Source organism: Oncorhynchus tshawytscha, unplaced genomic scaffold (assembly GCF_018296145.1).
Source record: "Oncorhynchus tshawytscha isolate Ot180627B unplaced genomic scaffold, Otsh_v2.0 Un_contig_1824_pilon_pilon, whole genome shotgun sequence".
Classification (NCBI taxonomy): domain Eukaryota; kingdom Metazoa; phylum Chordata; class Actinopteri; order Salmoniformes; family Salmonidae; genus Oncorhynchus; species Oncorhynchus tshawytscha.
The window spans coordinates 1,491,861-1,545,225 of record NW_024609829.1 but is presented as its reverse complement, the minus strand read 5'-3'; the positions used below and the strand labels follow the sequence as shown (position 1 = coordinate 1,545,225).

At 41.6% G+C, this 53,365-nt stretch overlaps 2 protein-coding genes across 2 annotated transcripts; one reads left to right on the top strand and one right to left on the bottom strand.

The window, feature by feature from the left end:
* The first annotated feature begins 9,406 nt into the window (after window positions 1-9,406).
* Window positions 9,407-24,895, top strand: LOC112254203 (mitochondrial glutamate carrier 1). Its single transcript, XM_024426542.2, has 10 exons — window positions 9,407-9,541; window positions 13,065-13,196; window positions 13,365-13,490; window positions 15,242-15,297; window positions 16,405-16,495; window positions 18,232-18,350; window positions 18,437-18,626; window positions 23,033-23,187; window positions 23,302-23,377; window positions 23,533-24,895. The coding sequence occupies exons 2-10, from the start codon at window positions 13,177-13,179 to the stop codon at window positions 23,678-23,680; spliced, it is 981 nt and encodes a 326-aa protein (XP_024282310.1). The 5' UTR covers window positions 9,407-9,541; window positions 13,065-13,176; the 3' UTR covers window positions 23,681-24,895.
* Window positions 24,896-24,968: 73 nt separating this feature from the next.
* Window positions 24,969-44,781, bottom strand: tspan2a (tetraspanin 2a). The gene is made up of 8 exons (XM_024426543.2): window positions 44,560-44,781; window positions 34,046-34,148; window positions 29,937-30,034; window positions 28,757-28,831; window positions 28,534-28,629; window positions 28,347-28,409; window positions 26,649-26,732; window positions 24,969-26,513 (listed from the first exon to the last, which is right to left on the bottom strand). The coding sequence occupies exons 1-8, from the start codon at window positions 44,626-44,628 to the stop codon at window positions 26,448-26,450; spliced, it is 654 nt and encodes a 217-aa protein (XP_024282311.1). The 5' UTR covers window positions 44,629-44,781; the 3' UTR covers window positions 24,969-26,447.
* Window positions 44,782-53,365: the final 8,584 nt, after the last annotated feature.

Genomic DNA, 53,365 nt, shown 5'->3' with positions numbered 1-53,365 from the left:
CAAGTCAGTTAAGAACCAATTTGTATTTACAATGATGGCCTACTGGGGAACAGTGGGTTAACTGCCTTGTTCAGGGGCAGAACGGCAGATTTTTACCTTGTCAGCTCGGGGATTCCATCCAGCAACCTTTCGTTTACTGGGCCAATGCTCTAACCACTAGGCTACCTGTCACCGCTAAAGAAGCACCTTTGGCAGCAATTACAGCCTCGATTCTTGGGTATGATGCTCCAAGCTGGACAAACCTGTACGATTTGGGAGGTTAGTATCAAGACGCTCTGAGAAAAAACGGAACACTGGGGTGCGGGTCTCTTCATCCTCATGCGTCCAATCACACTCTATTCATACCCACCAAGTGTAGAGCTGATAGCATTTGACTTTTAGCTAGGTTCAGAAGGCCGTAAGGTGGGGAAATGCTCAAGATCCATAAAAGTTCCACTACTGGCGTCCCTTTGAAAAGAGGCATCAATAAATGCGGTTAAACGTCATCAGTGAAAAGTGTCTTTCACTGTTAGCTTCTCCCTTCAACAGTAACATGTGTCCAAGAAAATGTCCTGCTTTGGGGCAATTTATTTGGTTTCCATTCGTCAATATTTCTGTTTTTTCCAGGGTGGGGTAGTTAGCTCCACGCCCAACCACCAACAAGGAGGACCATGGACCCTTCGACCGGGCCAGCCTGCCAGGAGTATAAATCCCTCCGGCTCAGCGCTCAGGGTCGTTGTAGTATGCAAGCCTCTAAACCGTGGCACCGTGACAGTCCAGGAGAGGGGCAATTAGGTTTAATTATTAATTGAAGTGTGCTCGAGCTCAAATATAAGGACCATTTAATAGTTAAACATTATTAAGGGAATTATGTTGCAATCCTAAACCTTCTTCAGCATTAGTTATTTTATCATAATAGACTTACAGCTCTGGATATAAAACTATTTACCTGCTCTTCTATAATATAATGCCATAATGAACATGTAAAAAAATGTAGTAATGTATTCATTCAATTATTTTAAAAAGCATTACAATATGCTTGTGCATAACCCAAAAACAGTCATGAAGGAAAACAATTACCTCATAAGACCATTCATGTGCCTTCACATGCATAATAGTGAGGAGAGTGTTCATTTTTAGAAGCTACTTCAACTCTGGGCATGCCTGCACAACTTTCTGCAAATATGGCCAGTATTTGCATGCAACATCGCAGAAGAAAAAGCCCACCATGTCAGCTCCTTTTGCAAGTACATTGGATAGCCATACATCTCACCTCTGTACATGTTGAGGGCCTTGAGGAGCACGCTGTGTCAGCAGACTGCAAACTCAAGGCCCTCCTCATCTACTTTGGCAGATGATTTTCCTGACGTCTCTTTGGCTGCTGTCAACTCTGACGTGCCACACATTCCTTTGCTTGGCGTCTACAACATGAAAATCACAGTGAAGTGCAGAGATGAACTTAAAAGAAACAAGTTCTAAACTAGGTGACATTAAAGCTAGGAACTGTAAGAATAATTACATGATTGGTCTTTGTATGGACATGTTTGACGAAGGATGATGTCATCGTCTTTCGCCAGGAAGACACCTGTCGTAGAAACCCTACTCAACACTACATAGAGAGTCAGACTGCAAGATGACATCACAAAATTATACATCAAACCAAACCACAAAGGCGTGGCAAATAGCCTAGAGGTTAGAGAGGTGGGTTGCGGGTTCAAATCCCAGACATCTGACCGTGTTGCTCCAACCTCTCTGTGTGTGGTTCTGTGTGTGTTTCACAATTTTTCTTCAAAGAAAATTACCTTCTAGTTGACAATTAATGTTCTTCAAAAAAAAAGACCAACTGCAATATAATATCACACAAATAGAATTCATAACAAAAAAGAAGAGCAGCATGCACTTTAAGACGGCATAATTATACACTGAACAAAACATCGACACATAAGAAGGTAGTAAAAACCTTGAGGCTTTCTGGAAGCGGCATTGCTTGCGATTCCCATCCACTGTGAGGAGTCAGGACAATGGAGGAGATCACATCCAAGATGGTCTGGTGAGTCATGGTGGCTGTCCAGTAGCCACTGTTTACAAGTTCATCCAGCCCCACTGTCCAATGTCTCAGACACCCGGAGAAGTTCAGAGCAGGAAGGGACATGTTGTAGTGCCCTGAGTCAGAAGTAATTATTAGGAAATCATTAATTCCATTCTTTAAACAACCACACAGCTGTGGCACAGCCATGGGCAAAAGACAAACTACAAACCAAAATGTGACACCAAAAAAAGAACAAATAAATGATTCTATATATACAGTGCATTCAGAAAGTATTCAGACTCCTTGACATTTGTTACATTACAGCCTTATTCTAAAACGGATTTTAAAAATCTACACACAATACCCCATAATGACAAATGAAATACAGGTTTTTAGAAATGTTAGCAAATGGATAAAATATAAAAACAGAAATACCTGATTTACATAAGTATTCAGACCATTTCTTATGAGAATCGAAATTGAGCTCAGGTGCATCCTAATTTCATTGGTCATCCTTGAGATCTTTCTAAAACTTGATTGAGATCCACCTGTGGTAAATTCAATTGATTGGACATGATTTGGAAAGGCACACACCTGTCTATGTAAGGTCGCACAGTTGACAGTGGATGTTAGAGCAAAAGCCAAGCCATGAGATCAAAGGAATTGTCTGTAGATCTCTGAGACAGGATTGTGTCGAGGCACAGATCTGGGGAAGTGTACCAAAACATTTCTGCAGCATTGAAGGTCCCCAAGAACACAGTGGCCGCCATCATTCATTTTCATATGGAAGAAGTTAGGAACCACAAAGACTCTTTCGCGAGCTGGCCAAATTGAGCAATAGGGGGAGAAGGGCTTGGTCAGGGACGAAACCAAAAACCTGATGGTCATTCTGACAGAGCTCCAGAGATCCTCTGTTGAGATGGGAGAACCTTAAAGAAGGTCAACCATCTCTGCAGCACTCCACCAATCAGGCCTTTATGATAGAGTGGCCAGACTGAAGGCACTCCTCAGTAAAAAGGCACATGACAGCCCACTTGGAGTTTGCCAAAAGGCACCAAAAGACTCTCAGACCATGAGAAACAAGATTCTGATGAAACCAAGATTGAACTCTTTGGCCTGAATGCGTTTCGTCTGGAGAAAACCTGACATCATCCGTACGGTGAAGCATGGTCGTGACAAAATCATGGTGTGGGGATGCTTTTCAGCGGCATGGACTGGGAGACTAGTCAGGATCGAGGGAAAGATGAACGGAGCAAAGTACAGAGGTCCTTGATGAAAACCTGCTTCAGAGCGCTCAGGACCTGAGACTGAGGCGAAGGTTCACCTTGCACCCTAAGCACACAACCATGTCCATGCAGGAGTGACTTCGGGACAACTCTCTGAATGTTCTTGAGTGGCCCAGGCAGAATCCGGACATCAACCTGATCGAACATTTCTGGAAAGACCTGAAAGAAGCTGTACAGCGATGCTCCCCATCCAACCAACAGAGCTTGAGCGGATCTGCAAAGAAGAATGGGAGAAACTCCCCAAATACACGTGTGCCAAGCTTATAGCATCTTACCCAAAAAGACTCAATGCTGTAATCCCTGAAAAAGGTGCTTCAACAAACTACTGATTAAAGGATGTGAATACTTACGTAAATATTATACACTGCTCAAAAAAATAAAGGGAACACTTAAACAACACAATGTAACTCCAAGTCAATCACACTTCTGTGAAATCAAACTGTCCACTTAGGAAGCAACACTGATTGACAATACATTTCACATGCTGTTGTGCAAATGGAATAGACAACATGTGGAAATTATAGGCAATTAGCAAGACACCCCCAATAAAGAAGTGATTCTGCAGGTGGTGACCACAGACCACTTCTCAGTTCCTATGCTTCCTGGCTGATGTTTTGGTCACTTTTGAATGCTGGCAGTGCTTTCACTCTAGTGGTAGCATGAGACGGAGTCTACAACCCACACAAGTGGCTCAGGTAGTGCAGCACATCCAGGATGGCACATCAATGCGAGCTGTGGCAAGAAGGTTTGCTGTGTCTGTCAGCGTAGTGTCCTGAGCATGGAGGCGCTACCAGGAGACAGGCCAGTACATCAGGAGATGTGGAGGAGGCCGTAGGAGGGCAACAACCCAGCATGCAGGACCGCTACCTCTGCCTTTGTGCAAGGAGGAGCACTGCCAGAGCCCTGCAAAATGACCTCCAGCAGGCCACAAATGTGCATGTGTCTGCTCAAACGGTCAGAAACAGACTCCATGAGGGTAGTATGAGGGCCCGACGTCCACAGCTGGGGGTTGTGCTTACAGCCCAACACCGTGCAGGACGTTTGGCATTTGCCAGAGAACACCAAGATTGGCAAATTCGCCACTGGCGCCCTGTGCTCTTCACAGATGAAAGCAGGTTCTCACTGAGCACATGTGACAGACGTGACAGAGTCTGGAGACGCCGTGGAGAACGTTCTGCTGCCTGCAACATCCTCAAGCATGACCGGTTTGGCGGTGGGTCAGTCATGGTGTGGGGTGGCATTTCTTTGGGGGGCCGCACAGCCCTCCGTGTGCTCGCCAGAGGTAGCCTGGCTGCCATTAGGTACCGAGATGAGATCCTCAGACCCCTTGTGAGACCATATGCTGGTGCGGTTGGCCCTGGGTTCCTCCTAATGCAAGACAATGCTAGACCTCATGTGGCTGGAGTGTGTCAGCAGTTCCTGCAAGAGGAAGGCTTTGATGCTATGGACTAAACCGCCCGTTCGCCAGACCTGAATCCAATTGAGCACATCTGGGACATCATGTCTCACTCCATCCACCAACGCCACATTGCACCACAGACTGCCCAGGAGTTGGCGGATGCTTTAGTCCAGGTCTGGGAGGAGATCCCTCAGGAGACCATCCGCCACCTCATCAGTAGCATGCCCAGGCGTTGTAGGGAGGTCATACAGGCACGTGGAGGCCACACACACTACTGAGCCTCATTTTGACTTGTTTTAAGGACATTACATCAAAGTTGGATCAGCCTGTAGTGTGGTTTTCCACTTTAATTTTGTGTGTGACTCCAAATCCAGACCTCCATGGGTTGATTAATTTGATTTCCATTGATAATTTTTGTGTGATGTTGTTGTCAGCACATTCAACTATGTAAAGAAATTATTATTTAATAAGAATATTTCATTCATTCAGATCTAGGATGTGTTATTTTAGTGTTCCCTTTATTTTTTTGAGCAGTGTTTTTATTTTGTATTTTTTATTTTATTAATTAGCTAAAATGTGACATGAAAATAATAGTTTGGCTGTAATAGCTGGTAGCTATGTTGGTTAAGTGTGCCTCAAAATCTAAATCAATCACAGACAGTGTCACTAGCAATACACCCCCACACCATCACACCATCTTCCTCCATGCTTCACGGTGGGAACCACACATGTGGAGATAATCCATTCACCTACTCTGCGTCTCACAAAGACACGGCGGTTGAAACCAAAAATCTCAAATTTGCACTCATCAGACCAAAGAAGAGATTTCTACCGGTCTAATGTCCATTATGTGTGTTTCTTGGCCCAAGAAAGTCTCTGCTTCTTATTGGTGTCCTTTTGTAGTGGTTTCTTTGTAGCAATTTGACCATGAAGGCCTGATTCACGTACTCTCATCTGAACACTAATCTGGACGGTCTGACCTAGAATACATGGACAACTACAAATCCCTAGGTGTCTGGCTAGACTGTAAACTCTCCTTCCAGACTCATATCAAACATCTCCAATCCAAAATCAAATCTAGAATCTGCTTTCTATTTCGCAACAAAAGCCTCCTTCACTCACGCCGCCAAACTTACCCCAGTAACACTTTCCATCCTACCGATCCTCGACTTCGGCGATGTCATCTACAAAATAGCTTCCAATACTCTACTCAGAAAATTGGATGTAGTCTATCACAGTGCCATCCATTTTGTTACCAATGCGCCTTATACCACCCATCACTGCGACCTGTATGCTCTAGACGGCTGGCCCTCGCTGCATATTCGTCACCAGACCCACTGGCTCCAGGTCATATATAAGTGTATGCTAGGTAAAGCTCTGCCTTATCTCAGCTCACTGGTCACAATAACAACACCCACCTGTAGCACGTGCTCCAACTGGTATATCTCACTGGTCATCCCAATGCCAACACCTCCTTTGGCTGCCTTTCCTTCCAGTTCTCTGTTGCCAGTGACTGGAATGAATTGCAAAAATCGCTGAAGCTGGAGACTTACATTTCCCTCACTAACTTTAAACATCAGCTATCTGAGCAGCTAACCGATCGCTGCAGCTGTACATAGTCCATCTGTAAATAGCCCAACCAATATACCTACCTCATCCCCATATTGTTTTTATTTACCTTTCTGCTCTTTTGCACACCATGATGATATTTTCACTACATCATCTGCTCATCATCATCTGCTCATCTATCACTCCAGTGTTAATCTGCAAAATTGTTATTACTTTGCTACTATGGCCTATTTATTGCCTTACCTTCTCACGGCATTTGCACACACTGTATATAGACTTTATTTTTTTCTATTGTGTTATTGACTGTACGCTTGTTTATTCCATGTGTAACTCTGTGCTGTTGTTTCTGTCGCTCTGCTTTGCTTTATCTTGATCAGGTCGCAGTTGTAAACGAGCACTTGTTCTCAACTAGCTTACCTGGTTAAATAAAGGTTAAATATGTATATATTTTTAAACAGTTGATGTTGAGATGTGTCTGTTACTTGAACTCTGTGAGGTAAAATCTTAGGTGCAGTTAATTGCCGATTTCTGAGGCTAGTAACTCTAATTAACTTATTCTCTGCAGCAGAGGTAACTCTGGGTATTCCTTTCCTGTGGCGGTCCTCATGAGAGCAAGTTTCATCATAGCGCTTGACGGCTTTTGCAAATGTAGTTGAAGGAATTTTCAAAGTTCTTGAAATTTCCTGGATTGACTGACCTTCACGTCTGAAAGTAATGATGAACTGTCATTTGTCTTTGCTTATTTGAGCTGTTCTTGCCATAATATGGACTTGGTCTTTTACCAAATAGGGCTATCTTCTGTATACCACCCCTACCTTGTCACAACACAACTGATTGGCTCAAAAGCATTAAGAAGGAAAGAAATTCCACAAATGTACTTTTAACAATAAACACCTGTTAATTGAAATGCATTCCAGGTGACTACCTCATGAAGCTGGTTGAGAGAATGCCAAGAGTGTGCAAAGCTGTCATCAAGGTAAAGGCTGGCAACTTTGAAGAATCTCAAATATAAAATGTTGATTTGTTTAACACTTTTTTGGTTACTACATGATTCCATATGTGTTCTTTCATATTTGTGATGTCTTCCCTATTATTCTGCAATGTTAAAAATAGTTACAAAAATAACTTACTAATAATACTAATAACTCACCTACTAACTGAATGAGTAGGTATGTCCAAACGTTTGACTGGTACTGAATGTCATTAAATGACATGTGCTTAACTATGTGGTTTTAATGTACATTAGCTGTGGTTCCTCTTATTTTGGGAGTATTATAACATTTTGTATCTATTTTCAATGCATGCAACCTAAGAGTTCATGCCTGCAAGACAGAGGCTTAGGTTACAGTCAATCGGTCTGAGGGTTTGAAAGTTTTATAGAACTACTTTTTTATTTAATCCCACATTGAAATGAAAGCCAGTGAGACAGCTCAAATTGGTCGGTATATTACAACTGTATTTAGTACTAGATAGAAATGTCCTAACAGGGTAATTGTGCTGCCTGACAAGTTGAACAATGCTAGCCTTGATGAGGCCCTTACTTCTCTTGGGGTTGTTGTATGCAGAGTGATTTCCTTAGGGTCAAGCAACCTGGCTTCAAGCCTACCTCAGGTCAATACCCCCTTCTACCATTTACTGCTCTGATGAGCAGAAGTAAGATAGTGTATGAGGATCAAAGGCTCGTCCTGTTAAGGCATGAGGGATTTGTGATAAAGAAGCACATGTTGTGTTTTCTGAGGGAGTAGTGTTAAGATCCTAGCCTTGATAAATCGCTCTTGGCATCTCCCTTGGCGTTCCTTTAGGGCAGGGTTTCCCAAACCTCTCCTTGGGCCCATCCAGACGTTTCACATTTTTGTTTTAACCCTTAACTGGCACACTTGGTTCAATTAGTCAACTATTCATCAATCCTTTTGATGAATTAAATCCGGTTTGGCCATTTAGGGTTAAAACAAAATGTGAAACTTTTGGGAGGGCAGGTGGAGAAACGCTGTGTTAGGGTCAGATGCCCCAGGGTAAAGCTCTATTTAGGGAAATACTCCCCCACCATTAGCTGCAATATGGTCACCTGTTCCGGTGAGGTCTATGTCTTCTGCTGTGACATCTGATGACAATCATATACAATTAACATGAGACAGACAGGACTGGCATATGCTCTCTATTTAGAAACAAAACGAAATAGGTACATAACATTTACCATGTCTTGAGGCCTTCTTAAACATTTTTTTGTCCAGGTCTTTGGTGAATTATGTTGCTGCGGCTGTCCTACTCCATCCATTGGACAGGGGCAAGGCTAATGGAAGGAGCAAGTCACTCGCTTTGCAGCTCGCTCCTTCTGATCCTAAACTATTTATTAAAATCAAACATAGAATGGGAATCTGTCTGTGGTTCAAATTTCAACAGTGTGGTATGTACCCAGAATTCAACTGCATTAAAAATATAGAGGGGAATTGGGAAGAAATGGCACTTACAGCTAGCTACCGCATCCCGCATCCCGCTCTTTGCTCAAGCTTTTTTTTCTCTATAACATTGACATTATTGTATGTTGACATAGAAAAGCAAGTACTAAAATGTGTGATCATATACTGTGAGACAGTCAAATATATAGTAGATTCACGTGTCAGAAGTAAATTGGTATACATTGTGGATGGTTGATTTTCATTCTCGTGGGAACTGCCTTAAATTGTGCAAAAGCGAAAGGCAAAGCCTCCACAGTTAACTTGTTTTTGTTATTTATCTGCATTAACTCAACTTTATTAACTAGATTTGTTTATTGACATCTACACAATTTGTATACAGACAGCAAAATGAGAATTACAGTTTAAAATGTGCAGACACCAGTGTAGATATGTCATCATATTTCTATGGGACACACAGAACATAAATAAACTAACTACGCCATTCAAATATCTAATTATAAGGCTTTTTATTCAGTTTATTGGTTGCAACCCAGCCTCTCATTAACTATGTACAAATAAGCACAATGTTTTGGGGTACTAATTAGTTAGATACTGGGTTGGACTTGACCGTATTCTTAATGTGGAGCGCATGCTACCGCCCACCACACGCTCTTCTACAAATTAAAGGACCAATGAACTGTCAATATGTAAATCTACAAACCACGATTGGATGGATTGGAACTCCAGGTTTGACGATTTGGCCCCTCCTTCACATGAATGAATGGAATTTTCCGTTATCTCGCGTTCGGTAAATTACAGGACTACGAGGCTGACGATACTTTCAAGTACAAGAACGAAAGATCTCATCTCACATTTATTTTAGGTGAGTATCATTATCGAACGTTGGCAAATATCAATATTAATGTATCACCATTGTATTGACAATTGCTATGTCATCGTGGCTCTTTTTCCTAGCATTGCATTATTGGAAGAGGAAATGCAGCGGCTTGTTAGAAGTTAGCCAACGAGTTTGCCCGACATCAAATAGCTCACGCTAGTGCTGTTAAACGACATGTCAGAGATTTGAGTACGAGTTGTTGCTATAGATACACTTGATCAGTAATGTTTCAGCAACGTTAACTATAGCTAGCGAAGTTATTGAATTGGCCATTTCCAGATAAATACAAGCTAACTAACGGTAGCTAGCAAGCGATAAGTTAGTCATCATACGTTACCCTGGCAATGTTAACATTAGCTAAATCAGTAAATGAGGCAATGTTAATAACACATGAATGTTATTGAATAAGGTTGCTTATAGAAAATATAATGGATGAATACACAAGTTAGACTGGAGTTGAATCTTGTTCACATACTGACACGGACTGTGTCTTAGCTAACTTAACTGAGCTGATGCCTCGGGGCCAAGAACACTTTCAATTCATGCAAACGGATGCCTTTGGGGGTAGCTACATCCAAAGGACACTGATTAGCACTAACCTTTTAACGTTACTAGCTACATGCCCATTTTACTCAAGAGTAGCAAGCAGGTTGTAATATTGCGTTCGTAATAAGTGGGAAACTCGGACAGTACTACTTGAACTGGGACCAACGAGGCGTGCTCTTTATTTATTTAATTTTTATTTAACAGGGCAAGTCAGTTAAGAACAAATTCGTATTTACAATGACGGCCTACTGGGGAACAGTGGGTTAACTGCCTTGTTCAGGGGCAGAACGACAGATTTTTACCATGTCAAATCGGGGATTCGATCTAGCAAATTTCAATAACTGGCCTAACGCTCTTACCCAGAATGGGGAACCTTTTTGCCATCAAGGGCCATTTGGATATTAATAAATTAATTCGGGGGCCATATTATTACAAGTGGCAATCTTCAATTTTATTCATGTGTTAATTTGACTTTAATCACAGACATTGGTTTCATAGTTTTAAATATGACTTATGTTTCTTGTGTCCTTGAGTATTTAGAAAAGTGATAGTCCTATTTAAATAGATAATAGTATTGTACGTAATGTTATTATGATTGCTTGTTCAAACTCGCCTCTAATGCGATGGCTGAAACAGCTTATCTTTGAAGAGGCGTTTGATGTCAGCTGGCAGTGAAGATGATGCTACTGGCAGCTGGTTTTCCAGGTTTGTATCAGTCAGTCTTGAGCAGAATCGAGTCTTTGTCAGATTGGAAAAGAACTGCTCGCAGCAGTAGGTTGTCCCAAACACCGATGCAAATTTAAGTGCATGTCTCCTCAGAACAGAAAAATGCTCTGCACTAATGTACATTTTGTAGGAGAGGGAGGTTGTACCTGGCTTTGAGCTCGTCATTGCTTTGCAGCTCAATGACTATGTGTTGTAGGCCATCCGGCACATCCGCTGGTTCAACGTTAAACGGGGTTGCAAATATGTTCAACTCCAGTTGTTTACTTTTTACATCCTTAAACTGCTCACAAAATGCCTTTGCGAGCTTTCCACACTCACCGGCATATTCCCAAGTAATCTCAGGCTCTTGTCCTTGCGGAGTAGGAAAATGCACTGTGTTACCCCTTTCTAGTTGTACTTGCCACAGCTTTAATTTCGTACGATTTCACGTTTGACAGCAGATCGCTGAGAAGCTGTTTCAGCCCTTTTGAGCTTGACGTTCAAGTCAGAACAGATACTTGGTTATGTCCACCACGAAGGCCAAATCACACATCCACTTGTCATCACTCAGTTCCGCGACAGGTTTCCCCTTCATCTCTATTAATTGTTTACTTCATCTTTCAGTCCGTAAAACCGCGCGAGCATATTTCCACGGCTCAACCATCACACCAGCAAACCAGATCACCATACTCCGATTCAAGATCACTCAATAGCTCCTTAAATTGGCGGTTATTCAGCCCTTTTGCTTTTGATAAAATTGATGTTCGACACTACAGATGCCGTTACATTGTTCGGCTTCAGGGACTGTGCGAACAGACTTTCTTGATATATGATGCTGTTGCATACAATTAAATCACTTCGATTAAGACTGAGACAACTCATAATTTTTTTTCACTAGTGTGGTTAACCTCTTTTTCGAGCCAACCATAGCTGGCCCTCCATCTATAGTAAGGCCACTTCATTTTTCAAACTGTAGCTCAAATTTGCTCATAGCCGAGACAAGTTTCTCAAACAAGCCCTCACCTCAGGTGGTGCCATGCATGGCTTCCAAAGACAGTGATTCCTCCCTTGTGTCAAACTCAGCAGTAATCTCACACACACAAATGGCAAATTGGGCAGTATTTGTTACGTCAGTCGTTTCATCACATGCCAAAGATAAACTCGACATTTGGATTTAGGAAAACGACGTCTACCTCCTCCCTGTAGGCTATAATGTCTCGTTGTTGTTGACCATGCACCCTTCTGGCTCCTGTGTTGAGGATCAGCGAAGTGGAGGTGTTGTTTCCTACCTTCACCACCTGGGGATGGCCCGTCAGGATGTCCAGGACCCAGTTGCACAGGGTGGGGTTCAGACCCAGGGCCCCGAGCTGAATGATGAGAATAGAGGGTACTATGGTGTTGAATGCTGAGCTATAGTCAATGAACTGCATTCTTACATAGGTATTCCTCTTGTCCAGATGGTAAAGGGTGATTGCATCCTCTGTGGCTCTATTGGGACATTTTGCGTGTTTGATTGCCTTACAGAGGGAATAACTACACTATTTGTATTCGGCCATATTCTCAATCACCTTGCCATGGTTAAATGCAGTTGTTCGCGGTTTCTGTTTTGTGTGAATGCTGCCATCTATCCATGGTTTCTGGTTTGGGTACATTTTAATAGTCACAGTGGGTACAACATCTCCTATACATTTCCTGATGAACTCAGTCACCGTATCTGTGTATTTGTCAATATTATTGAGGCTACCCAGAACATATCCCCGTTCACATGATCAAAACAATTTTGAAGCATGGATTCCGATTGGTCAGACCAGCATTGAATAGACTTTAGCATGGGTACTTCCTGTTTGATTTTCTGCCTATAGGAAGGGAGGAGCAAAATGGAGTCGTGGTCAGATTTGCCAAATAGAGGGCGGGGGAGGGCCTTGTAGGCATTTCGAAAAGTTGAGTGGCAGTGGTCCAATGTTTTACCAGCGCGAGTACAACAGTCAATGTGTTGGTAGAACTTCGGTAGTGTTTTCCTAAAATGTGCTTTAAAACCCCCCAATTACTATAAATGCGGCCTCAGGATATGTGGTTTCCAGTTTGCATCAACTCCAGTGTAGTTCTTTGAGGGCCGTCGTGGTATCATCTTGAGGGGGAATATACACGACTGTGACTATAACCGAAGAGAATTCTCTTGGGAGGTAATGTTGCGTTTGTGTACCTCGTCCTCTAGACTAAAAGTCTATATATAATCTCCCTGCCTCTTCCCCTCCAGAACTCTACTCAGCTGCTCATCAGCACTTGATCTACTGACCACTACAATCTACTTACAACTAGCTAAGATCTCACAGCTCCGTTCTACATCTGCTACCTATCTCAAATATACCATGACCAAGCAGCAGATCAGGTACTGTCACTGTAGGCTTCTCTATCTCATACTGTATGTGCAATAGATGTCTAGATGTTACAGTACAGTTTTCATAAGGGCATGCATCCATTATATTTGATCTATTTCAAGTGCTTTGAATTTCTGTGATATGCCAATCTGAACATAATCTGAAACTGTTTTTTCCAGCCTTCCCGCTAAACTGATTAATGGTGGTATTGCTGGCATTGTGGGGGTTACCTGTGTGTTTCCCATCGACCTGGTAAAGACCAGGCTACAGAACCAGAGGCAAGGCCAACAGATCTACAAAAACATGTGAGTCCTTCACTCTGTCCTCCCTTCTCATGTCATGCCGTGTGACTGCATAGCTAAATCTAGATCGTTTATTGGATGATGATGATGATGATAATAATAATAATAATAATAATATATTTTTTAAACTCAAAGGCGTGGAAGGATGACACTAACAGACCTGCCAACCTGCACAATTACAGTTCAAAGTAGCTGGTACTCAACCGTCTCAAGTTGGAGATGAGCCAATCAAACGACTTGGGCGAGTTGGAAATATCTGTAGCGCTCCGTCCCGTGGTCGTAGTACTATTGTCCTTCCGCCAACTGGATGGCAGCTCCCCACTTCGTCCATTGATACCACTTATGTGTGAGGGGAAAAATAGAGTTGGCTCCTTAGTTAACGCGTCATTACAATGAAGGTAGTTAGCTACAGAGTTTAGTTAACTAAGTGAGAATACTTTCTTGCCCGCGCATGCTTTGATATCCGCAACGGTAGTGGGTGTGAGGGCATTGACGGGCAAGGAAACGTGCAGCGTTGCGGTAGTTTAGTGCGCGTCGCTGCATGGATGGAAACAGACATGGTAGAGAGCTGTTTCCGCTAATATTGTCCTTCAGAGGAATTTGTTAGGTCCACTAATCTGAACAGTATGTTCATTAATCAGTACTTGATCTGTCCTCTTGATATGGCTGTATGTCAACAGTAGGCTGCTAATGATGTGATAATAGTCAGTTCACCAATGACAACAGGGCATGCTGAATGAATGGGAGCCTAGTAGTCGGACCTAACTTGATGGATGAGGTCAGGGATAAAGAACTGCAACAAGCTCATATAGGCCTAGTTCAGTTGTTTCATATTCCATATAGCCTACAGTAAACTAGAGTATGACATTGCATCCAGTAATTTAATTATTCAGAATTTTCTCTCCGAAACAAAATTAAGAAGCCAGTTTACATTTTCACTAGACTATCCACATCGACACCTATTATTTAGAATAATCACTACCCCAACATTTTACGTAGAAAAATTGTCATTGGGACTACAATTTTTATTTAGGATCATACACAAGACTTGGATACAATGTTTGATATAGTTTCAGACTCAAGGTTTCAGGAAATGACAGTTGGAGTTTTTCCTTCCTGACCTTAGGCCTACATTTGCACCACTTTGTCAGAAGATCCTAGGGAGAACCCTGATTGAACATTTAAACATATTTATTGTTGGCTACTGAAGAGCAGGCAATTACCAAGTACCCATAAGTCTATAGCCCACCATTCTTATTGAGGCAGTCTTTTTTGCCAACATCATTATTAGGCTTAAAAGGTGCTCAACTGGTAAATTCTTCAAGGTTTGCAGGTCTGCACTAAATATATCGGATGGGATATCTTGGTCAGTACTTCAATGAATCCGGTTGTCATTGTGAAAGCATAGACTAATGCCAGGTTTTGAATCCGGTGTCTGTAACGACTGACTCCTGCCATTGTCCTATTCTTTCCCGTTGAGTAATCCTGAGGAATGTGCGAGGGGAGATGACATTTCCCTCTGCTCTGTGCACCCATTCAGCTGTCTTCTCCACTCCCAGCCTTAAGCCCCTTGATGTTCCTTAGTTCTGTTTTACCTACATGGGTAGAAATGGCTGTACTTTGTATTTACATATTATTTGTTGGATGATGTCTCTCAAACTTTTTGTCACGATTGCAACTATTCGAGAAATAATTCGTAGTAATTAGTTGTTGTGAGAAATTTCCCTCGTTCTGACATGTCTTTTCTCTCTCAGGATGGACTGCCTTGTCAAAACCGTTAGATCAGAAGGATACTTTGGCATGTATAGAGGTAAGAGTAATTTCATTTTTAGTCTTGGTTTAATAGTAGTGGTTCTTTACCTAGTCAACAGGGGGGTTATTAGTGAAATTGCAACAAACTGATGAGAATTTAATTATATATTTGACTTAAAGTATAAGCTGTCAAGTTGCTGTTCACAATTAATGCAGTAGTTGCTCATTACTGATAGAAAAAAAGCAATATTCACATGTGATCTTAAATTGATTGATTGTCACCACAATGTAGTGATGTTTATATGCATCCTTCGTTATGCAAATTGTTTGTTACTTCATTTGAATTTTAATTGAATGACAAATGGTGTTCTCCATCAATCCTTATAAGGAAATTGCCACATTTTCAATTGATCACATGATCAGTGTTCAGTGAAATGCATTACTATAGCCTCACTGAAACTGAATATTGTATGTAACACATTTATGAGTGGCAACAGTGTCTATTGTGGAGAGGAGGTTGGAGCCTGTTTTATGGGGCTCCATTTGTGTGAGGAATGCTTGTTTTTTTTGCATCTGTGTTTTTCATATTACAGACGTGGATCCCCCTGGGATATTGAGAGGCTAGCCGATATGGCGCAGCCACGCTGGAGGCAAATCATTTAATGGTTCTTACTACACTGCTCTATTTCAACTAGGCAAACATTGTTTTTTTTAATGTGCTATTTGTGAAATATTTTGCTCCTTCATGTCTTTATACAACTTATTCTCACCTCTCCTGTTGACTCCTTTGACTTTCTCTGTTCATTCACCAACACTTGTGATCATTGACATTCAGTGTTCTTGGGAAAATGTGTATTGTAGTAGTGGCTAAGGCTACCTTCATTCTCGTCTGTCCATCCCCCACTGGCACGTAGACTAGCCTACACCTTAATCTAAAGTCTTCTTCCCACATAGTTTTCTAAAGAAATGTTGGTCTTTCTTACATTAGACGAGCCTAACTTTTCACATTCTCAATTTTAATTTCCCATTCTCTCTCTGCATGCCCTTTTCTGGTCTCTTCTTTCATTCATGTTCTGCTTTCATCATGTTTCAATGTAACTTATTGTGTTGACTTGCTCGTGATGATTTTTAAGGTTTGACTAATGGTCAATTGTTTTGCCTTCAGGTGCTGCTGTGAATCTGACCCTGGTCACTCCTGAGAAGGCCATCAAACTAGCCGCAAATGATTTCTTCCGGCAGCATCTTAACAAAAATGAGTAAGTGACCGTTTACATTTCTGCCATTTAAAGACAGTAAGATTGAGAGGAAGACTGATGTAGTGTAATAGTGTAGTGTAATAGATGTATACTAATGCATGCTTTTGGATTGATGGCAGCATTCGCGTGAAACTGAAAGCGCGAACCACTGCTTTTAATCAGGGCAAGGTGACCGGAAACATGACCGAATACAAACAGTGTAGCTATTCCCTCCGCAAGGCAATCAAACAAGCTAAGCGTCAGTATAGAGATAAAGTAGAATCTCAATTCAACGGCTCAGACACAAGAGGTATGTGGCAGTGTCTACAGTCAATCACGGATTACAAAAAGAAAACTAGCCCCGTCACGGACCAGGATGTCTTGCTCCCAGGCAGACTAAATAACCTTTTTGCCCGCTTTGAGGACAATGCAGTGCCACTGACACGGCCTGCAACCAAAACATGCGGACTCTCCTTCACTGCAGCCGACGTGAGGAAAACATTTAAACGTGTTAACCCTCGCAAGGCTGCAGGCCCAGACGGCATCCCCAGCCGCGCCCTCAGAGCATGCGCAGACCAGCTGGCTGGTGTGTTTACGGACATATTCAATCAAACCCTATCCCAGTCTGCTGTTCCCACATGCTTCAAGAGGGCCACCATTGTTCCTGTTCCCAAGAAAGCTAAGGTAACTGAGCTAAACGACTACCGCCCCGCCCCGTAGCACTCACTTCCGTCATCATGAAGTGCTTTGAGAGACTAGTCAAGGACCATATCACCTCCACCCTACCTGACACCCTAGACCCACTCCAATTTGCTTACCGCCCAAATAGGTCCACAGACGATGCAATCTCAACCACACTGCACACAGCCCTAACCCATCTGGACAAGAGGAATACCTATGTGAGAATGCTGTTCATCGACTACAGCTCGGCATTTAACACCATAGTACCCTCCAAGCTCGAGACCCTGGGTCTCGACCCCGCTCTGTGCAACTGGGTACTGGACTTCCTGACGGGCCGCCCCCAGGTGGTGAGGGTAGGCAACAACTTCTCCACCCCGCTGATCCTCAACACTGGGGCCCCACAAGGGTGCGTTCTGAGCCCTCTCCTGTAATCCCTGTTCACCCACGACTGCGTGGCCATGCACGCCTCCAACATTCATCAAGTTTGCGGACGACACAACAGTGGTAGACTTGATTACCAACAACGACGAACTGACTCAACTCCAGCCACTTTAATAATGGGAATTGATGGGAAATTATGTAAAATATATCACTAGCCACTTTAAACTATGCTACCTTATATAATGTTACTTACCCTACATCATTCATCTCATATGTATACGTATATACTGGACTCTATATTGTCTACTGCATCTTTATGTAATACATGTATCACTAGCCACTTTAACTATGCCACTTTGTTTACATACTCATCTCATATGTATATACTGTACTCGATACAATCTACTGTATCTTGCCTATGCCGCTCTGTACCATCACTCATTCATATATCTTTATGTACATATTCTTTATCCCCTTACACTTGTGTCTATAAGGTAGTAGTTTTGGAATTGTTAGCTAGATTACTTGTTGGTTATTACTGCATTGTCGGAACTAGAAGCACAAGCATTTCGCTACACTCGCATTAACATCTGCTAACCATGTGTATGTGACAAATTCATATGATTTGATGTGTCCAACTAGTCATTGACGAGACCAATCCCATGCATGCTTTCTAATCTGATTCTTTGTTGCAGGAAGGGTTTGACAGTGTTTAAGGAGATGTTGGCAGGTTGTGGTGCGGGCATGTGCCAGGTTGTCATTACTACTCCTATGGAAATGCTCAAGATTCAACTTCAGGATGCAGGAAGGCTAGGTAAGCAGGGTCATAGTATTTTCCTGATTTGATTGATGTTGGAAGTTTATGCAAATATATTCATGTATTTTTGTTCTTCATCCCAGCGGCTCAGCAGATAAAGCCAGCCTCGATGTCACCCACTAAGCTGGCTGCCACCAGGGTGCTGAGCAGGTCTTACAACGCGGGGCCCAGCACTGCAACCAGTGCGCTGTCTGCTACCCAAATCGCCCGGGAACTTCTCCGCACTCAAGGCATCCCGGGCCTCTACAAAGGCCTCTGGGCCACCCTCATGAGGTAAGGGATTGTTACACATGAATGTGACTCATGTGAAATCTTTTTTTTTTTATGGGGCACTGGGCTTGAAAACAAACAGGAATATCATTTTTATATGTGTGTGTGTTTTAAGAACACCTACTCATTCAAGGGTTTTTCTTTATTTTTTACTATTTTCTACATTGTAGAATAATAGTGAAGACATCAAAACTATGAAATAAGACATGGTATCATGTAGTAACCAAAATAGTGTTAAACAAATCAAAATAGATTTGAGATTCTTCAAATAGCCACCCTTTGCCTTGTTGACAGTTTTGCACGTTCTTGGCATTCTCTCAACTAGCTTCATGAGGTAGTCACCTGGAATGTATTTCAATTAACAGGTGTGCCTTGTTAACTTCTCTGGGGTATGCACCTGGCCAACATCCAGTGAGATTGCAGAGCGCCAAATTCAAATACAGAAATACTCATAAAAATTCAGAAAAGATACAACTATTAGGTTTAAAGATTAACTTCTTGTGAATCCAACCACTGTGTCAGATTTCAAAAATGCTTTACCGCGAAAGCATACCTTACAATTATTTGAGAACATAGCCCAGCAGACAAATCATTACAAACAGTAACCAGCCAAGTAGAAGAGTTACACAAGTCAGAAATAGAGAAAATGAATCCCTTACCTTTGATCTTCATATGTTTGCACTCTGAAGACATTCATGTATTCAATAAATGTTCCTTTTGTTTGATAGTCTCTCTTTATATCCAAAAACCTCCCTCATTTTTCAGAATATAAGCCTGAAACAGTTTCTAAAGACTGTTGACATCTAGTGGAAGGCTGCAATTTGAGTCCTAAGTCAATGGATACTGTAATGGCATTGAATAGAAAACTACAACAACAAAAATTCCTTCTTCCTGAATGGATTTTTCTCAGGTTTTTGCCTGCCAAATCAGTTCTGTTATACTCAGACATGATTTTTAACGGTTTTGGAAACTTTAGTGTTTTCTATCCAAATCTACTAAATCAAATCAAATGTATTTATATAGCCCTTCGTACATCAGCTGATATCTCAAAGTGCTGTACAGAAACCCAGCCTAAAACCCCAAACAGCAAGTAATGCCGGTGTAGAAGCACAGTGGCTAGGAAAAACTCCCTAGAAAGGCCAAAACCTAGGAAGAAACCTAGAGAGGAACCAGGCTATGTGGGGTGGCCAGTCCTCTTCTGGCTGTGCTGGGTGGAGATTATAACAGAACATGGCCAAGATGTTCAAATGTTCATAAATGACCAGCATGGTCGTATAATAATAATAAGGCAGAACTGTTGAAACTGGAGCAGCAGCACGGTCAGGTGGACTGGGGATAGCAAGGAGTCATCATGTCAGGTAGTCCTGGGGCATGGTCCTACTAATTATATGCATATCCTATCTTCTGGGCCCGAGTAGAAGGCAGTTTAATTTGGGCATGTTTTTCATCCAAAATTCCAAATTCTGCCCCCTACCCTAGAGAAGTTAAGTCAATTTGTGGAATTTCTTTCCTTCTTAATAGATTTGAGCCAATCAGTTGTGTTGTGACAAGATAGCCCTATTTGGTAAAAGACCAAGGCAAGAACCACTCAAATAAGCAAAGAGAAACAACAGTCCATCATTACTTTAAGACATGAAGGTCAGTCAATCCAGAAAATTTCAAGAACTTTGAAAGTTTCTTCAAATGCAATAGCAAAAACCTTTCAAGCGGTATGATGAAACTGGCTCTCATGAGGGCTGCCAAAGGAATGGAAGACCCATGGTTACCTCTGCTGCAGAGGATAAGTTCGTTAGAGTTACCAGCCTCGGAAATTGCAGCCCAAATAAATGCTTTGGATGTTCAAGTAACAGACACATCTCAACATCAACTGTTCAGAGGAGACTGTGTGAGTCAGGCCTTCGTGGTTGAATTGCTGCAAAGAAACCACTACGAAAGGTCACCAATAAGAAGAGACTTGCTTGGGCCAAGAAACACGAGCAATGGACATTAGGCTGTTGGAAATTTCTAATTAGTCCAAATTAGAGGTTTTGGATCCAACCGGTGTGTCTTTGTGAGACGCGTTGTGGGTGAATGGATGATCTCCGCATGTGTATTGGGGGGGATGCTTTGCTGGTGACACTGATTGGGATTTATTTAGAATTCAAGGCACACTTAACCAGCATAGCCTTCACAGCATTCTGCAGTGATATGACATCCCATCTGGTTTGCGCTTTGTGGGACTATCATTTGTTTTTCAACAGGACAATGACCAAGCACACCTCCAGGCTGTGTAAGGGCTATTTTATTAAGAAGAAGAGTGATGGAGTGCTGCATCAGATGGCCTGGTCTCCACAATCCTCCAACCTCAACCAAATTGAGATGGTTTGGAATGAGTCGGACCGTGGAGTGAAGGAAAGCCAACGAGTGCTCAGCATATGTGGGAACTCCTTCAAGACCTTTGGAAAAGCATTCCAGGTGAAGCTGGTTGAGCGAATGCCAAGAGTGTGCAAAACTGTCAGAGGCGAAGATGCTATTTGAAGAATCTCAAATATTAAAAATATTTTTGGATTTGTTTTAACACTTTTTTTGTTACTATATGATTCCATGTGTTATTTCAGTTTTGAGGTCTTCACTCTTATTCTACAATGTAGAAAATGGTCAAATAAAGAACCCCTTGAATGAGTTCTAAAACTTTTGACCGGTGTTATGTAATGTGTGTGTGTGTGTGTAAGCAAGCAAGCACGGGCGTATACGTACGGGTTGGTCTAATCCTGGATGACATTTGGTTAAAAACGCATTCCAGCCGGTGTCTATTCCAACAAGTTACCACCTGTTAAATCTATGACTTTGAAATGCCTATTTACTCTTTTCCACCTGACTGCGCAATCCACTGTCTCATCAGCCCAGGCAGACAATTTATAAACTTGATAAACTTCTGGCTGCACTGCTTGACCTGACCGTAAGTTAGCTGTAGTTGGCTAGCTAGCAAGCAAGGGATAAGAACGTTGTCAGCCAGTCTCGGGCCTTCGCCTCGGGCCTAACAACAACTGTGCCAATTTATACTCCAAACACCGGCTTCTCTGGCATTATCACTTACATCTATAACTCAACTCAGCAAAATAAGAAACGTCCCCTTTTCAGGACACTGTCTTTCAAAGATAATTTCTAAAAATCCAAATAACTTCACAGATCTTCATTGTAAAGGGTTTAAACACTGGTTTCCATCCTTGTTCAATGAACCATAAACAATGAATGAACATGCACCCGTGGAACGGTCGTTAAGACACTAACAGCTTACAGACGGTAGGCAATTAAGGTCACAGTTATGAAAACTTAGGACACTAAAGAGGCCTTTCTACTGATACTGAAAACCACCAAAAGAAAGATGCCCAGGGTCCCTGGTAATCTGCGTGAAAGTGCCTTAAGCATGGTCCTTGCATGCTGCAATGAGGCATGAGGACTGCAGATGTGGTTAGGGCAATAAATTGCAATGTCTGTACTGTGAGACACCTAAGACAGGGTGGACAGCTGATCGTCCTCGCAGTGGCAGACCTCGTGTAATAACTGCATGGGATCGGTACATCCAAACATCACACCTGCGGGACAGGTACAGGATGGCAACTGCCCTAGTTACACCAGGAATGCACAATCCCTCCATCAGTGCTCAGACTGTCTGCAATAGGCTGAGAGAGGCTGGACTGAGAGCTTGCAGGCTTGTTTTAAGGCAGGTCCTCACCAGACATCACCGGCAACAACGTTGCCTATGGGCACAAACCCACCATCACTGGACTGGAAAAAAGTGCTCTTCACTGACGAGTCACGGTTTTCTCTCACCAGGGGTGATGGTCGGATTTGTGTTTATCGTCGAAGGAATGAGCTTTACACCGAGGCCTGTACTCTGGAGCAGGATCGAGGTGGAGGGTCCGTCATGGTCTGGGGCGGTTTGTCACAGCATCATCGAACTGAGCTTGTTGTCATTGCAGGCGAACTCAACACTGTGCATTACAGGGAAGACATCCCCTCCTTCATGTGGTACCCTTCCTGCAGGCTCATCCTGACATGACCCTCCAGCATGACAATGCCACCAGTCATACTGCTCCTTCTGTGTGTGATTTCCTGCAAGACAGGAATGTCAGTGTTCTGCCATGGCCATCGATGAGCCCGGATCTCAATCCCATTGAGCAAGTCTGGGACTTGTTGGATCGGAGGGTGAGGGCTAGGGCCATCCCCCCCCCCAGAAATGTCTGGGAACTTGCAGGTGTCTTGGTGGAAGAGTGGGGTAACATCTCACAGGAAGAACTGGCAAATCTGGTGCAGTCCATGAGGAGGAGATGCACTGCAGTACTTAATGTAGCTGGTGGTCACAACAGATACTGACTGTTACTTTTGATTTTGACCCCCACCAGTAAAATACTTGTTTTATGTTTCAGAGATGTCCCTTTCTCCATGGTCTACTTCCCACTATTCGCCCACCTCAACCAGCTGGGCCAGCCCTCTCGAGATGAATCAGCACCCTTCTACTGGGCTTTCTTCTCTGGCTGTCTGGCTGGCTCTACCGCAGCTGTGGCAGTCAATCCTTGTGATGGTGAGTTCGTAATCTTTGTCTCTGTTTGTGACACACTTTTATTAAGCTAGTGGAATGTGTGTTTGATTTACTGCTGTAGTTCCTGCTATAACAAGTTCTCACACTTTATTCCAGTTGTGAAAACGAGATTGCAATCTCTAAACAAAGGTGCCAGTGAGGAGAGCTACAACGGTGTGGTTAACTGTGTCAGGTACAGAGTCAGTCTTTTATCACTATTTTAATACTTGTATTATCCTGCCTTTAGATCTTTTTGCAACTTCACAACCAGTGAGGTTTATAATAATTTATTTACACACATTCCTGAAGTTCAAGCAGTGATGATTTATTTACTCTGTCTCATGGCAGTAAGATCATGCGTAAGGAGGGTCCCTCTGCCTTCCTGAAGGGAGCAGGCTGCAGGGCGCTGGTCATCGCTCCTCTCTTCGGCATCGCACAGGTCATGTACTTTATTGGCATCGGAGAGTTCATCCTGGACCTGTCCCCTTTCAACTAACTACCCGTCTGCATGAGATGAGCAACCCTGCCTGGCTGTGCATGGGACTCTCTCACATCGGATGAAAAGTATCTCAGCAAAAGACTTGCAGCTATACACCGTCAGTATATATTACAGAAAATAAACCCACGTAAGGACTGTTGAGGTGTCAGAGCTTTGTAGCCTGGAAAAGACAGGAAAACCTCCTGTATGGTCTAATGGCTGTACTGCACTTCCTCCAAATGTTTTCCTCACTCATTTAATGGGCTGTGACCAATGTTTTCGCCAGTTTGCTGAACTGGGGACCGAGAACTGCAGCAGGGGCTCTGGCTGGGGAATCCCTCTGGTTCCTCTTTCTCTGTGAGGGACAGGAGGTGAGGACCACTTCAATACAACCAATGACTGAAGGCCATTTCAAACTTTTTTTTTAAATTCTTTTTTTTAGTCATTCATTGTTTGTCTGCAATTTTTGGGGGGATAATTTAAGATTCCACATCTGTGCTGTTACTTGAATGCAATACTGTGGAGTAAAGAGATTTTGTGTGGGTATTTCAAAGCAAGTACTGTATTTGCAATCATGTGACTTAAAGCTTTCAATTAATCTGATTTACATGTCTGAATTGTTAAATTCACTGAGGCCAAAAATCTCTCGAAATATTCTAGAAGTAGCTTTTTAAAATTTTTTTTTAAAGAGACACATTTTTAACTGGCATTTCACCAAGGTTTAGTTTGAGATCGATGGACCAAGCACTTAATGGCTATTCCACAGCAGCACCTCATGGTTTGTTGCCAGACAGATGACCCCATCATGGTTTAATGAATTGTCAGCACTGTTCATTTTTTTTGTATTTTTTTAAATTCTGAATACTTGTGAGATTAATTCATATAATGTAGTATATACATTAGAGTTGGAGTGTTCTGTTATTGTCCATGTTACTTCAGGGATATATATATATTAGGTCAAGAATTAGAATAGTTTTTTTTTTGTATTAATATGCCCCTAAATTTCATGCAAATAGTTGTGTATTTTCCTTATGAGTGGATTGGTATTTCTACACACTTGTAAGGAATACTTTATCCAGACTGACTGAGCCTGCCAAATGGCATCACTAATACTATCTGCACCCAGGTAATCTAACACAGGAATTGACTGTTACATTGGTTTGTATGATGTATTTCTAGTTTTGTTTTAGTATATGTTTATCAAATAAACATCTAACAGCCGTCTGCTCTTAACCCGGGTTGAATAGTCTCTTCTTTGTGCTTTCTCTCGGGGTATCCCAAACATTTTAAAAGAATAGAAACTTGCTCCCATTACTGTTTTATTTTTACAGGCAATTAAACGGCTACTAAATGGACATGCATTATTAGCATAAACTGGATTCTACAACACAGCCGGTGTGCGCACACAATCTTAACATCCACAAGAATTCACACAATGTACACTAACTCACTGTAACAGTTCACACATTGCATGCTCTAATAGAGATCACTCGGCACAATGCTAAATACATGTATCATCTAGACTTCAGAAGGTTAGACATTTACAGAATGACAGTACTTCATAAAATGTAGCTGCTTCCCCGACCCAGAACACTGACAATTGTTATTTCAGAATGCCAGTCAAGTTGAAACAGGCTCTTTTTGGATTGTAGGCCCACACTCCCAGCTCATAAAAATGCAGGGGATACTTCTTAGCAGAGCACCACTTTGCTAATGGAAGGCAAAAACCATACAGGTTGTTCAAGTGAAATATGCAGTTGTGTGAGGACCGGTCGCTTGGGCTTGTCTGTACAAAGATGCGAAATGTATGCTGCAAGTCCCAACAACAGTTATGGAAAACTCCCAAGACTGGAGTTGTTACTGACTGACAACTTTAACAAGCAGATGATGGGTGACTACAGTAGCCCTGTACATGCAATTAACCCTTAAAATGGGAAACCTGCATTTCCTACATCCATTCTTGGACTTAAGTTAATATGTACGCATTGATACTTGAAGAATATGCCGTATTAACGCCTCATGGGTTTAGTTCAACTCTTGTACCCAGCCAGAACCCCCATAAATGCTTGTTTTACTCCAATGTTTGTAAATGTAAACAAACATATGGCCTCAAGACATGGTTAAAACTAATTTTTCTATCATGAATGGTCAGTCCTTGCATCCATAGCTCTGTCTATTCATTTGAGAGTGGTTACAGCCCCATCCCTCAGCTTTTTACCAAAACGGGTTGGTAACACACTTTGTTTCAACTGCTGATTGCCCTTTTAAGCTGAGGTTACCAAAGACATTGGATCAATACGTTTTTTAAAAGCACACACAAAAAAAGGGAGTTTGTATTTACAGCAATGCTCCTCTGCCAATCACATTTCTTTCGTCAAAAAAAGGAAGACGTTACACGTACATGGAATGCTAGCGGTGTTAGAGGGGGAAAATGGAGAATGTCTCAGTGTACTGCCAAATCCTGAGCCATGTTGCGCTTGGAGAGAAGCGCAGAGGGACCAGATATTTAGTTAACAGAGATGCCAGAGGAAAGAGGGATGGCCTGGTCCCATTGGCTCCACACAGTGCTGGCCACTGTCTAGGGGATGGGGAAATCCTGGTGATATTTCGGGTGTGATATCACACCCACACCACCAAATTGACCCCATGGACTTGTATGGTCTGTGTTTTAAAAAAAAGATTTTAAAAAGGCTCCCCCAGATGTGATGTCGCCTCATTCAGGCATGGCGATTACAAAAGGGCTGGTGGGGCTGCAGGGTGGGAGGGGTAGAGATACGAGGCCTGTCTATATCACCTCCCTGTTGTTCCGAATTGCACAGCAGAGGACCATACTGAAGATCATACCAATGACCTGAGGAGAGAGCAAAAAAAACATCTGTAGGCTATATGCTTGTAATACAGTTTTTTTTGCAGTATACTGTGTAAAATATTGTAAATAATCATATGTAACATGTAATTTGTGCCCGAGTGTCAGTAAGATCCTTACCATTACTCCTGCTACACCAATCCCCACATATCCGATAATGTAGAGCTTTTCATTGAAAAAGACCATTATTGCATTCAGACAGTCCTGGAAACATATAGATATAGGATCATGTCACTTACAATACCTTTATTTACTTTCTTACAAAACAATAAGTGCACATTAAGGGTATATTAACCATATGCTCTAAGCACAGTTAATGGCACCACTGTACTATAACTCGCTTATAAAACTAGATTTTTTTAGTTTGTAATGTGACTAACAACAACAAAAATCAGTAGGCCTATGGTAAAACAATTTTCGTTTCAACATAAGAGTATTCATCTTTGCATCTTATAGCGTGAAAGCATGGGAAGGGTGCCTCTTCTGTCCCCAGGAAATGCGGTGTCTTTACTGTCCCTAGGAAATATCACTTCTTATTTAGTGTAAAATGTGGATTCCAAAAGGCTTTAAATACACAAAAATATGGTTCTTGAAAGGGAATTGAATAACTTTTTAATACTTTTATTCAATGGATGTAGGAGTTTTTGCCATGTCCCCGGTTGTTATTCAGCAACTTCCACGAGAAATCACAAGTCATAAAAAATGTAAAAAAAATGTAAAATCCTTCATTATTTTATAGTTCTAGTTAAATTCTCTCTTATCAATAACGTTTTTTCATGATTATTGTATGTATTATTATTTTATTTAAGATTTTCTTTGTGTTCCTGATATCACTTTCTATCCTGTTAATTTGTTGAAATTCTCAGTTTAAGAAAACACCCTCTTCCTACAATTACACCACATTCAGGAAGTGTCATAATTTCTTTGGTGGTAAAACAATGGTGAAAAGCTCAATTAAATATAAACACTATGTTTCATGTTGTTAGTCTGTATGTCCCACTCATACATTTCCACCCTATTAGGCTATATTTTTGAGAAAATTTTCCACATTTCTAAAACACTATGTTTGATAGAGAAATTAAAATCCTGTTCAAGTGCTCAGCAGGTAGCCTAGTGGTTAGAGCATTGGGACAGTAACCAAAAGGTTGCTTGACTGAATCCCGAGCTGGCAAGGTAAAAATCTGCCGTTCTGCCCCTGAGCAAGGCAGTTAACCCACTGTTCCCCAGGCGCCGAAGACGTGGATGTCGATTAAGTCAGCCCCCCCCCCTCCCCGTAACCTCTCTGATTCAGAGGTTCGGTTAAATGCGGAAGACACATTTCAGTTGAAGGCAGTCAGTTGTACAATTGACTAGGTATTTCCATTATGCTAGTTCAATCTTGCTCACTGACAGAGCTTTGGCTAATTTAGGCTCCAAATGTATGCACCTAACAGGTTGGAAAATGCACCAAAATAAAAATGAAGTGCCTGAGATGGACCAATATGTTTTTCTGAAAGTCAAAGATGTCCCTTTTCTGATATAATAATTTTGAAAAGTCCCCTAAAGTTATGAGGTCCAAAAGTCACTGCATAGTATGAATGACCCAGCAGCGCCATTGAGGCAACCTCCATTTTGATGTAGTCACTTTTTCTACACGATTGGCTGATCCCTCCTTGATGACCCGGTCGGACACGACTCCAACAGGGTCACCAGGAGGGATTAGCCAATGAAGTTGGAAGTCCAACCCAGTTGACTAAATTAAAATGGTGGAAGCCCTCAATGTCGCTGCCCATATTAATATGGCCTTTTGGCCACTAGAGGCCTCTATCAGAGTTGTACCTTTGTGTCTTCATCAGCATCAGGACACAAAGGCGAAGGCATGGAGACACCACAGCAATTCAGCTACGGCAACAAAAAAAACATAGGATGTCAAAAATAAATATTGTATATCAAAACATAGAAATGGACAACACTGACACATGATCATGAACATATGAGAGCAAAAATAAAATGTAGTTTAACTCACAACATTGTGGTACATTTCAGCTACAGTAGTGCCGTTGGAATTTTCAGAATTCTCTGAAATAGATTCACTATAGAATTGTTGAACGTCTTCGATGATCTAAAACATAGATTAAGGATGAATCAGTAATTCAAATAAGTAAGAGATCGAGATTGCAGTATAAATAAGTGGTTGTCTTTAATTCACGTTTAATTAAATATCGGAACATTGATTAAAGTGGATATACCTTGTCTTTGCTCATGAATCCAAACACACCTGCAGAAACCTCTGCACCAAAGATTACAAGAAGGCAGGCAAAGAACTGCAAAACAGAGAGGGCAGTGGTATGTTAATTCACAGAGTATCCTGTACATTTGGCCAGGAGATTTCCCTGGTCAGGACATATGGTCAGCTAAAGGTCAGGGCCTACAGTATGCTAATACAGTCGCTAGTGAAAGTCTACACACCCCTAGCATAATCTTCACATTTTGTTGCCTTAAATTTAAATATTAAAAACAAATATATATATATATATATATTTTTTTTAAACTGATCTCCACAACTGACAAATTTTCAAAGTGAATTCAAAATTAAAGTCTTGTGGTGGCAGCATCATGTATCGGCAGGAACTGGGGAGTGTCAGGGTCAATAGAAATATCAAAGGAGCAAAGCCAAGGTAAAAGTTAAAAAAATAATAATAAAAAAACTAACTCTGGATAAAGTTGTATTTTTCAGCAGAACAATTACACACATGTGAAGGCCAAAGAGATACCAGAACGGCTTTCCAATAGGTGTTGATTGTTCTTGAGTTGTCTGGTCTCAGTTCGGACTCAAATTTGCTTAAAAATCAGAGGCAAGGTTTGAATATTGCTGTCCTTCAATGATTCCCAACTAAATGTACTGATCTTGAACAATTTTGACAAAACCAATGGATACTGTTGCTATAAGAGTTGTCCAACGTTGGTAGAATCTTATTCAAAATCTAATTCACAGCTGTGATGGCTGCCAAAGGTGCTTCCACCAAGTATTACCTCTGGGGTGTGAAGACATATCAAGACATTTCCATAAAAATAAAAAAAATGTTCTATAGTTGTCATTCATTTTTTTTTTTAAGTAAGTTGGTTGTGTAGATTGGTAGGATAAAAAAAAATTGTAACACCTTTTTAGATGTAATGCAAGGCATGTGTAGACACTCAGCGCTGTATAAGAGAAGTCTTGATTTCAATCAAGATGTTTTGGCACGCCATTAATATTCCATTCCACTTAACAGTGAACTTCAAAAAGGATACTATGTAATTACAAATCATGATGATGGCACAAGAGGTGGAACAGGTTATTATCTAACATGTACAGTACATGAATGACCTTAGGCTAAAGAGACAACCTAAGGCTAGGCACCTAAGGTAAATCTCCCACCAATTACCCACCGACGCAAGGAGACACTGTGACTCCTTCACAGCTCCACAGCAACCAAAGAATCCCACCAGCATCATGACCCCACCTGCACCAATCAGGATGTACACGGCTGAGAGAGAGAGAGAGAGAGAGAGAGAGACACAGAGAGAGAGAGAGACAGAGAGCGAGAGAGAGCAGTGAATCAACAGAGGGTGGCAGCATTAGGCAAGAGTGTTAGACATGGATTCTACCATGCAGCAACACAATCTAACTACAAAGTCAAGTGTTGGGAGTATCCAGTATGTAATACTATCTTCATGCTGACTTTATGAACTGTAAGTTCAAATGAGTCACAGAGGGAAAAGTGGTGAAAAGTCTCATCATTAAAACAAAGTACTTTCCCACTTCAAAGTGCTCATTGCACATTATTCAAAGTTACTCTCGGTTGGTTTGAATATATTTTGCACACCCTGGATAGCAACGTGTTGCTAAGGTAACCCAATGTTCCACTTTGCTGAATTTGCAGCAGTATATGTCTCTGTAATCTGTCTCATCAACACAATGCTCATATTTTCAGAGGCCTGTGGATGTCCTCATTAGCTACTCCACCCCTGCCTGAGCAACAATAACCCTCTCAATACAAGGAGCAGGAAGAGAGACCATCATCGCAGGGCAGGCCTAACAAAGACTGCTGGGGTAGCATCTGCTCTGAGACTAGTGTCACGGTCACCACAGCACTGCGGCTGGGATGGTGTCATCTCATCTCCCCTGTGATGCTCCCCCATGCCCCCTCAGCCCAGCCTTCACGACCAGCCCTTCCCAGAGACAGTGAAACAGTGCGACACTTAGACGATGATAAGGTAGAGTAATGGTACACCTGGGAAGTCCCCATGCTCAGTGTTTGGCTTAAAATCGACGACACAGGCAGGAACTGCTACAGCTGCCTAATTAAACCACATGGGGACCCGTGGTGCGCTGAGGTTGTTTTCGTTGTTTAAGAACAATAGATAGGAGGTGAGGCGAAGCGGTCCACTGTGGCTGCACTCTGGCTGGGAGAGGAAACTGGAAAGAAGAGGGCTTGGCTAAGCTCATAACTGATCTCCTGCTTTACACGATGGAAAACATCATGAGACAAGACAGGCGCCTTCCTTTACACAAGCAAAGCTGGCGATATTGAGAAGAGAGCCCTCCAATCCAAACACATGTACAGCTCCTTTTCAGTGTCTGCGATATCTAAGCATTTGCATTTCTGTGCTGCCCCAACATTGGTGGAGGTTATCAATGGGCAATGCAAAATCTTTGAGCATTCAGTGTGCAAATTGACGAGCACTGTAAGTACACTGCTCCCCATAGGCTTGGCTCAGCTTACACAGACACAGAGGCACAGAGGTGACAGAATGGAAAGTGAATCATCTGTAGGGAATGCTGCCTCCTTGTCCCTCTATGATATCCCTGTCTAATTAGTCTTGTCTTCAGTGCAACTGCAAAAAGGTAACCTTTCCCTCACACATTGTTCTTATGCTGCCCAATATAATATTTATCTTGTATCCAAGGCTCCCTTGGACTATGACAAAACATGATCAATCTTAGTGCTATGTTTCTGCCCAGACGTTTGTAATGTCTCCACGTTAAAATGTGAACTCAAAATGGATCCGAATACGAGGCTATGCGTGTATTGTTGGCCACAACAAATACAGAAAGCCTTATTGGATACGATTTTGAGTTTGGTTTATGATTCCTGTTGCTGCTGTTCTATTGCTACCATTTCATTACTAATCGAAGCTGTCATCTGATGCTTTATGGGGCTTTGCTTTTTTTACTGTGAGCCGGTCGCACATGAAGTTATGGTGTCATCATAGCCAGCTACATTGCATACATCATCCCATCAGTGATGACACACCAACCCAAAAGGCTTGGGTATGTACCCAGCTCTTCTTTTTTACTCTTCTTTTACTGCATTTAACTAGGATTTAATAGAAAACGCTGGCATCAGATGTCGGTATCACAATGTGCAATGAATTATGCAGTTTTTGATGATATCATTACTCTCTGGCTGATGGGAGTGGCGGTCGCTAGGAGACAGTTGCCTCAGAGGCCACCCAATGAGCTACAGCACCCTGAGGGCAGCAGCCAACTGGGTGAAGGCATGCTGAAGAGTTGGTAAAGTGAGTCACCATTTTAGGTTACACTCTAAATTTGAAGTAACAAGAATAGGCTGCATTCTATTCATGTCCATGTAGGAGACCAGGATATTATACGGAACACCGATACTTAATAATGAATGTTGAGAGGTCACTTGAAACACAAGACAGAGTCTTTGAATACATACAGTATACAATGGCTAATATAGATTGTGCCACGACATGGGGCAGGCAATGTGTGAATAAAATGTTATTTTAAGTGTAGTTTGCATTTAACCGGACGCTCAGGAAAATGCCCCTCCATGCACTTTCTCTTCAACAAGCTTTTGTGGAGAATATGTGTCTGTTGTTGCAGAAATCAACCTATTATTTTGTTCTACGAGGGTATGACCGCAGGCGATTTAGTGTAACTTTAATTTTAGAATAATCAATTTTAAAAAATTCAAGGTTCCTGTCATAGCGTATATGTTCCTATGGGACAGAAACAAGAACAGGTTAGATTGATGGGAAATGCTCCAACAAACACAAAGATACTAGAGGTCGACCAATTATGATTTTTCAACGCCGATGCCAATTATTGGAGGACAAAAAAAGCCGATACCGATTAATCGGCCGATTTTTAAAATGTATTTGTAATAATGACAATTACAACAATACTGAATGAACACTTATTTTAACTTAATATAATACATCAATAAAATCAATTTAGCCTCAAATAAATAATGAAACATGTTCAATTTGTTTTAAATAATGCAAAAACAAAGTGTTGGAGAAGAAAGTAAAAGTGCAATATGTGCCATGTAAGAAAGCTAACGTTTAAGTTCCTTGCTCAGAACATGAGAACATATGAAAGCTGGTGGTTCCTTTTAACATGAGTCCTCAATATTCCCAGAAGTTTTAGGTTGTAGTTATTATAGGAATTATAGGACTATTTCTCTCTATACCATCTGTATTTCATATACCTTTGACTATTGGATGTTCTTATAGGCACTTTAGTATTGCCAGTGTAACAGTATAGCTTCCGTAACTCTCCTCGCTCCTACCTGGGCTCGAACCAGGAACACAACGACAACAGCCACCCTCGAAGCAGCGTTACCCATGCAGAGCAAGGGGAACAACTACTCCAAGTCTCAGAGCGTGTGACGTTTGAAACGCTATTAGCGCTTACCCCGCTAACTAGCTAGCCATTTCACATCACATCGTTACACCAGCCTAATCTCGGGAGTTGATAGGCTTGAAGTCATAAACAGCAGAGCTGCTGTTTGAATGAATGCTTACGAGCCTGCTGCTGGAGCCTGTACACGTTGGAGCAACGACAGTCCTTTTTTGCGAATGCCCACTGCATCGATTATATGCAACGCAGGACACGCTAGATAAACTAGTAATATCATCAACCATGTGTAGTTATAACTGGTGATTATGATTGATTAAGTTTAATGCTAGCTAGCAACTTACCTTGGCTTCTTACTGCATTCGCGTAACAGGTGGGCTGCTCGTGAGGCAGGTGGTTAGAGCGTTGGACTAGTTAACCGTATGGTTGCAAGATTGAATCCCTAAGCTGAAAAGGTACAAATCTGTCGTTCTGTCCCTGAACAAGGCAGTAACCCACCATTCCTAGGCAGTCATTGAAAATAAGAATGTGTTCTTAACTGACTTGCCTAGTTAAATAAAGATGAAATAAAGGTGTAAAAAAAAATATAATAATTACCGATTGTTATGAAAACTTGAAATCGGCCCCAATTAAATCGGCCATTCCGATTAATCGGTCGACCTCTAAAAGATACCCACCCATTAAATACTGTACTTCAAACGTATTCCTACCTAAGTAAACGTTGTAGGTGGCTGGGCCATGTTCAGTACTAGGATATGTGCAAAACACTTTGCTATGGCTACGTTGTGCAATACTGACCATGGTAACTAAGTACAGTACAATAATTCCAACAGAACCAGTGGGGAAGGTGTTCAGCCGGTCTAGGGTCCTGGTCTAACTGTGGACTCACCTATGAAGAAGGTCTCGGGGGCTCCCTCTTCATTCAGGAGCTGGTCTGTCTTTGGGTCAAACATCAGCCATAACCCCACTGCCAACACCAACGAGCCACACAGCTGGGGAGCAGAAAAGATAAAGCATGCACATACATTAAATAAATAAATCCTCAACATTCAGGGAACATTCACTGAACAACAACGCAACACAGTAATCAATCAACACATCTTGCACACTAATGTTTAGTCTACTCAAATGTGTATTTTGTCATCACAAACCTTGACCTTTTTTTTAAAGCTTCATGTTGCATACTACAGATGTGAGATACTGTACAGACCGTCTAGTGTCTATGAACGTTGTCTAGTCTTGACCTGACCTTGAGAACAGATCAGGACACTGCACAGCATTGGTCCCCATGAGAGCTTAAATAGAATAACCCATTGATTGAAACCCAGTAACACAAGGTGGTGTCACCCATGACTCCATGTGACTTTGTCACATGTACCATCTGGCTTTTTGTAGAGGCCTGGGCAGATATTCTTGGGCAGATACTGTTCAGTAAAATGCTTTACTCTGAAAACCACAATGACTGTCAAAAAGGCTGTTTCAATGAACATTCAGTATCAAATTATTGACTTCACAACTAACTAGCCCTTGTGTCCGAGGTGTCCTAGTGTCGATGTCGGCGCCACTGCTGAAATCTAATTAGCATAATAAAAACATCCCCATCAAAAGCCGTCAGTTTAAGCTAGAGATATCAGTTTTTTTGCATGGGCTGCGTCTCAATCCACCGCTTCCGCCAATGGCGGCCTTCCGCATCTGCAGTGGAAGGTGGCCAAGCTACAGTGGTGTTTGTCAGACCATGAGACATCCCGAAAATCTGTCTGTAGCAATCCAAAATAACAAATATGACACCTATATGGAAAGATGAGACTCTCACGAGGGTGTTCTGTTATGCTCTATGACCCCCACAAGCGGCACCGGACCGCCGATCTGCCAACTTCTGTCTGTAGCATCCAAACAGTTTGGCTACACACTAATATGACCCCTCTGTTTTGCTCTAAGACACCCACAAGCCTCACAAGATTCGTCTGAAGATAGCTCGGTACCAGCTAAAATAATTTTTGGAAGTAACAATTATTGAAAATAGTTTAGTGCCAAAAAAACGAGATAAATATGGGTAAAAATGTATGACTAATTTCCTGATCTCTCAGAAATAGGACAGAAGTCGGAAGTTTACATACACTTAAGTTGGAGTCATTAAAACTCGTTTTTCAACCACTCAACAAATGTCTTGTTAACTATAGTTTTGGCAAGTCAGCTAGGACATCTACTTTGTGCATGACGCAAGTAATTTTTCAAAAAATTGTTTACTGACAGATTATTTCACTTATAATTCACTGTATTACAATTCCAGTGGGTCAGAAGTGTACATACACTAAGTTGACTGTGCCTTTAAACACCTTGGAAAATTAAAGAAATTGATGCCATGGCTTTAGAACCATCCGATAGGCTAATTGACATCATTTGAGTCAATTGGAGGTGTACCTGTGGATGTATTTCAAGGCCTACCTTCAAACTTTTATTTTAGACCTCCACAAGTCTGGTTCATCCTTGGGAGCAATTTCCAAATGCCTGAAGGTACCACGTTCATCTGTACAAACAATAGTATGCAAGTATGAACACCATGGGACCACGCAGCCATCATAACGCTCAGGAATGAGATGCGTTCTGTCTCCTAGAGATTAACATACTTCCGTGCGAAAAGTGCAAATCAATTCCAGAACAACAGCAAAGGATCTTGTGATGATGCTGGAGGAAACAGGTACAAAAGTATCTACAGTGGGGCAAAAAAGTATTTAGTCAGCCACCAATTGTGCAAGTTCTCCCACTTCAAAAGATGAGAGAGGCCTGTAATTTGCATCACAGGTACACTTCAACTATGACAGACAAAATTAGAAAAAAAAATCCAGAAAATCACATTGTAGGATTTTTAATGAATTTTTTTGCAAATTATGGTGGAAAATAAGTATTTGGTCAATAACAAAAGTTTGTCAATACTTTGTTATATACCCTTTGTTGGCAATGACAGAGGTCAAACGTTTTCTGTAAGTCTTCACAAGGTTTTCACACACGGTTGCTGGTATTTTGGCCCATTCCTCCATGCAGATCTCCTCTAGAGCAGTGATGTTTTGGGGCTGTTGCTCGGCAACACGGACTTTCAACTCCCTCCAAAGATGTTCTATGGGCTTGAGATCTGGAGACTGGCTAGGCCACTCCAGGACCTTGAAATGCTTCTTACGAAGCCACTCCTTCGTTGCCCGGGTGGTGTGTATGGGATCATTGTCATGCTGAAAGACCCAGCCACGTTTCATCTTCAATGCCCTTGCCGATGGAAGGAGGTTTTCACTCAAAATCTCACGATACATGGCCCCATTCATTCTTTCCTTTACACGATCAGTCGTCCTGGTCCCTTTGCAGAAAAACAGCCCCAAAGCATGATGTTTCCACCCCCATGCTTCAGAGTAGGTATGGTGTTCTTTGGATGCAACTCAGCATTCTTTGTTCTCCAAACACGACGAGTTGAGTTTTTACCAAAAAGTTATATTTTGGTTTCATCTGACCATATGACATTCTCCCAATCTTCTTCTGGATCATCCAAATGCTCTCTAGCAAACTTCAGAAGGGCCTGGACATGTACTGGCTTACGCAGGGGGACACGTCTGGCACTGCAGGATTTGAGTCCCTGGCGGCGTAGTGTGTTACTGATGGTAGGCTTTGTTACTTTGGTCCCAGCGTTCTGCAGGTCATTCACTAGGTCACCCCGTGTCATTCTGGGATTTTTGCTCACTGTTCTTGTGATCATTTTGACCCCACGGGGTGAGTTCTTGCGTGGAGCCCCAGATTGAGGGAGATTATCAGTGGTCTTGTATAACTTCCATTTCCTAATAATTGCTCCCACAGTTGATTTCTTCAAACCAAGCTGCTTACCTATTGCAGATTCAGTCTTCCCAGCCTGGTGCAGGTCTACAATTTTGTTTCTGGTGTCCTTTGACAGCTCTTTGGTCTTGGCCATAGTGGGGTTTGGAGTGTGAATGTTTGAGGTTGTGGACATATGTCTTTTATACTGATAACAAGTTCAAACAGGTGCCATTAATACAGGTAACGAGTGGAGGATAGAGGAGCCTCTTAAAGAAGAAGTTACAGGTCTGTGAGAGCCAGAAATCTTGCTTGTTTGTAGGTGACCAAATACTTATTTTCCACCATAATTTGCAAATAAATTCATTAAATATCCTACAATGTGATTTTCTGGATATTTTTTTTTCTCATTTTGTCTGTCAAAGTGTACCTATGATGAAAATTACAGGCCTCTCTCATCTTTTTAAGTGGGAGAACTTGCACAATTGGTGGCTGACTAAATACTTTTTTGTCCCACTGTATATCCACAGTAAAACGAGTCCTATATCGACATAACCTGAAAGGCCGTTCAGCAAGGAAGAAGCCACTGCTCCAAAACCACAATTTTAAAAAGCCAGACTACGGTTTGCAACTGCACATGGGGACAAAGATCGTACTTTTTGGAGAAATGTCCTCTGGTCTGATGAAACAAAAATATAACTGTTTGGCCATAATGACCATCGTTATGTTTGGAGGAATAAGGGGGATGCTTGCAAGCCGAAGAACACCATCCCAACCGTGAAGCATGGGTGTGGCAGCATCATGTTGTGGGGGTGCTTTGCTGCAGGAGGAACTGGTGCACTTCACAAAATAGATGGCATCATGAGGAAGGACATTTATGTGGATATATTGAAGCAACATCTAAAGACATCAGTCAGGAAGTTAAAGCTTGGTCGAAAATGGATCTTCCAAATGGACAATGACCCCAAGCATACTTCCAAAGTTGTGGGAAAATGGCTTAGGGACAACAAAGTAAAGGTATTGGAGTGGCCATCACAAAGCCCTGACCTCAATCATATAGAACATTTGTTGGCAGGACTGAAAAAGTGTTTGTGAGCAAACCTGACTCAGTTACACCAGCTGTCAGGAGGAGTGGGACAAAATTCACCCAACTTATTGTGGGAAGCTTGTGGAAGGCTACCTGAAATATTTGCCCCATGTTAAACAATTTAAAGGCAATGCTACCAAATACGAATTGAGTGTATGTAAACTTCTGACCCACTGGGAATGTAATTAAATAAATAAAAGCTGAAATAAATACTATTATTCTGACATTTCACATTCTTAAAATAAAGTGGTGATCCTAACTGACCTAATACAGGGAATGTTTACTAGGATTAAATGTCAGGAATTGTGAAAAATTGAGTTTAAATGTATTTGGCTAAGGTGTATGTAAACCTCCAACTTCAACTGTATGAACCTGGTATTCAATGTGTGTTCTATGGACTAATAGAAGTAAGGCCATATTCAATGTTTCATCAATAAAAAATGTATATATTTTTTTTTATAATTAAAGGAGTCTTAAAATTCCAAATAAAATGGCTAAATGATCCTTGATATAACCATCTTCAGGCAATTCCATATGTTAGCTTACTACAACCCCCCCCTTAAGGATTACAAGTGGACAACTAATAGTGTTATGTTGTAATAATAAAAAAGACATATCTCATCTGTCTTTAACCTCTCGGGACTTTGGCCTTCAGATTACTATGTAGCAGGGCAGCCAGATTAGACACTGCCTTAAAGTCAGTGTTGCATTTGAACCCCCTAATGATAATGGCAAGTATAGGCAGAGAGTAAGCTGATCCTAGACCTGTGCCTACAGCTAAAACTCAGAGCAGGACAGCCCATAGTGTCTCAGCCACAGGCTGTGCCAGCCTCACAGGCCTACAGATGGGTGATGTAACACACTGGCATTGGCTGCCCGTTGGCACTGTACCCCAAACTGACGCTGTACGCTTTCTCCTGTCCACTATGACCCGCCCTCTTTGGCTCATCTCACAACGCCACTGTTTTTTGTCTCTTAACTGGTAACAAAGGGCTGATGTCTGACAAAGTGACATCACTCTTCGCAGCAAAAAGAAAGTCACATCACAGTGCCAACTTGTATAAGAGAGGGGGATAGGAAATATGGGTGGCCATCGTAGCTACAGTATGTTGGAAATGTACCAACAAACTGCAGTTCTGTAAGAAGTTCAGTAGGCTTATGCTATATGTACACACTGTAAAATATTACCTGTAAAATTTACAGTAACTTCCTGGCAGCAATTGGCCTAAATGTGTACTGTAATATAACTTACAGTACCAAGTCAGTTACAGTAATTTCATTTACAGTATAAATTAGAATTACAACATCTTACTGTTATTACTAAGTGACATATTACCTAGTATTATTTACAAGTTTTAATTTGTACATTTTGGTCATTTAGCGGGCGCTCTTGTCCCTTAGCAACTTGCATTTGGTGCATTCAACCAAGGTTGATAAAAATATAAAAAACACACAAATCATAGTCATAGCAAGTTAAACGTTTCTGTAATAGTTACTGAAAATGTTGCTGTAGTTGAGGATGCACTGGTCTTCAAAATAATTACAACAAGATATCTTATGATCTCTGGATAGTGCCAATACATTACTGGAGATATTGATGAGAACTTTATGCCAGCTTCCTGTAAGTTACTATAATGTCAAAGTAATGAAACATACTACAATACTGTAAAAGTGACTAATAAACTGTAAGAACGTAATTTTTTCCACAGTATTTTACAAGGGATTGGAGCAAGCAGGTTGGCTGCTAGGCATTTGTAAAGTTCAGCACATTAACGAATACTATGTGTTTCAAATCACTTACCATTTTAGAGGCCTAAACAAAGGCTTCCAAACTGGCTGTGATTACAGGGCAAAACAGATCAAATGAACGTGGTTAAATATTCAACCATTAAAAGTTTAAGACCTGCTGCTACTCTGATCTCTCCCCTATATACATACATGTAACTGTTAGGGAACCACTACAACATATCAGTTAAATTCATACAGCTTTCTTACTAACGGGTGCAACGAATATAGCCTCTTACAAGACACACCTCAAAATATGTTAACGAGTCAGAAACATCAATACCATGCACTCACTCTTAGTGAGTGACGTTACGTGTAATACTGGAGCTCTGAAATATGCGTTGAAATAGCTAACGCCTCAAACACACCTAGTGTTTTTTTGCGTTAAATGGTACACAGCATCATCTGGATATGTGTGCAACAAAAGTTCAATATTCACCTTCTGCAACCATTTCTGTCAAGCTATCTACACATATAATTTGATGCATGTTCGATAAACCAAACGTGTGCACCACACAGAACGCACTGCAACTGCCTCTGCAATGCAATGCTGCAAGGCACACAAAGCATTGAATTGTAAAATAATGTACTTCCGGTGTACCAAAACGCAAAGGACACTGTTGGTGTGATCGAGGCATAACTTCAAAGCAGTGTGCGGATGTGTGTATCACTTTATCAGAAGTACGTCATCAGCTTCGTTTGATCACGTGCATTTTCAAACCCTGTGTTGCAAAAACGCAAGATCCCACTGATTTTACTGTGGTTCCAGTGCTTTCTTCGATTAAGCGGCTTTCAAACACCAACTTTTACTGGATAACATACTTAAAAAATATATAGTTAGGATTTTGTACATGTCATTTTACCTGAATGGTAGATTAGAAATGTTGAGTAGGGAACATTCAGGGACATCAGGGTATGAGGTTGAATCCTGTTTAAAGTGCATTAGTTTGAAAATTATTTTATGTGAAACCAAACATTCTGCCCTGTTGTTCAAATAATTCATTTTATTTAGTATAGTATAAGCTTCTGTGTTAAGCATCCTAAATAATGCCATATATTCCGTTTTTGAAAAATAGTCAACTTGAAGGCAAAACAAGGAAAGTATGACGTAAAGATGCAATACAATTGATTGTAGGCTATTAACTAACTTACCGCTGTGCCACAGAGTTTTTAGACAATTTCAACAGTAAAATGTTTTGTAAAATGTGCATTCTACAGTGTCTTAGTGTTGAAATTACAGAAAAGTATTACAGTGTGCTGTAAAACACATTTGCAGTATTTTGCTGTGCATTCTACAGTGTTTACTGTTGAAATTAGAGAAACGTCTTACAGTGTAAATCACAACAGTCTAGAGCAAACTATGTACACTGCTGTAATAGATGTCATAATAGTGCAATTACATAAACCATTTCATTCATATTTAAATAACATTTTATGTGGAGGTTCATTCACACTTTGAGTTGACACTAAACATGAAGTTCAGTCAGTCCTGTAGAACTGTGACCTCAGAATCTCAGGTACAGATGTAATAATCAAATCCAAATGTATTAGTCACATGCGCCGAATACAACAGGTGACATTTTTTATTTTTTATTTCACCTTTATTTAACCAGGTAAGCTAGTTGAGAACAAGTCCCCATTTACAACTGCGACCTGGCCAAGATAAAGCAAAGCAGAGCGACAAAAACGCAGAGTTACACATGGAATAAACAACCGTACAGTCAATAACACAATAGAAAAAAGAAAGTCGATATACAGTGTGTGCAAATGGCATGAGAAGGTAAGGCAATAAATAGGCCATAGTAGCAAAGTAATTACAATTTAGCAGATTAACACTGGAGTGATAGATGAGCAGATTATGATGAGCAGATGATGGTGTGTAAGTAGTGATACTGGTGTGCAAAAGAGCAGCAAAGTAAAAACAATATGGGGATGAGGTAGGTAGATTGGGTGGGCTATTTACAGATATACTATGTACAGCTGCAGCGATCGGTTAGCTGCTCAGATGGCTGATGTTTAACGTTAGTGAGGGAAATGTAAGTCTCCAGCTTCAGCAATTTTTGCAATTCGTTCCAGTCGCTGGCAGCAGAGAACTGGAAGGAAAGGCGGCCAAAGGAGGCGTTGGCTTTGGGGATGACCAGTGAGATATACCTGCTGGAGCGTGTGCTACGGGTTTGTGTTGTTATCGTGACCAGTGAGCTGAGAAAAGGTGGACCTTAACCTAGCATAGACTTATAGATGACCTGGAGCCAGTGGGTCTGGCGACGAATATCTAGCAAGGGTCAGCCAACTAGAGCATACAGGTCGCAGTGGTGGGTGATATAAGGCGCTTTGGTAACAAAATGGATGGCACTGTGATAGACTTCATCCAATTTTCTGAGTAGAGTATTGGAAGCTATTTTGTAGATGACGTCGCCCAAGTCGAGGATTGGTAGGATGGTCAGTTTTACTAGGGTAAGTTTGGCGGCGTGAGTGAAGGAGGCTTTGTTGCGAAATAGAAAGCCGATTCTAGATTTGATTTTGGATTGGAGATGCTTAATGTGAGTCTGGAAGGAGAGTCTACAGTCTAGCCAGACACCTAGGTATTTGGAGTTGTCCACGTATTCTAGGTCAGAACCGTCCAGAGTAGTGATGCTAGTCGGGCGGGCGGGTGAGGGCAGCGAACGGTTGAAAAGCATGCACTTGGTTTTACTAGCGTTTAAGAGCAGTTGGAGGCCACGGAAGGAGTGTTGTATGGCATTGAAGCTGGTCTGGAGGTTAGTTAACACAGTGTGCAAAGAAGGGCCAGATTGTATACAGAATGGTGTCGTCTGCATAGAGGTGGATCAGGGAATCACCTGCAGCAAGAGTGACATCGTTGATATATACAGAGAAAAGAGTCGACCCGAGAATTGAACCCTGTGGTACCCCCATAAAGACTGCCAGAGGTCCGGACAACAGGCCCTCCAATTTGACACACTGAACTCTGTCTGAGAAGTAGTTGGTGAACCAGGCGAGGCAGTCATTTGAGAAACCAAGGCTATTGAGTCTGCCGATAAGAATACGGTGATTGACAGAGTCGAAAGCCTTGGCCAGGTCGATGAAGACGGCTGCACAGTACTGTCTTTTATCGATGGCGGTTATGATATCGTTTAGAACCTTGAGCATGGCTGAGGTGCACCCATGACCAGCTCGGAAACCGGATTGCACAGCGGAGAAGGTACGGTGGGATTCGAAATGGTCAGTGATCTGTTAATTAACTTGGCTTTCAAAAGACTTTAGAAAGGCAGGGTAGGATGGATATAGGTCTAAAACAGTTTGAAGAGGGGTATGACCGCGGCAGCTTTCCAATCTTTGGGATCTCGGACGGTACAAAAGAGAGGTTGAACAGGCTGGTAATAGGGGTTGCAACAATGGCGGTGGATAATTTTAGAAAGAGAGGGTCCAGATTGTCTTGCCCAGCTGAATTGTACAGGTCCAGGTTTTGCAGCTCTTTCATAACATCTGCGATCTGGATTTGGGTGAAGGAGAAGCTGGGGAGGCTCGGGCAAGTAGCTGAGGGGTGTGCGGAGCTGTTGGCCGGGGTTGGGGTAGCCAGGACGAAAGCATGGCCAGCCGTAGAGTAATGCTTATTGAAATGTTTGATTATCATGGATTTATCGGTGGTGACCGTGTTACCTAGCCTCAGTGCAGTGGGCAGCTGGGGGGAGGTGCTCTTGTTCTCCATGGACTTTACAGTGTCCCAAAACTTTTGAGTTAGAGCTACAGGATGCTAATTTCTGTTTGAAAATGCCAGTCTTTGCTTTCCTGACTGACTGTGTGTATTGGTTCCTGACTTCCCCGAACATTTGCATATCGCGGAGACTATTCGATGCTATTGCTGTCCGCCACAGGATGCTTACTTACAAGCCCATAACCATCAAAGCAGTTCAAGAAATTGTATTTAGTTTATTTGGTAAATATTTACTTAAAGTAAAAAATACTTTTTATTGTAACACAATGAAATAACAATAACACTATATAAAGAGGGCAGAGGTTAGTCGATGTGTGGCACCACCTAGTATTTCGGTCCTGGATGGCAGAAAACTTGGCTCCATTGATGTACTTGGGACGTACGCACTACCTACCGTCTGTAGCGCATTACAGTCGAATGCCGAGCAGTTGCAACAGGATTTTAACATTTAGTCCATTAGTGCAGTTGCTTGGTCAATAAAATGGACAAAAGTAGGCTACATGAGAAGTGCAATACTGTTAATATAACCAAGTGTTAGTGCGTGTTTTCAGTAAATGTATGTAAATCATGAAGCTCATGCGCAAATTCTCAACAACAAAAGAGTGATCAAACTAAGATCCTTCAACTATATATGGAGGGAGGTGAGTCGTGGTTAAAGGAGTTACCATGAGAACATGTCTTTGAAGAAATACTGCTGTAAACATTTAATATAACGTGCGAGAGAGCGCGCACACTCGCGCTTTCTATCTCAACCACCAAATAAAATAATATGATTATATTTGGTAACAGCATGCGTCCATGAAAATGAGTTACGTTGATAAAAATCCGACAACAACAGAGGAAATGTACTTTCCCTCCGGACCGGCAGAAGAATATAAATGAATCAGCTACAGCAGCGTGAGAGATGGATTTGCTGCAAAAAGCATCTGCAATTTAGGAGGAATCACTATAAATCACAATAAATTCTGCACACATGCAACCATGTTTATGATCGAATAAATGTATCGGTGGTAGGATCAACACTTACCCAGAATATGAAGTTGAAAACAAAAAGAAGATATTTCACGCATTTCATCCCACCTTGCACTTTACTCATGATTCCAGAGATTCTGTAAATCCGTCTCTAATACGACCAATAAAATAATGAAAAGACAGCGATACTTTGTTCTACATGCGTCTTTGACATCAACAATAGTCTACAACCGCGCTGCAATCTCAAAATGACAACATTGGAGAAGCTTTACGCGTGTTGTTGGACCGCCCATTTCCGTCATTGGTTTATGAGTGGTACAAATTAATCCGATGGCAAAACTACTGTGCCCTCATTAAATAAGCCAATATCAATATTTTGGGATTTTAAACGTCCACTTAATTTGAATGTATTTGTTTCTTGTAAACAAGCCTATTTTATCCTAGGCTGAAACACTTTATCGAAGGACTGCATTTATAAGTGTATGTTTTAAACTCGTGCAATATTAACTATTAACGGTTAATTATACATCTATATTAATTTAAATATATTAATGTTTCATTAAAGACATTATAGCATGTAGAAAAACATGTCTACGCTAAATAGAAATGTGTGGGTTGATTTCATGCTCAATCAGATGGCATTCGATCTACAGATTATAGTTTAAGATTTTATTTCCAAAAACTGAAACTTGTTTGGGTGCAAATGTTTACATTCAATAACTTTCTACCCAACCCGTTGAAGTGCATTATGCCAAAAGAAAGCCTAAGACATTTACACCAATAAGATAAAGTGCCATGGCTGTAATGATACACTCTTAGAAAAGGGTTCCAAAGGGGTTCTTTATGGGGGGGGGATAGGGTTATACCAAGAGCCGGTTTGATCTGAAGAACCCTTTTTGGAAGACATGGATTCTGTATCGCGACTCAGGATATGAACCAGATGCAGGAGAAAGGTGCTTTGGTTCTCAGAATATTTGTTATCACAAAGGGTCAGGCAAAAGGGCAGGTCGAGGGCAAGCAGAGGTTCGTAATCCACGGCAGAGTCAACAAGGGGCAGAACGGCAGGCAGATAAACAGAAAACGTAGGTATAAATACACAGGGATAATGTAGAAAAATAGGAGACACCTGGTGGGGGGTTGAAACAAGCACAAGACAGGTGAAACAGATCAGGGAGTGACATTATGTGTAAGGCAAAAGGTTCTAGATTTTTTTTTTCTTATGATTCTTTGAAAGGCAAGAAGGGTTCTACATTGAACATTATCATATTTCCCAGCATGCACTATTATGGCAGGGTGATTTTCAGAATTGTTTGTTTTGATATCTGTGTTTTATGCATGTATATTGATTGGTTGATTCATGTTATGCTAGACAAAGATACATAGCATAAATGTTTCTAAACTAATCCAATCTGTTATAGTAGGTGGATTTATTGCACCCCTTACTGAGATGGTTGTTCCAGCTTACATGATTGAGGCAGTCTCAACAATTAGGTTTTTTCAATCCTGGCAGTCATTCGGGAATTCAGGTTGTGGGTAATAAAAAAAATCACGCTTGTTTGGACATCCTAACTCTATTTGAGGGGAAACTACATTTCCTGAAGCATTGAAGCTTGCCAGGCAATTGTGTAGAAAAGAGGTTCATTACTCAGAGCTTCATTATCAGTTCACAATGCACATTAATGACGTCTACTGATCAGCAATTACAAACAAAGTGTGAGTATCAGTTTCTTTTTTCTCCACTGATTTATCAAAACTTCATGGCGCGGCTGTAAAGTTGTTTGCTTTTAATAGCCTACAATCAGTTGGATTCCATCTTACATCATGCTTCCTTGTTTTGCCTTCACATGGACTACGTTTCAAAATGGAATCTATAGCAGTGCAGAAAGTGCGGTTCCACATAAAACTATTTTCAAAATAGTGTGCCTTCAACATGATTCGACTTAATACCCTCACATCCCTGAATTGTCCAAAGTTCCCTACTCTACCTGCTAAGCTACCAGTCAGGTGAAATGATATGTACAAAATCCTAACTATATTTATAGGTACGATATCCAGTAAAGGTTGGTGTTTGAAAGCAGCTTAATTGAAGAAAGCACCGGAACCACGGCGAGATCAGTGGGATCTCGCATTTTGCAACACACGGTTTCAAAAAGCATGTGATCAAACTAACCTTCCAACGTCATTGATGACGGACTTCTGATAAATTGATACACTCATTGGCACACTGTTTCGAAGTTAGCTGCTTAGCAATTTCGATGTATGCCTTGGAGCTCCAGTATCAAATGTAACCTCACTACCTAACTCTATCTGGATTCCAATAGGAATTAAACATCACATTGCAAGCCAGCACAATGTGACTTACAGGCCTGATGTGGCCTGTAAACCAGGAGTTTCCCCATCACCACTGAGTTAGGGTATAACTCAGCCTTCAAAGAAAGGCCTTATGATATGTAATGTTTTGTCATAAATAATTGAATTTTAAAGGATAATAAGGCTGGTGGAACCTTGAGGGTTCTAGGAAGAACCCTCCAAAGATAAAAGGGTTCTCGGTATATCCCTTCATAGAGGGTTCTAGGAAGAACCTTCAGATAATAGTGGTTCTCTGTAGAACCCTGTAGATGTCCTGGAACCATCTATGAAGAACCCTACATAGACGGTTCTAGGTAGAACTCTGCAAAGGTTTCTACCTAGCAGCAAAAAGGGATCTCATTTGAGCACAAACCTAAGAACCCTACATGGTTCTACTTAGAAAAAAAGTTGCTAAGAGTGTAAGTAAGCCTTTATATTCGTTCCTAAATTAGAAATAAATAAATGAGCAGTGTCCAATGGTCTTTAATCTAGAATCAATATGTTTATTATGGAAATAGTCCTGTGGAATTTTCGTTATACCCAAAACACCATCATGACGTTTGTAGGTCCTATTGCCTCTGATCTGGTGGATTCACTAAACACATGATTCCTTTGTAAATTATGTCTGAGTGTTGGAGTGCCAATGGCTATCCATAAATTTAAAAAAGTAGCAATGTAAGGAATTTGAAATTATTAATATTTTTACTTTTGATACGTAAGCATATTTTAGCAATTATGTTTACTTTCAATACTTAAGAATATTTCAAACGAAATACTTTTAGACTTTTATTCAAGTAGTATTTTACTGGGTGACCTTCAATTTGACTTGTGTCTTTTTCCATTAAGCTACAGTGAGGGAAAAAGTATTTGATCCCCTGCTGATTTTGTACATTTGCCCACTGTCTATAATTTTAATGGTAGGTTTATTTGAACAGTGAGAGACAGAATAACAAAAAATCCAGAAAAACGCATGTCAAAAATGTTGTAAATTGATTTGCATTTTAATGAGGGAAATAAGTATTTGACCCCCTCTCAATCAGAAAGATTTCTGGCTCCCAGGTGTCTTTTATACAGGTAACGAGCTGAGATTAGGAGCACGCTCTTAAATGGAGTGCTCCTAATCTCATCTTTAAAAAAGACACCTGTCCACCTGTCCTATCAATCAGATTCCAAACTCTCCACCATGGCCAAGACCAAAGAGCTCTCCAAGGATGTCAGGGGCAAGATTGTAGACCTACACAAGGCTGGAATGGGCTACAAGACCATCGCCAAGCAGCTTGGTCAGAAGGTGACAACAGTTGGTGCGATTATTCGCAAATTGAAAAAACACAAAAGAACTGTCAATCTCCCTCTGCCTGGGGCTCCATGCAAGAACTCACCTCGTGGAGTTGCAAAGATCATGAGAACGGTGAGGAATCTGCCCAGAACTACACGGAAGTATATTGTCAATGATCTCAAGGCAACTGGGACCATAGTCACCAAGAAAACAATTGGTGACACACTACGCCGTGAAGGACTGAAATCCTGCAGCGCCCGCAAGGTCCCCCTGCTCAAGAAAGCACATATACATGCCTGTCTGAAGTTTGCCAATGAACATCTGAATGATTCAGAGGACAACTGGTTGAAAGTGTTGTGGTCAGATGAGACCAATATGGAGCTCTTTGGCATCAACTCAACTCGCCGTGTTTGGAGGAGGAGGAATGCTGCCTATGACCCCAAGAACACCATCCCCACCGTCAAACATGGAGGTGGAAACATTATGCTTTGGAGGTGTTTTTCTGCTAATGGGACAGGACAACTTCACCGCATCAAAGGGACGATGGACGGGGCCATGTACCATCAAATCTTGGGTGAGAACCATCAAATCTTGGGTGAGAATCCCCTCAGCCAGGGAATTGAAAATGGGTCATGGATGGGTATTCCAGCATGACAATGACCCAAAACACATGGCCAAGTCAACAAAGGAGTGGCTCAAGAAGAAGCACATTAAGGTCCTGGGGTGGCCTAGCCAGTCTAAAGACCTTAATCCCATAGAAAATCTGTGGAGGGAGCTGAAGGTTTGAGTTGTCAAACGTCAGCCTCAAAACCTTAACGACTTGGAGAAGATCTGCAAAGAGGAGTGGGACAAAATACCTCCTGAGATGTGTGCAAACCTGGTGGCCAACTACAAGAAACGTCTGACCTCTGATTGCCAACAAGGGTTTTGCCACCAAGTACTAAGTCATGTTTTGCAGTGGGGTCAAATACTTTTCCCTTATTAAAATGCAAATCAATTTATAACATTTGACATGCGTTTTTCTGGATTTTGTTGTTATTCTGTCTCTCACTGTTCAAATAAACCTACCATTAAAATTATAGATAATTTCTTCGTCAGTGGGCAAATGTACAGAATCAGCAGGGGATCAAATACTTTTTTCCCCATCACTGCATCTTTACCTTAACTCAAGTATGACAATGGGATACTTTCCCCCCACACTGTTTTCACCTTCTCCACTGAGGCTCCGTCGATGCAGATGGGGGTGTGCTCCCTCTGTCTCCTGAAGTCCATGATCAGCTCCATTGTTTTGTTGACGTTCAGGGAGAGGTTATTTACCTGGCACCACTACTCCAGGGCTCTCACCTCCTCCCTGTATGCTGTCTAGTCATTGTTGGTAATCAGGCCTACCACTGTCGTGTTTTCTGCAAACTTGATGATTGAGTTGGAGATGTGCATGGCCACGCAGTCATTGTTGAACAGGGTGTACAGGAAGGGGCTGAGCACACACCCTTGTGGGACCTCTGTTGAGGATCAGCGTAACAGGTGTTGTTGCCTACCTTCACCACCTGGGGGGTGTCCCGTCAGGAAGTCCAGGACCCTGTTGGTCAGGGCGGTGTTCAGACTCAGGGCCATGAGCTTGTTAATGAGCTTGGAGGGTACTATGATGTTGAAGGCTGAGTTGTAGTCAATGAACAGCATTCTTACATAAGTATTCCTGATGTCCAGATGGGATAGGGCAGTGTGATGGCGATTGCGTCGTCATGGATCTATTGGGGAGGTATGCAAATTGCAGTTGGTCTAGGGTGTCGGGTAAGGTGGAGGTGATATGATCCTTAACTCGCCTCTCATAGCCCTTCATGATGACAGAAGTGAGTGCTATGGGGTAATGGTAACTGAACTAAATTACTGTCCTCATGAGCAGTGGTAGCCTGCTTCGGCAACACTGTGTTTTCCTCTAAGCAGGCAAAGAGGGTGGTTTTCCCTTTAACTGTTACAAATCCCTTTGGCCCAGCAGTCTAGGGGGGGATGGTATCGAGACCCGTAACATACATCATGCAAAGTGGAATAGTGACAAAGTAACAGTGAGAACAAAATAACCACAGACAACTAATGTCTACCGTCAAACACTCAGGGTTTATTTGCAAACACACGGTAAAGGGGGGGGCAGGAAAAAGGGGCTGAGCTGGACCCAAGGAAAGAAACAAATATCCAAAAATACCCCTAAGCTAGACTAGCCTACTTCCATACAGCTAACTAACCAACCAAAAATACAGTGGGTGGTCCGCCCAGTTCTAACTAGTGTTCTTAGACAAAGTAGTCCTACGGGTAGTGTATGCCCATGGGCAACTTGTCTTGGTTCCCCCTTTTCCCACCGTCAAACACCATAACATAAACAATACTCACAGGTGGGGACAAAGTGACATGTAGTTGCAAAAACAAAACCAGAGAGCTTGACAGAGAGATGGAACTACAAAGAGATCGAGCTTCTGAGAAAACAACTGATTGGGTTTTTAAACCAAGGGAAAGGAAATGTGATAGGGTAAGGGAAAATTAGGAGGTGTGTCTTCTGATTGATGACTCTATGTTGACTGATTGGGGAATGATGATTGCCACCTGTGAGGGGAGAAGGAGAGAAAAGAAATACACACACACACAGGATACACACACAGAATAGAGAAAGTGTTAAAAAAATCCGTAACAATAACCCATTATTGTTTGAGTCCCTGTCACATACAGTACCTGTCAAAGGTTTAGACACACCTACTCATTCAAGGGTTTTTGTTTATTTTTACTATTTTCTACATTGTAGAACAGTAGTGAAGACATCAACACTATGAAATAACACATATGGAATTATGTATAAACCAAAGAAAGTGTTAAAAAAATCTAAATATATTTAACATTTTAGATACTTCAAAGTTGCCACTCTTTGCCTTGATGAAAGCTTTGCACATTCTTGGCATTCTCTCAACCAGCTTCGCCTTGAATGCTTTTCCAACAGTCTTGAAGAAGTGGCTGCTTTTTCTTCACTCTGCGGTCCAACTCATCCCAAACCATCTCAATTGGGTTGAGGTCGGGTGATTGTGGAGACCACATCATCTGATGCAGCACTCCATCACTCTCCTTCTTGGTCAAATAGCACTTACACATCCTGGAGGCATGTTTTGTTATGTTGAAAAATAAATGATAGTCCCACTAAGCGTGAACAAGATGGGATGGCGTATCGCTGCAGAATGCTGTTGTAGCCATGCTGGTTAAGTGTGCCTTGCATTCCAAATAAATACTGACAGTGTCACCAGCAAAGCACCCCCACACATCACACCTCCTCCTCCATGCATCACGGTGGGAACCACACATGCGGAGATCATCCGTTCACCTACTCTGCATCTCACAAAGACGGTTGGAACCAAAAATCTCTAATTTGGACTCGTCAGACCAAAGGACATATTTCCACTGGTCTAATGTCCATTGCTCATGTTTCTTGGCCTAATCAAGTATCTTCTTAATATTGGTGTCCTTTAGTAGTGGTTTGTTTGCAGCAATTCGACCATGAATGCCTGATTCACTCAGTCTCCTCTGAACAGTTGATGTTGAGATGTGTCTGCTACTTGAACTCTGTGAAGCATTTATTTGGGCTGCAATTTCTGAGGCTGGTAAATCTAATGAACTTATCCTCTGCAGGAGAGGTAACTCTGGGGTCTTCCTTTCTGTGGCTGTCCTCATGAGAGCCAGTTTCATCATAGAGCTTTATGGTTTTTGTGACTGCACTTTAAGAAACTTTCAAAGTTCTTGACATTTTCTGTATTGACTGACCTTCATGTCATTTCTCTTTGCTTATTTGAGTTGTTCTTGCCATAATATGGACTTGGTCCTTTACCAAATAGGGCTATCTTATGTTTACCACCCCTACCTTGTCACAACACAAATTATTGACTCAAATGCAATTAGAAGGAAATAAATTCCACAAATGAACTTGTAACAAGGCACACCTGTTAATTGAAATGCCTTCCCAGTGACTACCTCATGAAGCTGGTTGAGAGAATGCCAAGAGTGTGCAAAGCTTTCATCAAGGCAAATGGTGGCTACTTTGAAGAATCTCAAATGTAATATATATTTTGATTTGTTTAAACACTTTTTTGGTTACTACATGATTCCATATGTGTTATTTCATAGTTTTGATTTCTTCACTATTATTCTACAATGTATAAAATATTAGAAATAAAGAAAAACCCTTGCATGAGTATTACAGTCCAAACCTTTGACTGGTACTGTATGTCTCATGTGTGAGCCGTTGAATTGCGATTCCACTTTGTGTCTGTACTGACATTTTGCCTGCTTGATTGCCTTACAGAGGGCATAACTGGGCTGTTTGTGCACGTCCATGTTCACAGTCACCTTGCCGTGTTTAAATGGGGTGGTTTGTGCTTTTAGTTTTGTGCTAATGCTGCCAACTTTCCAGTGGCGACCCGTCATTCAGAGCCCCACCTGTTCAGCAATAAATAAAAAAACATGTTTTTTTTGTTGTTGCCTGTTTTGCATTAAAACATGTCACATAATGTATCAGTTTGCATACAATGTAAAAAAAATATATAAAAAAATTGCCAGTGGAAAATATTCAATGTTCTCTAGTTGCGCAATGATTGGCTCTGTGTTCTGTCACTCATGGGGACACTACGTCACCGCAAAATCTACAGGGAGAGCTTGAAAATTCAAGCCCATTGGGTGCTGCCATAGATTTACATTAGAAGTGCCCATCCAAGAAGGCTCAAGGTCATTGGCCACATATACATTTGTCAAATTACTTTATATCTACCGTAGCTTGGATTGGACTGATCATGTCAACGTCATACTTTCAAAATCTTAGCTAGCAAGCTAGACAAGGAGTCATCATAAAAAAAGGTATCCCGAGTGGCGTAGCAGTCTAAGGTACTGCATCTCAGTGCAAGAGGCGTCACTACAGTCCCTGGTTTGATTCCAGCCTGTATCACATCCGGTCGTGATTGTGAGTCCCATAGGGCGGCACACAATTGGCCCAGTGTTGTCTGGGTTTCGATGGGGTAGGCCATCATTGTAAATAAGAATTTGTTCTTACCTAACTTGCCTAATTAAATAAAGGTTTAATGTAAAAATGTAATAAATCATCATGAATCAAGTTGGCAATCTAAAAAAGAATTGGGGGAGTTTGCCCCACCAAGGTTTACATGCACCAAGATTCCACAGTAGGAACAACATCCTCTATGCATGTCCTGATGAA

Coding starts and splice junctions, on each gene's coding strand:
- LOC112254203 (XM_024426542.2), top strand. CDS start 13,177: ATGACCAAGCAGCAGATCAG. Junction 13,197..13,364: donor ATGACCAAGCAGCAGATCAG/GTACTGTCACTG, acceptor TGTTTTTTCCAG/CCTTCCCGCTAAACTGATTA. Junction 23,378..23,532: donor GGTGTGGTTAACTGTGTCAG/GTACAGAGTCAG, acceptor GTCTCATGGCAG/TAAGATCATGCGTAAGGAGG.
- tspan2a (XM_024426543.2), bottom strand. CDS start 44,628: ATGAGTAAAGTGCAAGGTGGGATGAAATGCGTGAAATATCTTCTTTTT. Junction 28,630..28,756: donor GATTCATGAGCAAAGACAAG/GTATATCCACTT, acceptor TCTATGTTTTAG/ATCATCGAAGACGTTCAACA. Junction 26,733..28,346: donor ATGCTGATGAAGACACAAAG/GTACAACTCTGA, acceptor ATATGTTTCCAG/GACTGTCTGAATGCAATAAT.